This window comes from Piliocolobus tephrosceles, chromosome 3 (assembly GCF_002776525.5).
Source record: "Piliocolobus tephrosceles isolate RC106 chromosome 3, ASM277652v3, whole genome shotgun sequence".
NCBI lineage: Eukaryota > Metazoa > Chordata > Mammalia > Primates > Cercopithecidae > Piliocolobus > Piliocolobus tephrosceles.
In genome coordinates this window covers 120818533-120890621 of record NC_045436.1, presented here as the reverse complement: position 1 = coordinate 120890621, position 72089 = coordinate 120818533, and the positions used below count along the sequence as shown (strand labels likewise).

The window sequence follows — 72089 nt, the reverse complement described above, 5'->3', positions numbered from 1 at the left end:
ATTCTCCAGACCCCAGAATGGAATATCACCAATAGTTTGCATTGTACACCTGAATAAAACCACAGGTACTCAATGCCAGCCTATGAAGGAGCCCATCCTTTCATCCGTGTGCCCTGGTTGTTAGACATGGAGTCAAAGGAGCTCTTTCCAGAGCCTTAAGATTTAATGACTACTCCACTGTACTTTGGACTTGCGTGGTGCCTGTGACTCCCTTGTTTTGGTCAATTTCTCCCACTGGGGTGGGAATATTTACCCTATGTCTGTACCCCCATTGTGTCTCAGAAGTAACTAACTTGCTTTTGTATTTACAGGCTCATAGAAGGAAGGAAGGGACTTGCCTTGACTCAGTTGAGACTTTGGACTTGGACCTTTGGGTTAATGCTGGAATGAGTTAAGACTTTGGGGGACTATTGAGAAGGCATGATATGTTTTGAAATGTGAAAGGGACATTTGGGAGGGGCTAGGAACAGAACGATATGGTTTCATTCTGTGTCCCCAGCCAACTCTCATCTCCAGTTATAATCCCTGAGGGATTATAACTGGAGATGAGAGTTGGGTGGGGACACAGAGTCAAACCATATTATCTCCCTCCTGGTGGGAGGTGACTGGATCATGGGGGCAGATTTTCCCATGATGTTCTTATGAAACAGAGTGAGTTCTCATGAGATCTGATGGTTTTACCAGTGGTAGTTTTTTCCTGCTTTCTCTCTTTTTCTGCTGCCTTATGAAGAAGATACTTGTTTGTCTTTCACCTTCTGCGGTGAGTGTAAGTTTCCTGAGGCCTCCTCAGCCATGCAGAACTGTGAGTCAATTAAACCTCTTTCCTTTATAATTACCTGATTTGGGTTAGTTCTTTATAGCAGTGTAAAAAGAGACTATTGCAATTATTTTGCCTTTCATAGTTAATTACCTACTGTAGCCTGAATTGATTGTACTGCATGGTATAAGAAAGATAGGCCAAGTTTCACATTTTTCCATATGAATTATGAAAAAAAAATCTCAGAATTTCAAACTCACTATGCTAAAGGGAAAATTAATCTTGGTAACTAAGTCATGCAAAAATCACAAAAAGCAAAAAGACAAAAAAACCCTACTTGCCTTTTGTTCCCAAACAGATGGCTGTAATTTCATAGGCTTACTTTATCTTATGTAAAATGTAGATTTACTGAATACAAGTCAAATGCATAATTGACCTTTCCCCCACAGTCTTCCTTCCAAATGTAAAATGTATATTCACTGAGCATTAATCTGAGCTTCACAAGAACGTAACCCCTTGACTCATTGCCTACCCTCCCTCCTTTTTTTTTTCCTTCCCCTCCTGCTTACTCTTTTCCCTTTAAATATTGAAGTTCCCAAAACCCTGTTTGAAAAAACTCAGGCCACAGATCCTACTGTAACTTGTATTTCTTTTTCCCAGGCATGTCCTCCCGCTTTGTAAAATAGATCTCTGAATCCACTGAGATCTGCCTCTATCAATTTTTGGATTGCAGGTGTATTCGTCTGTTTTCACACTGCTATAAAGAACTGCTGGAGACTGGGTAATTATAAACAAAAAAGGTTTAATTGACTCACATTTCCTCATGGCTGGGGAAACCTCAGGAAACTTACAATCCTGGTGGAAGGTGAAGAAGAAGCAAGCACCTTCTCCACAAGGCAGCAGGAGAGAGAAAGGGAGAGAGGGTGAACTGTCAAATACTTTTAAACCATCAGATCTCATGAGAACTCACTGAGTATCATAAGAACAGCATGGAGAAACTGCCCCCATGATCCAATCACCTCCCAACAGATCCCTCTCTAGATATGCAGGAATTACAATTCAAGATGAGATTTGAGTGGGGATTCAGAGCCAAACCATATTAATAGGATATCCTATTAACTCGGAATCACTTGTTGAAAAATAAAGTTGTTTGCCCAATAAATTGTAGTTGTGCAGTTGTCATAAAATGAGGTGACTAGATGTATGTGTCAGTTTCTGGTCTCCATCCTCCTTTCTATAGATACATCTGTCTATCCTAAAAGTAATACTGCTGTAGTCTAGATGTCTGGAAGTATAACTTCCAGGTTTGACTTTCTTCAAGACTAATACAGGTTCAAAACAGTATCAAAATCCAGATGTAGAAGGCAAGTCTGTGATGAGGTGCAGGGCCACATCCAAATAGGGCTGATCGGGAGTTGGTACTGACCAGGATTTGATGTTGACCTTATAACAGTGAATTAAGGTTTAAATATGTGAAGGTGGGTTGTCTTGTCTGTTTTTTTTATTCTCTCTGTTCCTCAGTTTTTTTAAGTGTTTAACATATAGGAAAAGTACCTTTCTTATCTGATTATTGTGAGCAATAATGTATTGATTCATAAAATACTTAAAATTATTCTTATTATATAGTAGCGTTCTATTATATAGTAGACTCTCACTTAATGTTTGGTATTGTAATTATTGTTTTTCTTGTTAGTATTCTTACTTTAGCATCTGGAAAGTGTTCAACATTTTACTTTGAGGCATTACAGTTGCATCTCTTTCTACTATTGAAATGATTATGGACTAACAGATAAGGAAAACAGGTGTATATAGGAATATGGCTTGCAAACATTGAACCCCAAAATGCTATAACATGGCACTACAGCAATACCAATGGAGATCATTTCCTCTTAATTTAAAAAACAGAATGGGAGAACTGGGTTTTTGAGGATGGGTATTAATTCTGTTATATATTTATAATTTAATGGGAAAATGAAGAAATTAATACATTAAAAAACTAATACAATATCTTTCATGTTATAAATATTCAATATGTATCAGCTAGTAAAGAAATTATCAGCTGGTCTGTAATCCTGGCATTTTGGAAGGCCAAAGTGGGCAGATTACTTGTGTTCTGTAGTTGGAGACCAGCCTGAGCAATATGGCAAAACCCTGTCTCTACAAAATTAAAAAATAATAAAACTTATTGTGACATATGACATGTGCCTGTAGTCTGAGCTACTCAGGAGGCTGGGGCGGGAAGATCGCTTGAGCCTAGGAGGCAGAAGTTGCAGTGAGCTGAGACTGCACCATTGCACTCCAGCCCAGGCAACAGAGAGAGACCTTGTCTCAAAAAAAAATTATCTTCATTTTTGTACACTAGCATTAGATTTATTAAAAAGCAACAAGTATAGAAAGACATCTATTCTAGAGAGATGTACTTTTACATTAAACTACTAATTGAAAGATATGTTTTTTTCTCAAAAACAAAAATAAAACATGCTTCTCATGGTACTCAGTAGGATGAACATCAGTTGTGCTAAAATTAAAGTAACATAGCTTTAAAAATATTTCATGTTCAGTGTATTATTATAGCCAATATATCCTCAAATAGAATGTTGTATTTTTATGTAGGTCATTATAAAACAGAAGGAAAATACATATATAACAATAAGATTAAAAATAATAATAGCAATATTATAACTCAAATCAATGTATATACTGAATAATTTGGAAACAAAATATTTTTGGGTTTCAGAAATTTTGCCTTTTAACCAGGAAAATTCCAACTTATCTCTTCCAAGTAAAGTACTTCTTGATTTTATAATTCTTCCAAATAAGATAAAAAACAACCACAACCAAAAGAGCTAAGAATATGCCTACATTTATAAGCAGTATCTTCTTTTTTCAATAGTTTTATGTGGGTAAGTTTGAAATCCCTGGTTGTTTATTACTTATCATTGAAGGAATCAAAATATTCACACAGGAGGTTCAGGATGCATCAAATGTAATGGGAATTAGTGATTGATTATGTTGTGTTCCTTTACTGGAACCTAAACCACTTTAGAAGACTTTAAAATATTTGAAAAGTTTTCATGCTGAAAGAAAATGATAACTCTGCAGATTAGTAATTATAATATTCATGGTTCCCTACTTCAACTTTGTTCTCAATGCTTTCTTGTAATCATTTAGTGACCAACTTTAGTGATTCCTCTCATTCTCTCTGTAACTATTTCAAAATTTGTCCACTATCCCTAAACCTCTAACAAATTTTTTCACTAAAACCACTGGAAAAAAACTTATTGACAAAAATTAAGCAAATTTGTACTAATTACTGTATTCATTTTCAGCCATACTATTGCCACATTGGCCTTCCTGTAAAATATGTAAAGAGAGTAAAAAAATTATACTCATGAAGGGTTATATATGACTGTCTTCTGTATATCAAGCAAATCTGTACTTGCCTTTGTGCTCAAGTCCAATATAACAGCTACTCCCTTGGCCTTCATGTGAGCAATGTTATCATGTTGGTCCACAAACAAAGGAATATCCATGGAGGGACTCCATGGTAGGTCATCTCATATATGCTGTTGTTCCACCATAAGTTATAAAAGCTTTGGTTTGGAAATGATCTAGGATTAGGTGAGTTTTAACAAGATTATTAATTGTATGTCTGAGGAATAAGATGAGAAATACACAATATAAGGCAATGAAAGATAAAGTGTTTTCCATGTAACAGGTTATTGCATGCATGAAGCTGCCCTGGAATCACTTTCAGATCTCAGAGGAAGAAGCACCTAAGCCCACTGGGGAGGTAAGTGAAGACTACATGAAAAAGGTACTGTGTGACATGAGACTTGAGACTTGAAAAATGAGTATGAGATTGCTAGAAGGAGGAAATGAAAGAGCACATTCACAATAAATAAAGAGCAAGTGTGAGAAAGGGAGAGGGAAGCAAAATAAAAATGCATTATCTTAAAGAAACAGTGATGTCACACCGAATGTGATATGTAGGGCAGGGCTACATGGAGTTGAGTGGGTATGCTGGAATCAGAGGAAAGACAGGCCACACTTTATCATGAAATATGTTATCATTTTATAATAAAGTTGTCAAGTATTTTCTCATAGAAAATGCAGTCACTCATAATAAAAGAGGTGTTGTTATTTTTCAGAGGCAGTCGGGGAGATAGGTGTAAGATTGCAGAACAAAGGACAATGTGACAATCCAGGAAGTTAGTGAAAACTCCTCTGTGAGATATAACTGCATTTGAAATAAGGTACTTTGGTTCTGGCCATCAAGAATGTGACTCTGGGTTAAAAAGTACCAACCCACTCTGAGCACAGTGGCTCATTTCTGGAATCCCAATGCTTTGGGAGTCTGAGCCTAGATGATGTTGTGAGGCCTGGACTTCAAGACCAGCCTGGGCAACATAGTGAGACCCTGTTACTACAAAAAAATTAGCCGGGCATGGTGGTGTGCACCTCTAGTCCCAGCCACTGGGGAGGCTGAGAAAGGAGGCTCGCTACAGTGATCTATGATTGTACTACCGTGCTTCAGCCTGGGCTACAGAGCAAGACCTTCTTTCAGGAAACAACAACTACAACCCCTTAAAGTATATCTTTTTCTCCCTAAAACTACAAAATAAATATGAAGAAGTTAATTTTATTTTTAATTTTTTTATTAGTAAGTGTTTAATAAATTATTTCCTGTTTGACTATTATCACTCTGGCTGTTACTCATGTTTTCAGTATTTATTTTTTCATGTCTTATCAAGACATTCATTCTGTGGGATCCACCTATGCCAGTGAGTATTGGATCCTAAGGTATTTGGTTTCCTTCCAAAAATACTTTACTGAAAATACCTTATAGCATGCGGGAACTCTAAAGAAATTAAGAGATCACATAGTTAAACACCTTTCATATGACAGACAAGGAAATGGGGACGAGAGAGGGTGAGTAATGAGAACTATTAAAACACTGATGTAAATATAAATATTCACCGGGCGCGGTGCCTCAAGCCTGTAATCCCAGCACTTTGGGAGGCCGAGACGGGCGGGTCACGAGGTCAGGAGATTGAGGCCATCCTGGCTAAAACGGTGAAACCCTGTCTCTACTAAAAAATACAAAAAAACTAGCTGGGCGAGGTGGCGGGCCCCTGTAGTCCCAGCTACTCGGGAGGCTGAGGCAGGAGAATGGCGTAAACCCAGGAGGGGGAGCTTGCGGTGAGCTGAGATCCGGCCACTGCACTCCAGCCTGGGTGGCAGAGCAAGACTCCGTCTCAAAAAAAAAAATATATATATATATATATATATTCACATTTCTTGTGCTTACTTTTATATTCAATTAAGATAAAATTCACATTTCTTGTGCTTACTTTTATATTCAATTAAGATACGAAATATAACTTTGATGTTTCATAAATGGTGTCTTAAACAAATGAGATTATCAATGACAAATTTAAATATTTAAGAGTTAAACATCATTATAATTACAATGTAAAGAATTATAGCAAATTTCTAATGAGCTACACTTGTTTTATGTATCTGTTTTTTATATTAGCTCTCATTTTCCAGCTTAATATAACCTCTTAATTTTGTTGAGTTGTGTTGAAGGGGATTGCAATGGTTTCTTAGATATGACACCAAAAGGAGAAACAACCAAATTAAAATGAACAAATTGTACTTCATAAAAATTAAAACTTATGTGCATCAAAGAATACCATCAAGAAAGTGAAATGAGGAGCCACAAAATTGGAGAATATATTTGCAAACCATATATCTGATAAGTTACTTTTATCAAGAAAATGTAAAGAAAGCTTAAAATTCAGGAAGAAAACAACACAATAAAGAAGTGGGTTGAATTATTACTTTAGCTTTGAAAGTTATGGAAATGACGAGTTAATGGGTGCAGCACACCAGCATGGCACATGTATACTTATATAACAAACCTGCAGGTTGTACACATGTACCCTAGAACTTAAAGTATAATAAAAAAAAAAAAAAAAAGAAAGTTATGGAAAAATGCTATTGTGGCCAACGAAATATAATCAATGGAGCAATTTAAAGACACTACTGAATGAACTTGTCTGGATAGTTGATGAGGATAGTTCATGAGGTTCTGACACCTTCCTGTTTCATTACCCTTGATCTCAATAAACTATTACTAAATTTGAATTTTTTCTACATCTTATACTAGAGTTGAACTGGAATTTTTTTTTTTTTTTACAAAATGGGTCAGGAAATGGGTGTATAATTTGCCAAAAGACACATATTGAGCATATTTTCCATTACTGTTAAAATGTTTGCTGGTGAATGTTCTGATTACTTTGAAAAGCTCTATAGAGATGCAGTTCTGAACAAGAAACTTATGACAAAACTACAAAAACCAAGGTCTGAGGTATACTATGGTTTAAATGTGTCCCTTTCAAAATTCAAAATGTTGAATTGCCATTTCAAAATTCAACTGTTGCCAATGTGATAGTATTGAGGTAGACCTTTTAAGAGGAGATTAGGCCATGAGGGCTTCTTCCTCGTGAATGGGACTAGGAGTCCTTATAACAGAACTTGACAGTGACAGTTTACCCCTTTTTGCCTTTATGTCTTTGTGCCTTCTGCCAAGAGTGGACACAGCAATCCTCCCCTCCAGAAGACTCGGTGTTCCAGGAGCCATCTTGGAAGCAGAGACCAGAGAGATCCTCACCAGACAACGAACCTGCTAGCCCCTTGATCTTGAACTTTCCAGCCTCTAGAACTGTGTGAAGCAAATTTCTGTTCTTTATAAATTATCCACTCTCAGGTATTTTGTTATAGCAGTGCAAATGGACTAAGACAATGTCCTTCTTGGAGATGCCAGTGGTCCCTGTGGTGAATTGTTGTCTGAGATATTTGAAATGTCCTTTGTGTATAGTCTCTGCTTCTCTCTTGGCTATACATTGAAAAAATATGGGTGAGGACTTTGATTCCTTCCTTCCTATATATCTGTTGTTATATCTGAATTAAGTGGTCAAACGAAATTTATGGAGAAGGTAAAAATACAATATATGTGCTTTACTTTGACTTTTGGTTCCAAACTTTGTATGAAAAGAAATGAGATCAGTTTTACAGAGAAGTACTAGGTATGCTATATTTTATATGGTAGCATAAACATTCCATTTTCTTTGTGCATTTGAAGGTGAGCTTACATGAATATAAAAATCAAAGAAACTTTTCTTTTATAGGTAAATAAGGAAATGAAAATATAAAATGATCTATCAATCTTATAAATATTCTGAAGGGGCTTACATTATAGGGTCAGTTAGAACCCTGTGGCATGTGAAGTAATTTCTGATACCCTCAAAAGTCAAAACTGTCAAATAATGCAATGTAAAGAGGGCAGAACCTTAGATTTTGAAAGGAATCTATCCACTTCTAATTCCTGGGGTTTCATGAGGAAAAAAGAGATTTTTTTTCCAAAGAGGGTCTTTGGTTCCTCTTCTGTTTTTCCCAAGGAGTCCTAGGCTGTTAGAGCTTGAATAAACTGACTTTTAGTCCTTTTAAATCTCTGATTACCAGATGTTAGCCATGCCAAATCACCAATATTTCTGGCTTTTAAATTTTACCAAAAGTAACCTCCCAGGTGCTCAGAGAAAAAACATTCAAGATGGTTCGTGGAGGGAAAGAATTAATGAATGGTAAAGGTCACACAGATAGCAACCCAGAAAGTACTCATTCCCTAAGCCAGGAATTGAACCCTGAACCCAGGCCACCACTGTGAAAAGACAAAGCCTTAGCTGCTGAACTACAGCATTGGGTGGTTTCCATGGTCCTTCCCTAAAGGAGCCTTTAGCAGCCAATTTTGAGCTTGCAATGGCTTTTAATTGCACAAGATAGTTTTTAGAGCTAACTATGACATGAACCCCAAAATTACTGTTCCCTGGAAGGCGGAGACCAAGAGAAAGTATTGCCATGTGGCTACAAAGTCAAGCTCCCATGGACATTTCCAACATGTGGTCTTTGGGCAAGATGAAGTGGTGGACTGTTGCCCCAAGTAACAGAAAAAAAAAACAGAAAAAGAAAGGGAGAAAAGCATTGGTTATGGCAAGGTGGGGAAGATGAGGCACTCAGAGAGGCCAGAGAAAGACCCACCCACAGCAGTGTCACCGCATCTAAAGTTCAGGCGGCCCTTGTCAGTAGTGAAGGGATCTTTTCCAGCACTCTGATCAGCTCTGAAGTTTCTGCTTTTAGGGAGAAAAACCTCCCCATGTCTTTTGATGCTGCACATGCCTAATCCTGTCACCCACAGCCATCAACAAAGAGTGCAAGACAGATTAATCCAAACAGAATAGTGGTTAACATCCCATAGTGCCAAACCTGTTCTTAGCCAAGGCGGACTTTACTGAGAGGGGCCTCTAAACCTCTAAATCTTAGGAAGGAGTCTAACCTTCCTAACTTGGGCCTCAAACCCAAGTTCAGTCAAGCATCCTTGCCATTTATTAAGTGGAATCTTTATCCCTCTCTGTCCTAGGAGAAACTCTAACACCCCTAAGTTGGGCCTGTAACCCAGTCCCATCCTCTACCTGGGTAAATGCACCCCATTTATTCAAAGTCGGCCAATCGGTGCTGCAGTCTATCTATTCCTTTGGGTTGGGGGATCTCCTCAGTATGGTCTCTTCATGGTTCGCCAGAAAGGAGTCCTGATCCAGACCCCAAGAGAAGGTTCTTGGCTCTCGTGCAAGGAAGAATTTGGGGTGAGTCCATAGAGTAAGTGAAAACAAATGTATTATGAAAGTAAGGGAATACAGAATGGCTACTCCATAGGAGGAGCAGCCCTAAACTTTTCTTTTCTTTTCAACTTTTATTTTAGGTTCAAGCGTTAACATGCTCAGGCTTGTTACATGAGTAAATTTTGTGTTGTGGTGGTTTGGTGTACAGATAATTTTGTCACTCGGGTAATATGCATAGTACCCAACAGATTGGTTTTTGATCCTCACCCTCCTCCTCCTGCCCTCCACCCTCAAATAGGCCCCAGTGTCTGTTGTTCTCTTCTTTGTGTCCATGTGGATTCAATATTTAGTTCCCACTTATAAGTGAGAATATGCAGTATTTGATTTTTGCTTCTGCATTAATTTGCTTAGGAAAATGGCCTTTAGCTCCATCCATGTTGCTGCCAAGGATGTGATCTCATTCTTTTTTATGGCTGCATAGTATTCCATAGTGTATATGTACCACATTTTCTTTATCCAGTCCACCATTGATGGGCATCTAGGTTTATTCTACATCTTTGCTGTTGTGAATAGTGCTGCGATGAACATACATGAGCATGTGTCTTTACAGTTTAACAATTATATTTCTTTGGGTATGTACCCAGTGAGATTGCTGGGTTGAATGGTAGTTCTATTTTCAATTCTTTGAGAAATCTTCAGAATGCTTTCCACAGTGGCTGAAATGATTTACATTCCTACCACAGTGTATAAGCATTCCCTTTTCGCTGCAATCTCCCCAGCATCTCTTATTTCTTGACTTTTTATAATAGCCATTCTGACTGGTGTGAGATGGTCTCTTATTATGGTTTTGATTTGCATTTTCATAATGATTAGTGACACTGAACATTTTTATATGCTTCTAGGCCACATGTATTTCTTCTTTTGAGAAGTGTGTGTTCATGTCCTTTGCCCATTTTTTAAGGGGGTTGTTTTTTGTTAATTTGTTTAAGTTCCTTATATATTCTGGATATTAAACCTTTGTCAGTTGCTTAGTTTGCAAATATTTTCTTCCATTCTGTTGTTTGTCTGTTTACTCTGTTGATAGTTTTGTTTTGCGGTGCAGAAGCTCTTTAGTTTAATTTGGTCCCATTGTCAATTTTTGTTTTTGTTGAAATTGCTTTTGGAGTCTTTGTTGTGAAGTCTTTCCCAGGGCCTACGTCCATTATGGTATTTCCTAGGTTTGCTTCAAGAGTTTTAGTTTTAGGTTTTATACTTAAGTCTTTAATCCATCTAGAGTCAATTTTTGTATATGGTGAAAGGTAGGTGTCCAGTTTTAATCTTCTACATATCACTAGCCAGTTATCTCAGCACTGTCTTTGTCAGTGTTATCAAATATTAGATAGTTTTAGGCATGCAGCTTTATTTTTATTTGGGCTTTTTTTTTTTTGTTCCAAATGAATATTAGAATTTTTTTTCTAATTCTGTGAAAAATATCATTGGTACTTTGATAGGAATAGCATTGAATCTGTAAATTGCTTTGGGCAATATGACCAACCATTTTAACAATATTACTTTTTCCTATCCATGAGCATAGAATGTTTTTCCATTTGTTTGTGACATATCTAATTGGAAACACATCTTAAGTGTTTCATGAAACACTTAATATTTTATTAATGATAATACTGCCACAAATGATATATAAATTCAATGCAATTCTTATAAAAACCACAGCAGACTTCATAGCATAAATTGACAAGGTGATCCTAAAATTTATATTAGATATTTAAGGGGCCTAGAAATAACAAAACAGTCTTAAAAAGAACAAAGTTGGGGGACTTATACTTCCTGATTGTGATGTCAACTGCAAATCTACAGTAATAAAGAAAATGTGGCATAGGCCTACAGATAGATGTATAGATTGATGGAATAGGTTTTAGAATCCTGAAATATACCATATGTTAGTGGTCAACTGATATTCGACAAGAGTGCCAAAACAGTTCAATAGGGAAAGAGCCTAGTAAACAAATGTTGTTTGTTTTGACAATTAATAACACTTGTTGTCAAGGATGTGGAGGAATTGGAATCCTCATACAGTGCTAATGAGACTGGAAAATGGTATGACCACTTTGGAAAACAGTCTAGTCATTCTTCAAAAGTTACACATAAAGCTAATATGTGACCCAGCAATTCCATCTCTAGGTATATACCCAAGAGAAATGAAAATATGTCTACACAAAACTTGTACATGAACATTAATAAATAACATTATTCATGATAGCCAAAAATTGGAAAAAACTCAAATGTCCATTAACTGATAAATAATAAACAAAATGTGGTATATCCATACTACACAACGTTATTTGGAAATAAACATGAATGAAATATTGGTACTTTAAATAACATGAATGAGTCTTTAAAATATTATGAAAAGTGAAAGCCAACCACAAAAGACCATATATTGTATGATCTCATTCGTATGAAATACCCAGAAAAGGAAAACCCATAGAGACCCATAGTAGATTAGTGTGTGGCTGCCTAGGACTCTAGAGATGCAGAAATTGCACAGGGTGGGGGTTGACAGTGAATGGTAAAGTACTTCTTTTTCGGAGATGAACCTGTTCTAAAATTATTTTCTGCTTTTACAAGTCTGTTAATATACAACGAAACATTCAATTGTACACTGATATGGTTTGGCTATGTCTCCACCCAAATCTCACCTTGAATTGTAATAATCCTCACATTTCAAGGGTGGGGCCAGGTGGAGATAATTGAATCATGGGTGTCGTTTCCTCCATACTGTTCTTGCGGTAGTGAATAAGTCACAAGGAATATGATGGTTTTATAAATGGGAGTTCCCCTGCACAAGCTCTCTGTCTTGCCTGTCGCCATGGTTGTGAGGCCTCCCCAGCCATGTGGAACTGAGTCAATTAAAACTCTTTCCTTTATAAACTACCCAGTCTTGGATATGTCTTTACTAGCAGCATGAGAACAGGCTAATATACATATATTAGATTGGTGAATTGCATAGCATGTGAATTATATATCAAAAAGTCATGACTAAAGAGTTTTTATAAAAATACTCTAAAAAATGCTGATTCATCCATATAATTATTTTATCTCTAGTTCTGTGTCAAGGAGACTGAAGACAAAAGAGACTCTCTATTGCCACTACTTTTGGTAGTATTCTAAAATATATTCCATAAATGCGATGACTTGTTCATGCAAAATCATTTATCTTAGCTGGATGAAAGCACTTAAAAACATAAAAGAGACATTAAATACATTTGTGTAAACACAGGGTTGTCTACGTTTTGTTTTTCTATTTGCCATTGACATGTTCAGACTACTTATATAATGTATTTACTTCAAGGGGTAAGAGTTATATTTTAACTTCTGGATTGATTTATCCTTGCATAAAAACAAAACGTAAGAATGGCAGAGGGAACAACAATTTAAAAAGAGGCATTGTATTTTATCAAGATGGCTATGCAATGGACTTCAGCTCTTCTACTGATACAGCTGAGCTATTACTCTAGCTCTGGGAGTTATGGAAATGTGCTGGTGTGGCCCACAGAATATAGTCATTGGATGAATATAAAGACAATCCTGGAAAACTTACGCAGAGAGGTCATGAGGTGACTGTTCTAACACTGTCAGCTTCTATTCTTGTTTATCCCCACAAAACATCCGTTACTAAATTTGAGGTTTATTCTACATCTGTAATTAAAGATTATTTTGCAGGATTTTTCTCACACAACAGATTACTAAATGGATACATGACCTTCCAAAACATATATTTTGAACACATTTTTCACTAATGCAAGAACTTCTTTGGGAATATTCTGGTTACACTGAGAAGTTCTTCAAAGATGAGTTTTGAAAAAGAAACTTATGACAAACCTACAATAATCAAGATCTGATGTCGTTCATGCAAATGCCATTGGTTCCCGTGGAGAGCTGCTGGCTGAGCTATTAAAAATATCTCCGCGGGGACCAATGGCATTTGCATGTCGCTTCCTAAATTGTAGAAACTAGACTGAATATTCTTGAAAAACATGGCTATGGCTATGGTAGGATTAAGTGATGGTGGAGTACAAAGAGTTTTTAAATTTATAACGGTTACTTTTGTATTTTAGAGAGAAAACAAATCTATGTTTAATTCTACAGTGACTTGTTTTAATAATCATTCATGATTATGTATATACTAATGTGACATTAGAGTCTACCCACTTTATTTACATATGTATGAACAACATCTATAAGATATATAAATTATGTATAATATGCACATTTATATTTGCTTTAGCAAAACATAAACAATTTTGGCTACGTTATTTCAAATGATTTTAGAAAATTACCTGGCATATTCACATGACAATTTTATTTCTTTTGCCTTCCCCCTCCCTCGCTTCAGGAAAATGCACTACTATTATCTGAGATCATGGGAAAAGCTGAAATGTGGCTCATTCAAAACTATTGGTGTTTGGAATTTCCTCACCCACTCTTACCTAATTTTGAATTTGTTGTAGGACCCTACTGCAAACCTGTCAAACCCCTGTCTAAGGTAAACCTATTCCTAGTTGTTTTATTCTGTTTGCTTTGCATTTTCAGGGGGAATGACTGTATTCTTCGTTCAGAGTGTTTGTCTCATAGTGAGACAGATATGGAAAGTGAGAAAAGTGACCTGCCAGTTAGAAACTGGTATATTTGTTTTCTGTACCATCATAAGTATGCGAATTTCGTTACTATTACAGAATAACCTGAGATACCTGGGAGACTTTGAGAATACAGTCAATTAACTTAAGGTCTTATTATTCAACACATAAGAATCAATTATTCATTTAAAGAATATAGTGACTAAAATATACCAGAAGTGCCAGATTTGCAAAGAAACGAAGTAGACATGGCTTCTGCACCCTATACATCTTATCTTCTACTGTGAAAGATAAAATATAAGCAAGTAATAAAAACTGCATGAAAAGTGTCGTCTTAAGGAGAGACTACAATGCTAACGAAGCATTTAGAGATTACAGAAAGTATCTCTGAGTCATTAATAATTAACGTGAGCCCTAAACAAGGTAGAGGGACAGGCGAAGGGATGAGAGGGAGAGGAAGAAACATAAAGAAAAGCAGGTAGAAAAGTAAGGACAGTTCCCAGAGACCCTAAGTTTAGTTCTGTAGGAAGAGGCTAAGTAATGAAGCAGATGATGCTGGTGAGGTAGTATAGAGCCAGATAATTATAGAAGTTTGAACATATGTTAAGGGCATGCGGAAGATAGTGAAAAAGAGTTAAACAAAAAAGGGATATTATCAGATTTCCTTTTTAAAAAAAATCTCAAGGTTTAGTAACTAGGTTGATTGTAGAGGGGCAGGACTATACAAAGGGGGATCACTCTAAAGGGAACTTTTGTAAGAATGTTCTTGCAAGAATTCAGGCAACAAGTGACAGAAAACTAGACTAGAGTGTTCACAGAGGCAAGACGCAATGGCTTACATGTATAATTCCAGCACTTTGGGAGGGGGAGGCAGGAGGCAGGCTTGAGCCCAGGAGTTTGAGACCATCATGGGCAAAAACATGAGCCCTTGTTTCTAGAAAAAAAATGTTTTAAAGTCAGCTGGGTATGGTGGTACATGCCTGTGGTCTCAGCTACATGGGAGGCTATGGCAGGAGAATCACTTCAGCCCACGAGATCAAGGCTGCAGTGAGTCATAATCATGCCACTGTATCCCAGCCTGGGCAACAGATGGAGACCCTGTCTTAAAAAAAAAAAAAAAAAAAAAAAAAGAATGTTGATAGATATGACTATGCCTACTCATACAATAATAGGCCAACCTCACATTGTGTTCTGTGTGTGGAAAAAAATAGTTAATATAGATAAAACACTTGAAATATCTCTGGTACATAGTGATCCAGAGTAATATTGACTCTTGTCATTATTGCTGTTTTGTTTATATTACTCATACTATTAACTAATTTGTGCCAGACACTGTAGATATTATTCCTCATTTTATAGAAACTGGTCTTCTAATACATTAACATTGTATTCTCAACCAAAATCCTAGAGAACAGATATCCTGTGGATTGGTATAAAGACAATGTATGGATCAGAGGAACAAGTGGAAATGCTGAAATTTTATTGGAAAGGTTGAGGCTTTTCACTTGTATTTTAGCTTAAAAGAAACACCGTTCCTCAACAATATAAGTATACGACTTCAACTATATTTGCAGACAAAACTAACATTTACTTTCTTTCTTTCTTTAACTTGGGTTTTAATTATATACATATTTTTTCCTGAAGAAGAAAGCCATTTTAACACATTCAATACTGACTTATCCTCCATTTTTCTGTAGAAATAGTGATTTATTGTATGGAGTTTCCAGTGTTTACCTTTAACTGATTAAAATGGGTAGAGCATGGAGTTTTCTACTTAGTTCCAGGTGAATTCTTCACATTTCCTGGCTTTTAAAAGTTCTCCTTCCACAAATCTTCTGTTACTATATATCCCTGTAAACCTCAGTCATATAATCTCTCCCCACTGACCTTGGCAAACACTATGGCTTGCTGTGGATAACAGATGGAGGCAGCTAATCCCGTGAAATCAGGTGGACACACTAGCTTCTTTATTTTTGAACCTCTAGCCAAAAAGAGTCCATTAAGGCCAGCAAAACCAATAACACCAAGTCTTGGAAAAAATCCAGGAGGTACATTTTGGTGATATTCATAGCTGTCTAACCCCCACTGAACCAAACTTTGCATCTTAGGCTTAGTTTGGGAGTGTTTCCTGACACAAATTTGTACATGTCTCACAATAGCGTTGGAACTGTAAGATTCCTTCTTCAAGCTGGCTCCTTGACTCTTCTACACACTTCGATTGACCCTCAGGAACTGAGTACAGTGAAAGCTCATCAACCTTCACGGGATTTTGGGGAGATGAGTCCTTTTTTGGTGCTGCATAGACTTTGAAGGTGAGCAAGTGTAGGCTGGTTGGCCTCATGGACCTCTGAATTACTTTGAACATGTCGTTGGCCGCGGTGGCTCTGGCAGGATTTACTTTCTTTTATTCCAGTTTTGTTCCACTTTTTTAAAACTTTCTTTTATTCTAGTATTTCTTTTTTAAACCTATTCTTACTTAAGATCCCAAAGTTTCACATCTTAGAGAATACAGTGGTGGTTTACCCTATCAAAGAGTTTTCTGCCTTATGCCCAGACTATAGTACACCTCAGTAAAGCTGGCTTAGGGAACATGGGTCTTGCTATATCATAACTGCTTGATAGAGAAGCATAGAAAAATGTACAGTGCATGTATAATAAAGACCAAATAATTTCTACCACTTGTATCAGTTCTGTCAGCATATAGGATGATATTCCTTATGAAGAAACACATGAGTCAACATATTCTAACTTAATATCATACTTTTAAGATATAAGCAGAAAGGCAGCATTCTTTTATGTACTATATGATCTAAGATATTGTTTTTGTCTATGTTCTTATTGGCAGCAATATAAAAGTGAGATCTTATTCAAGTGTTAAGACTCAATGTTCATTTTGACTGAAAGTTGTTTAGGCTGTATATGGTAACTTTCACAAGGTAAAAAGGTTGAGGTAGGATTGGTAGAATTTCTAACCAATTAACTCCTATTCTTGAAAGATTTCTTCATGCTTATAAAGGGAAAGTGATTATGCTGAAGAGGAGGAGGAGAAAGAAGGCACAGAGAAAGGTAATAGCAGTATAATGGCAATCATTAGCAATATTAGCTCTTGTTACCAAGTTGGAGAAAGCAAGATTTGAAGCGATGTCAGGAAGCTTGTCCTTTTATTCTTTGTTTTTGATGTTATAGATTGTTATACAGTATCTCATATTGTTGATTATTGGTGTGACAAGAGCTGCTAAAATCTACTTAATAAAAGTCCGTAATACAATTTTATTAACTATAGTCCTCAACTTATACATTAGATCTCTAAACTTGCTCATTCTACATGTTTGCTAATTTGTATACTTTGACTTACATCTTCCCATTTCCTCTCACCGCCCACCACCCCTGTTGGTGGCGACCACTGCTTTGTTCTCTGTGTATCTGAGATCTTTTTAAAAATATATATCCCACATGTAAGGGAAATCATGCAATATTTTTGTTTCTATCTCTGGCTTATTTATCTTAGCATGAAGTCCTCTCTGTCCATCCATGTGGTGGCAAATGTTAACATTTCCATCTTTCTAAGGCTGAATAATATTACACACACACACACACACACATACAAATACACACATATATATAAATATATATATATATATATACACACACATTTTAAAATCTACTCATCAGTCAATGGACACAAGTTGTTTCCATATCTTGGCTATTGTGAAAACTGTTGCAATGAACATGGGAGTGCAGCTATCTTTACAAAGTGGTGATTTTCATTTTTTGTTTTATACCCATAAGAGAGATTGCTGGGTCATATGGTAGTTCTATTTTTAATTTCTTTAGGAACCTCCGTACTGTTTTTCATAATGATTGCACCATTCTGCTCTCTTACCAATAGCAAACTAGGGTTCACTCTTTTCTCCACACTCTCACCAGCATTTTTTGTTTCTTGTCTTTTTGATAACAGCTATTCTTATGGATATGAGATGATATCTCATAGTGGTTTCATTTGTATTTCCCTGATGATTAGTGATGTTGAGCAATTTTTAATATGCCTATTGGTTACTTTTGTTTCCTTTAGAGAAATTTCTGGTTGGGTCCTTTCTCCATTTTTTAATAGGGTTATTCATGTTTTTTTTTGGTATTGAGTTATAAGAGTTCTTTACAAATTTGGAGTATTAATCCCTTATCAGATATGTAATTTGCAAATATTTTTCCCAGTCTGTAGGCTGCGTTTTTATTTTGTTGATTGTTTCCTTTGCTGTGAAGAAGCATTTTAATTTGATGTAATCCCATTTATATATTTTGCTTTTGTAATCTGAACTATTAGTATGATATCCAAAAAATCACTGCCAAGGCCAATGTTGAAGAGATTTTCCCTTATGTTTTCCTCTAGGAGTTTTATGGCTTCAGGTCTTACATTTGGGTGTTTTATTCATTTTGAGTTGATTTTTGTTGTGTATCTCACATGTATAGTGTGAGATAAGAGTTCATTTTCATTCTTTTGCAGGTGGGAACACAGTTTTCCCAGCACTGTTTATTGGAGACTATATTTTCCCCTTTGTGTCCACTTGGTGCCCTGCCCAAAATTTAGTTGACCATATATGTCGCATTTATTTCTGTGCTCTCTATTGTCTTCCATTAGTCCATGTTTCTGTTTTTTACCAGTATAATTCTGTTTATTACACCTTTGTAACATAAGTTTAAATCAGGAAGTATGATGTCCCCAACTTTATCTTTCTCAGTATTTCTTCAGCTGTTCAGTTTGTGTGTGTGCGTCTGTCTATATGTATATGTGAGGTTCCATAAAAATTTTGGAATTTTTGTTTCTATTTCTGTAAAAAATGCCATTAAACTTTTGGTACAGATAGTGTTGAATCCATGTGTTGCCCTGTGTAGTATGGACATTTAAAAAATATTAATCCCATCAATAAATAAGATATATCATTCCATTTATTTGTGTCTTCAGTTTCTTTCATCTGTATTTTGTAGTTTTCCTTGTACAAATCTTTTACCTTCTTGGTTAAATGTATTCTTTTGTTTTTGTGTGTGCTATTATAAATGGGGTTGTTTTCTTGATTCCTTTCTTAGCTAGGTGATTATTTGTCTATAGAAATGTTACTTTTGTTTCTATATTGATTTGGTATCCTGCAAGTTTTCTGATTTACTCCAACAGTGTTTTTTAAGCATCTTTAAGCATTTTCAACATATAGGATCATATCATCTGCAAATAGGGATAGTTTTACCTCTGATTTAGATGTCTTTTATTTGTTTCACTTATTTAATTGCTCTTGCTAATATTTCAAGTACAATGTTTAATAGAAGTGATTAGAGTGAGAATCCTCACCTTATACCAGATCTTACTGGAAAAACTTTCAGTCATTCTCCACTGATACATTATCGGTGTGTGTTTTTTATAAATGACTTTTATTATTTTGAGAAACTTTACTTCTATATCTGAACGTCTTTATTGAGAAAGATGCAGAACTTTGTTAACTTCTTTTCCTGCATCATTTGAAAGGAACATGTGGTTTTTAACTTTTCATTCTGATAATTCATGTGTCACATTGGTTTGTATATGATAAACCAGTCTTGCATGCCAGGGTTAAACCTCACTTGCTCATGATGTACGTTCTTTTTGATGTGTGGTTTAGTTGTTTGCTAATATTTTATTAAAAAATTTTGTATAAATATTCATTAGAAATATTGTCCTATAGCTATCTTTTCTTACAGTGTCTTTGTCTGCCTTGGATATGAAGGGGATTCTGATGCCATAAAATGTTTGGAAGTATCTTCTCTATTTCTATTTTTTGACAGAGTTTAAGAAGTATTGATAAAAATTCTTTTTTGAACATTTGGTATAATTTGGCCATGAAACCTTCTGGTCCTGGGCTATTCTTGGTTGGAAGGGTTTTAATGACTTCTTCAACTGATTTGTTAAGGATTGGTTCAAGTTTTCTACTTCTTCCTAACTCAATCTTGGTAGGTTATATTTTTCTAGGAATTTATCATTTTTTTCTAGATTATCCAATTTGTTGCATTTATTTATTTATTTATTTAATTTATTTTGAGACAGAGTCTCCCTCTGTCCCCAGGCTGGAGTGGCACGATCTCAGCTCACTGCAAGCTCCACCTCCCGGGTTCACACCATTATCCCGCCTCAGCCTCCCAAGGAGCTGGGACTACAGGTGCCCGCCACCACGTCGGGCCTGTTGCATATATTTATAATAGGCCCTCATAATACTTTACTTCTGAGGCATCTGGTGTAATGTCTCCATTTTCATGTTTTATTTATTTGAGTCTTCCCTCTTTTTGTCATAGTCTAGCTAGTGTTTTGCTGATCTTATTTTTTCAAAGATTACTTTTTGGCTTTTATTTTTTCTGTGTTTCTGTTCTCTATTTTACTGATTTGTATTATTTTCTTCCTTTTGCTAACTTTAGCTTTAGTTCTTTTTCTAGCTTTTTGAGGTATAATGCGGTATGTGCACTAGAAACGTATACTCTGCTGCTCTTGGATTGTAAGTTCTATATGTCTATTAGGTTCATTTGGTGTAGACTGCACTTCAAATCCAGTATTTGCTTAATTTTCCGTTTAGTTGAGCTATTCAGTGTTTAATCCGGGGTACTAAGATCACCAAATATTATAGTAGTGCTATTTTTTTCTTCACGTACATTAAATTATTATTTTGAGATGGAGTCTCACTGCTGCCCAGGCTGGAGTGCAATGGTGTGATCTCAGCTCACTGCAACTTCCACCTCCTGGGTTTAAGAGATTCTCCTGTCTTAGCCTCCTAAGTAGTTACAGGTGCCCACCACCACGCCCAGCTAATTTTTGTGTTTTTAGTAGAGATGGGGTTTTGCCATGTTGGTCAGGCTGGTCTCGAACTCCTCACCTCAGGTGATCTGCCCGCCTCAGCCTCCCAAAGTGTTGAGATTACAGGAATGAGCCTTTGCGCCTGGCCAATAATCTATTTAGGTGCTCTGTTGTTGGGTGCATATATAATTCTTATGCCATCTTGATGAATTGGCCACTTTATCATTAATGACCATCTTTGTTTTTGTAACAGTTTTTACCTTGAAGTTTATCTATTGTGTATTATGCCACACCTGCTCTCTTTTGGTTACTATTTGTATGAAATGTATTTTTCCATTCTTATACTTTCAACTTTTGTGTGTTCTGGAAGCTGAAGTGCATCTCTTTTAGGCAGCCCATAGTTATATTGTTTTTTAAGCCATTCACTCTGTTTATTGAATAATTTAATTCATTTACAATCAAGGTTACTAATGATAGGTAAGGACTTATTTTGCCATTTTAAAATTGTTTTCTTATTTTGTAGATTCTTTGTTCATTTCTTCCTCTCTTGTTTACCTTTGTGATATGGTAATTTTCTGTAGTGCTAATAAGCTTTGTCCTTTATCGTTGTCTGTGTATCTGCTGTAATTTTTTGCTTTGTGGTTACCATGGGCTTACATAAAATATGTTATAGTTGTAATACACTATTTTAAGTTAGCAACAACACAGTTCATATAGTATTATTCCAGATTTCTACCCTCTTCCCAATGTATATTTTTGTTGCTGTAACTTTTTTTTTTTTTAAGACGACTCTGTCGCCCAGGCTGGAGGGCAATGGCACAATTTTGGCTCACTGCAACATCTGCCTCCTGGATTCAAGCGATTTTCCTGCCTCAGCCTCACAAGTAGGTGGGATTACAGGCATGCAACACCATGCCTCGCTAATTTTTGTATTTTTAGTAGAGGAGTGGTGTCACCATGTTGGCCAGGCTGGTCTTGAATGCCTGACCTCGGGTGATCCACTCACCTCAGCCTCCCAAAGTGTTGGGATTACAGGTGTGAGCCACTGCACCCAGCCTGACATTTTTTTATGTTGTATATTCCTTAGCTTTTCAGAGCTATTATTTTTTTACTATCTTTCAAATCTCTGGTATGAAGGTTACAAGTGAAAATATTTAATAGTCAATAGTCTATGTTTAAGACAGTCAATAGTATTTAAGATATTAGTATTTAATATATTGATTAGTATTTAAGAAAATAGTCAATAATCTATATTTAAAACACGGAAGAAACTGAAAAGGAAAGAAAAAGTGTAAGATTTAGAAACAAGAGAATCCCCACCCCAAAAAATTAGAGATTAAATGATCCATATGATAGATAACAGAATACTATGCATGAATTGCTTATACTCTAAGGATTCCTATTCCTACTATAAGGAACTTGGGGACTAAACTTGAGCCAGTTCTTTTCTATGTGCTTCAATGTTAGTATGTTTCAAACTGCATTTGGAATGTTTCCTATCCAAATAACAAAATCTTAAAACATCAGGATAAAATTATCCTTGTGTGTCACAGTCACCTTTACATTGGGTCAGGGAACTGTAGCTTGGTCATTTAAGTGCTGGCAACAGTTCCTTCTTCAATTCCATACCCCTCACATGCCTGAGGACTCAATGTTTAACATTATAACAAGACAGGATGTATGTGACCCTCAGAAAGACCACATCATTCTACAGCAGAATACTGTAGAGATATCTACGGGCAAGAGGCCAATACTCTGAAAAGTCAGACATTCAGGTGTTGTAACTTGTATGAGATCCTGATTTAATCGACATCTGCTACATTTTCTCTGTCCATGTTTTGGAAACTGTCCTTCCTGATGTAATCCTCACAGAGGTGACCATATCATCTGCCTCTCTTGCTTCCCATGCTGGGAGTCAAAGGACCCCATTTCCCTGGAAATACAGACTGGTTTAGGGGTTGCTCCAGAACCAACATGACTGTTCAGTCCTTCACGGGAATTGACATGGACACTGGGAGGAAAATGGTCTCTCTCCTGCCACTGAAACTACATAGATAATGGAAGCTTGGAGATAATGGCCATTTTCTAAAATATTAGACCATGCTTGATAAAAAGCCATTATGGGGGAAATCAAATCCAAAAATTACATGCTTGAATTGTTACTCCTTTGAACTATTACTCCAGCCAATAAAATCCTTGACTGGATTTCTAAACTCTGAATGACTGAATTTTCTGTTTTTCACCTGAATACATCATACTAATGTAGATTTTTAGAATCACAGCACTGTATAGTACATGAAAGAAACCATGTCTCCCATGGTGACAAAAGCTGTCATAAATCATAAATGTTATGATTAAATAAAAAATCCTGATTTTTATACTCTCCTGTATCTTGCATTTTTTATACAATGTTCCTGTAAGTTTATTTAAAAAAAAAAAAATCAGGAAAGGATAAAACAGTGATGATTACATGAGCCAACATAACTGTTAGAGTAACACCAGATACTTGGTAAAAACTTGATGGCTTTTTAAAATAGATTGACTCAATACTAAGCTCTTTAACACTCAACATACAAAGCATAACTTAACATCTAATTGGATGGCACTTTAGAAAAATCCTCTGCTGCAAATTTCAAGCCTGAAGGAAACATTAATGTTTAAAAATCTCAGGCCAGGTACAATGTGGCTCACGCCTGTAATCTCAACACTTTGGGAGGTTGAGGTGGGTGGGTCACTTGAGGTTGAGTTCGAGTGGAGCCTGGCCAACATGGTGGAACCCTGTCTCTACTAAAATTAAAAAAAATAGCCGGGTGTGGTCGTGAGCGCCTGTAGTCTCAGCCATTTGGGAGTCTGAGGCAGGAGAACTGCTTGAACCTGGGAGGCGGAGGTTGCAGTGAGCCGAGATCGTGCCACTGCCCTCTAGCCTGGGCGACAGAGACTCCATCTCAACGATGCATATTAATTTATATGCTATTTTTTCAAAAGTGATGAGGCAGCTTTAGAAACACCAAATAAAAACACGGATAAAATCTTGGCCCATCAATTACTACCTTTCTGATCTTGCGCAAGTTCACTAGCCTCTCTTGAGCCCATTTAAATGAGTCTGTACATAAAAGCACAAAGTGTCTATTGCATACAAAGTGCTCAGTATTTATTACTATTATTTCAGGAAAATACCTTTAATATTACCTACCAGTTTTGTGTAACTGGTTACAGAAATTCTTAAAAAAGTGTAGATATCATCTTGACTAGCTTACTGATGAATACAAACAAAATGCCAATGAAGTGACTTACCATATATCACCAACAGGTTTAATTAAAGACAATGACAAAACTAGAACACAGGTTTCCTTACAAGTATTTTTTCCTCTCTACCACAATGCAGATTTAAAACAAATCCTTAGGCTTTACTTTTGTCACTGTAAATAAAACTAGTGTGAATGCAGGGAAGATACTACATGCTGGTATGAATATGAATGTGGTAAAACTATAGTTTTAAATATCCTTTAAAAGTAAAGTGCCTGTGTTCTTTTCAGGTCAATATAAATATAAAACAGTGCAAATTTGGCACTATAAAAAAATTAGTCAAACATTCAAATATTCCTAATGTTTATAAAGGCCAAATTCCAAACGCCAAAACTCCAGGTATAACTCAAATTAAGATTCAAAAAATTATTTCATAGATTGTTTTCTTGAGTGGCTCTATTTCTGTTATAGCTGGTTACCACTGGGAGAGCTGGACAGTTAAAATACAGAATATAAGAAGGTTAAAAGTCTATTTATGAAGTAGAAAGCACATACAAAGTAGTTCACTTACAGGAGACTAAAACAACAAATAGAAAACCTAAATAAATGATTCTGTGATCTGAGTGGACTCAAAAATGTTATCAGGTGTATAAATACTTAACCAAACTATTAACATAACTCTGTGTATCTTATGTTATAAATAGAAGGAAGTTTTTAATACAATAGGCCTAGGTCGATCATTTCTGCTAAAATGTGCCTCAAAAAAGGCAAATGGGGTTCCTAAAATTCCTAAACAAAAAGCATTTTTATGTCTATTACTGCATAATAAAACAAACTAGTAACTGGATAAGAAAAAAATGCAAAAGATAACCGTCAATCTTTACCAATTTATTTTATACAAAACAGTAGCAATGTAGAATATGGGAATCGTCTTCCGCTGCCACGCACGCCAAGTTGTGAACATTCCAAGCCAATGGATACAATTTGGAGGGGAAGGCTAAACAATAGCATCAACCACGCTACTGAACATAGGAATTTTCCATTTAAAAAGATTAAAAATTAGATAGCAATGTCTTCTTAATATTGCTCTCATCATTGAAGACTGAGGAAAAATAAAAAGTGACTTTATAAGTTTTTTAAAAAAGAGGCAATGGGGAAAAAAACAAGAGGCTGCTACAACACTGCCATACAGTCAAACCATCATACTTCAACATTTGCATACTTGATAGCAGCATTATTTTTACTGAACCGTGTGCAACTACATGTAGAAACACATCAAAGCAAAATATCATGGCAGTTATCAATCAAGATCCAAAAAGAAAAAAACAAACAGAAAAATAACTCTAGGATGAACACACTATAAGAACATTTATGGAGAAAGAATCAATATCTACATTCTTGGACTGTTCCATTCTGCCCCAATAAAAGTGTCAATTCAACTGTCAACTGTGGATTTTTGGCGGATTTGAGTTTTTCCAGTTCTTATGATACTGCATGCTTGGAACAAAGGGGGTCATAATAAATCCTTCTACACAGTGAACTTTATAGGTAGACAGCTGAAAATAAATTTACTACTTGTAAACACACACAAAAAAAAAATACAAGATTTTTTGTATCTTTAAACAATCAGTGCTTCCAAAAGCCCATTATCTTCTATATCGACCTCTCTCCCCTCGGTCTCTGTCTCGATCACATAATCGCTCTCTTTCTCTTTCTCTATCACGTCCTCTATCTCGCTCTCTGTCTCGTCTGTTATCTCTAGGGCGGTCTCGCTCTCGTTCCCGATCTCTTTCACGGGGTCTACTTCTCCGGCCACTGACAACAGCTTGTGTGCGACGAAGGAAATCATCCACCCTCATATCATAATCATGCTAGAAAAGGGAAGAAATGTGTTAGGTACATCAAAAATGCAAATAGTATAAGTGGATCCCTGATTTGAAAAAAAAAAATGTATATAAACAATTTTAAAATACAAAAAAAGAAAAAAGTCTCTATATTATAATTGGCGGAGAGAACAATCTAAAGAAATACAATAATAAATTAATTCACAGAAGGTTAATATGCTGACATGGTTTAGAAAAAGGATGATGTCTCATTAGACATCTACAACAGATTACACAAATCTCTTTATGCAGTTTTCTACTTAACTTTAATGACTTTTTCATCTGATCCTTTCAATAAGATTTAGGCCAAAGAAATTAACTAGTGATGACCTTCAACTATTATCCATATATACTGCCAATTATGCTAAATGTCATGAATGTTTTTCTGGCACACGCTAGCTCGACATTTTTCCTCCAATTCTACCAACTTCAATTTTACAAACTGAGAGTATTATGTTCCAGATTTTCTTTCAAACTAAATTGTTACAACTAAGTGATGTGCAAGAAAAGTTGTGGCTGCTCCTAAACTTGGCCTCTGCTCTACTTTAAACTTTCTACTCTTAGTTCTCAGCTCGTCTTACTGATTTTGGTCTTTTCTCAAAACTTAGCTGAAATAGGATTCGAAAACACAATCCTACATTACCTTTTATATTGTGATTATATAAGCAGAGAATATGTATACTAACCAAAACATCACTACATAAAGATCCACAAAATAGAACTTGTTAAAAAGGATAAATATAGTTCAGGAAAACAAACAAACAAACAAAAATCTTAGACTTCCTATTTAAAAAGCCATGTGATCAGTTAAGGGAATTTTTAAGACACCATAACCCATCTAGTCAACTAAGATTTCATTACAGACAGACTGTGTATTTCTTTCTTGTATGCCTAACTGAAAATAAACTACTAAAGTTTGTGATTTAGTTAACTAGTACCCTCAAATTATTTTACACAATGTTAAAGGTCATGATATGACTTGATTTAGAGAAAATTACTATCTTTATGAGGATAAGGAAATTACTGGTAACACATAAAAATGTCTCAAAGGCCAGAAAGCTACTCTGATTCTCACCAATAGGCCCACTAGTCATCTTAAGCTGGAAAATAAAAATATCTTTATTTGGCCCCATACACACTCATCACCATAAGTAGGGAGTGGAAAAAAAAATTCTAACTTGCATATCCTACTTAGTTTAACAATAAAACTACCTTTCTAAGGCTATCAATCTTATATGCATATGAATTATGCTTCCATCATCTGCCAGAAGACAATTCCACTTTTTAAAAAAGCATTTAATAAACTCAGCCCCACTAGTTAAAAACCCAGACAACTCAAACTAGAGTCTTTTTTTATTGGTCCTGTTTTGAAGCCATCAAAAAAAAGCTTTCACATCAATCTTATCAAATAATTAACAGAATCAATGAATAAAGGACATACCTGCTACATATCGAAACATCCGGTTATTCTTTGTTAACATTACAATAACCAGAGGTAAAACAATTCATTAGTTACTAGCTTTAACATATGGTAAAAATAAAAACAAATGACTAAATGAGATTACAGCTTACCAGCTAACTTAATATACACCATCTATCCTATAAAAATTGAATCAGAATACACAGAAAGTTGAGAAATACCTATTAATATTAATTACACAGCGTAATTAAGGTCTCAATATGGAAAGAACATAGCCTAGGTACTACCTAAAAGGAGTTCTATTTGTAGGCGTTTGCCTTAAGCAGTTTGTGATTTGATCAGTAAAAGAAATATGTTCTACCTATATAATCCAAAGGGGCATAATCAGGCATTTTTAATAAAAACAAACTAGGAATTACTCCAAAATAGTCTGCAGTTTAAGAATATGCAATGGTCTGTCATTCACCATACTGTGGTCTCCCCATATTTAAATTACCTACAGAATTCTAAGTAGTTCCCTCACACCTTTGCCTCCTTGTGCACTTACTACTCGTTTATCTCTGTATCTTGCTTCATGTGGTACTGGATGATGTCCTGAGTAAGGGGGATGAGCTTGAGGAGGTGGAGCATGGTGCTGATAGTAAGGATGGTGTGGAGGTTGTTCCATTCCTGGGTAAGGGGGCTAAAAAAGGAAAACCATTCCCATTAAGAATCTACCAAATACCCTTGTAAACAACCCATTCTTAGAAACCTTCATCCAAAATGCCAATCCCAAACAAGTGAATCTGTACTAGACATTTACTTTGATGGCATTAAGGTGTTTTTTGTTTGTTGACAATGACACAGCTTCTAAGATATAACATGTTTATACTTTTCTACTCCTATCATATAAATACTAAGGGAAATAGCAAACCCTTACATGGTGCTTACTGTGAGCCAGGCATTGTTCTAAGCACTTTACTAGTCTCATTTAATTCTCACAACCTTATGAGATAGATACTATTGTTCCCAGTTTACAAAAGGGAAAACTGAGGCAACAAGGAGTTAAGTAACCTGCTTATAGTCACACTACTGTTAAAGTGGTGAAGCAGACATACGGCATCAGGCATCCTAGTTCTACAACTGGTAAACTGGTTAACCACTTTGTATGTATCTACTCTTAAAAACTTCAACAGGCCCGGTGTGGTGGCTCACGCCCATATCCCAATGCTTTGGGAGGCTGAGGGAAAACAATCCCTTAAGCCAGGAGCTGGAGACTAACCCGGGTAACAGAGTGAGATCCTGTCTCTATAAAAAATTAGCCAGGCACAGTGGCATGTGCTGTAGTCCCACCTACTCAGGAAACTGAGGCAGCAGGACCGCTTGTGCCCATGAGTTCAAGACTGCACAGAGCTATGATCATACCACTGCATTCCAGCCTGGGAGACCAAATGAGATCCTGTCTCTTTTTAAAAAAAAACAAAAACAAAAACAAACAACAACAAAAAAAACACAGGGCAGGAGCAAATTACCTTTTAAATGCCATTAAAAAATGAATAGAAAGTAAATTAAAGATTACTTTCATAGTTACTATCAAGATCATATATTAAATTTTTAAAATTTCCCAGAATATAAAGGGAAAAAGACTCATAATCATCTGCATACAATAGTATAAAACTGTATACCTTAAAGAGACACAAAAGTTAGATGAAGAGGCCATATAACATATAGCATTTAAAATAAAGAGATAAATTAAAATGTAAGAAAACAGTAGAAGCTAAACTTCCAGGTTTTTATTCCTTGAAAATTAATGCATCAGCTATTTTCAATATCTTAAAATATACTCTAAGAAGACAAGTTTTCTTAAAGGAAATAGTTAAAAAGCAGGAATACTCAGGGTTTAATTAATCTTATTTTACACAGAAAATTTAGTGAGTATTAGATCAGGCACTATGCTAAACTTAACATGTACTTTGTAAATTTATCTTTTTGACAATGAGAATGACACTACTACATTAAATGTTAAGCTATACTAGGACAATCATGATGTCAATTTCATTCACCATGACATAATCAGAACAAGCACAGTGCCTTCCACAGAGTAAGTACTAAATATTACATTTGATACGCCAACTATGGAATTTTACAGATGAGGTAAACTAAGAGTTGTATTAAGAAATTTACCCAAGGTCACAGAGATGGGAAGAAAAAGAAATATATCTGAACCCAAGTAGACTCTGCACTACTAATCACTACCATAATACGCTATTACAATTCTGAAGCCTGTACCATTAACACAAACGAGCTTTTGGTCTTTAGTTTGAAAGACAGTACACAATTATTTATCACCAAAAATCTGTATTTTAAGTCTTTTTGAGATGGAGTTTCCCCTTGTTGCCCAGGCTGGAGTGCAGTGGCGCTGTCTCGGCTCACTATAACCTCTGCCTCCTGGATTGCAAGCAATTCTCCTGCCTCAGCTTCCCTGAGTAGCTGGGACTAGGGGCATGCGCCACCACACCCAGCTAATACTTTTTGTATTTTTAGTAGAGACGAGGTTTCACCGTGTTGGCCAGGCTGGTCTCGAACTCTTGACCTCAGGTCATCTGCCCGCCTCAGCCTCCCAAAGTGCTAGGATTGCAGGTGTGAGCCATGGCGCCCAGCCAGTTTAAGTCTCTTTAATGAGCAACTGTAACAATCATATTCTGAGTAAGCACCTGAAATATTAGAACGGCAAATGAAGTTATGTAACTCATAAAAATAGAATAATACAAACCATTCCTTGCCAAGGTGGTGGTGGTCCCATGTTATGAAATTCCCTCACATAATCATTGTAGGACTAAAATGAAAGATGATAATGTCAATATAATTAAAAATTATCACAGAACTGCAAAATAAATCAGAGCCTGATTTTATCTACATTAAATAGATAAAATGAAATGCTTACCCCATTTAAAAACACATCTCGGCGAACTCCTGAAAATCGTCTGTTGGGAATAAGATTTGTGAAACTAAATTCAGGTAATTCATAAACTAGTTCCAAGAATGTAATTCAAAGCTAGGCAAGAGTGAACCCGACTTACCTGTCTACTTCCTGGTATCGTGGATCCTTTAAATACCCTGTTCAAACATCAAGCATTTTAGTAAATCAAATTTATATTTTTCTATTATGGCATTATAATTAAACCTTCCTTACCACTCGTTTCAATTCTTTCCATGAAATATGTACTTTAAGTGATGCTACTATTGTATTATCCCATTTTCAAATTTTCTTCTCAGATTACATGATAATCTAGGAAATAACTAATTATATCATAGAATTGTAAACTGCTAGAGAAGCTTTCATATACGTATCTTCTATGTTCACAGTCCAAATCTTGCTAATCAGAAAATTTCTTCATTCTGTATCACAGAGAAGGTAAGGGCAGAGGAACTATCTTGAGCACAGTATGACAGGACTTCCTTAAATGTTTACTTTCCACCTTGGGTATATGCAGGCCTTACCAAGTAAACCAGATAAGCTTTTTAAAATGTTAACTTAAGGGGGAGGGAAAAAAATTGCAAAAGTTGCAAAAATGAAGATGTATACACTGAAAATGAAAAATCGATGGTGATTAGAAAAATATTCCTTCCCCTGCTTCTTTTAGTAAGGACTCAACAAATTAAAATGTAGAAACATATGAGTGGTCATGTTACTGGGGAAAAACTATTTTCACTTTCTACAACAGGACATCCTATTTTGGAAGAATAAGGCTAATCAAGCCACCTGTTACATAATAGTGCTATAACGATCACCAACATCAATCTCCTAACTGCCTAAGTTTCACAAGTGTATCACTGACTCTGTTCTAAATACATGATATCCCTTCTTGAATATAGTTTGCTCTCTCAAACTCCAGTAAGGGATAGATTAATTGAAAAGCTACATTTAGAGATTACATACCAAATATTTCCCATTCCTCTCCAAAGACATAAAGATTTTTATTAAAAAGCCTGATATAAGGTAATTGCTTTTCATAACTACATTTAATCTTAAACACATGTGCAGATAAGTTTCTATTTTTGCAAAATTGGCAATTTCAGGTAATAGGATATGATGAGTTACACTGGAATAGACTGGACAAAAAGGGAAGAATTACACTAATGAGAACTACTAAAATTTCCCAAGATTTAAATAGTCAGGTCCTGAATTTTTTTCACTTTTAAAACTGCAGGATTGTGAGGGTTGTTTTTATTTTTTTTATTTTTTTTCCAATAATTTGAAATCAAATATCTGCAGGATTATAAAATATTAACCTGGTCTCTGGTGAAACTCAGGGGGATAGTCAATCCTTGGTTTCTTTCTGCTGTTATGAATATCATAATCTTCTGGTCGACGCCTACACAAATTAGACACATTAGAAATTAAACCAAAAACTGCTGGGAGAACAAATAGTAAAGTAAGAGTTTCTGACAGAGATAAGTACAAAACATAACCCATTACTTACTTTAACATCTTAATTTTTAGTTTTAAAATTCCTGCATTTTGATTCTCAAATTAATTCCTATAAACCAAACCTTAAATGTACTGCTGGAAGTAGATATTCTCTGCCATCTCATGCTATGATGAGAAAATTGCAGACTAATCCAATCAAAACATGTAAATCACATTTTAGTAGTCTAAACAAAAGTTGAAACAGAGCCATTCTCAAACTAAATACCAGTTTAACAATTAAAACATTTTCCCAAATAAAGTCTCCATTCAGTTGAAAAATAAAAATTAGAAAAACCTATCATCATTGTACAATATGTAACTCTAAAATCTATATATTTAAAACTTATGTCATTTTAGGTTAAGTCTAAACAAAATTAAGAATTTATTTTTCCTCTGCTTTGAACAAAATTATGATTTTTACATGATCATACAGAAAATTTGATACTTATTAAAAGCAACTTTACAGGTAAGTTTTTAAAATCTTAATAGTTTAAAAAACTAATTTCTTAATATTCCTTAATAACATTTAGTTTTTCTTTCTACATTTAATGACATTTAAGAACTAAGGGAATTTTTTTTTCCAGAGACAATGCCTTGAAATAAAACTGGCTTTTATAAATTGGCAAGTAATGGGTCAGAATTTTAACAGAGTTCATAAAACTAGTTCAAAATATATTCTTTAGATGGTGAAATTTTACTGACTACAGAGGGCTGTTGTCTACTGTCTTTCATAAATTGGGTTTACTTAACACATCATTGAATACACTTCAATTTACTTAGCAGCTAATAAAAGTTAAACAAAAAAAAAAAGTCCAAAATATTTAGAAAATAAATCTTTTTACCCTTAATGTCAAATAAAAACTTGATAACAACCTGGCATTCACTAGTTTTCAGCTATTTGTCTGAATACCAACTACTTTCATTAACTTTTTCAACACAGTTCAAACTGCAAAGTTAAGTGCAATAATCCCAAGCCCCCCCCAACAGAATAAAAACAGTTGCATCTACAATAAATAATACTAAGAAAATTAAAAGCTGGTTTAAAAAATAAACATACCGCTTTCCTGTAGTTTGGGGAGTGCATTTACGACCGGTATAAAACATGATAGTAACAGTTCATATAGTAGTCCAACTACTGACTTTAAGCTGTAAGCCACATACATAAATGGAGGCCCTGGCAGGCTTGAGAGAAGGTGTAGTGGTGTAATAAGTATAGTTTGCAGTCCATTGCAAAACTGAGGTAAAAACTTCACTTGTATATACTGTATTGCACTGGAAACCTCTTAGTTTAAAACTTCAAAAGACATCTTGGTGCTCAGTCCTTTTAGGCCAAAAATAAGGGGCTCTGCCAGGTTTCCTCCTACCTACTCGACAGTGTCCTTTTTAAGCTCAAAGAAATGGGGACTCTTGTTGGATTATCTGTACCTACCACAGGATGTTTCCACCAAAAGGAAATTTAACCAAAGGTTTCATCCCATCAACCATACATCCAATAGTCTTTAGCAGAATATTTTAGATTTAGCTGTATGCAAATCTACACAGGGGAAGGTGTTGGGTAGAAGGGCTTAAATCAGTCCTTTGCAAAGACTTCTCCAATTCTGTAACAAGTTAAACCCCCTTTTTCTGGAAAATGCTGTTTAGTTCATAAAGTAGTGATCAATAACCATGGCGATCCTCTAAAAAACACTTTAAGTCCACAGGTACTGCCAGCATCTGGAAAAGTTGTAAACAGACACAGCAACAGCCCTTCTTTTTGGTTTGTTGCCGGGTCTCCCAGGGCCACTTGATCCCCTTTGGAAAGAACCTATTGTTTTCAGAAGCTCAGCAAGATGTGTGAATTCACTGGGTACATGTTAGAGAATATTTGGCAATAGGGTTAACACATCACGGTGATAAAATCTGAAATAGTCCCAATAATGCTCCTCTTGAGTATCAAAATAACTTAAAATATTTTATCCTCTAAATGAGGCGTCATCTTCTGAAAAAATATTAGTCATCCTTTATAAAAGTCCCATATCTGATAAGGCTTATCCAGAGACATACCTGAAAGAAAAGGCTTTTTAAAAAATATTAACAATTTTTGCAAATAAAGACTTCCTCCTCTTCCTCCTTTCTAGCCTGTTCTTAGCAACAAATGCCTACCTCATTTCAATTGTATACATTGTATTATCAGAGTATTATCTAATCTAAACTGGTTATACTTTTTTCAGAATAAGGAAAGATCCCCATTTTCCTCTTGAAAAATGACTGAGACCAAGGTGACCATGTGAAATCCTCAATGAAGCCACAAACTAGTCCATGCAGCTTGATTTGAGGATTTTCTCTTTCTTCTTTACCGCAGGACAAACTTTTGACGAATCATATTCCTCCATCATGTTATTCTGATACATGTGCCTATTATCAGTCCAAAGAACGTTTCTAACCTTCCCACATCCCGGACTGGTTCTCGACGGGATGGACGTCCTCGTGATCTGGGCTGAGAATGCATTCTTCTCTTGTGACGCATTTTATGAATGACCTGATACAAGTCAATACTTTCATCGGGGGGAAACAGAAGACAAAGCTGGGTTCCACATTCAAGTTCAATTTCCTAGAATAGGAAAGCAGTAATTTATAAAACAAAAACAGACCCTTTCAACAGACGTGCACTTTCCTGATGTACCAGAACAAAAACTGACTTGGAGGTTTTGTTCCCAAGTTGATGATCATATGTGATTCCAATAAGACTTCCAGATTTATGAAACATTTCAAAAGTGTTTTGTGTATTTATATAAAGGGTAAAAAATGAAAGTGTAGAATCGCCAAAATTAAATGCACAAATGTAGTTGCTTAAAATTCTGTGACAATCACCCTCTAAAAAGAAGGGACTATTTCTTTGTGCAAAATACAAAAATACCAGGACAAAGTCATTTAATACAATGGAGAAAAAACACGTTAGTGTGTGTACCAACAACTTTGATAATTATGATCTACTAAGTACACTGAAATACATTAGATTTACCACAAAGGCAGACCAATCTATGGGCTCTTTAAATCATTTTCAGTTATTTGTAATTGAAAAAGTGAAAACATTTTTACTTATGAGCAATAAAATGTCATATTGCTTTTGTGTGGCCAGGCACAGTGGCTCATGCCTGTAATTCCAGCACTTTGGAAGTCCCAGGCAAGCGGATGGCTTGAGGCCAGGAGTTTGAGACCAGCCTCGCAAAATTGACCAAAAATACAAAAATTTGCCACTCTCATAACCCGCTCTCCAAAAAAATTAAAATTAAAATTAAAAAATAAAATAAAACAAAACTTCTGGTTCAGAATTACACGTGACAATTACAAGGGTCAAAGGTTTTGGTTTTCGGTTACTCCACATTTTCAATTCCATTTGTAGACTTGAAAACCTGAGTACATATATTTAATCTTTTCAGAAAGCTGCTTTCTACTCAGAAAACTTTAGCACACGTACTAAATGGCAATTCTAAAATGTATTACAGAAACTGAAGAATCTGTTAAACAGTGATAATATAGTTAAAAAATTTTTTTAATCTGGCAAATTCTCTTTAGAAATATTTCCTTCAGGCCGGGTGCGGTGGCTCAAGCCTGTAATCCCAGCACTTTGGGAGGCTGAGACGGGCGGATCACGAGGTCAGGAGATCGAGACCATCCTGGCTAACGCGGTGAAACCCCGTCTCTACTAAAAAATACAAAACAAAAAACTAGCTGGGCAAGGTGGCGGGGGCCTGTAGTTCCAGCTACTCGGGAGGCTGAGGCATGAGAATGGCATAAACCCGGGAGGCAGAGCTTGTAGTGAGCTGAGATCCGGCCACTGCACCCCAGCCTGGGTGACAGAGCGAGACTCCGTTTCAAAAAAAAAAGAAATATTTCCTTCAATTATATCAAAAGAAAGTACCATACAAAGCTGCCTATATTTCAACATTAATGGATGTCTTATTAGTCTTAATCAGTTATTATAAACTTCAGATAAGACTATTTTTTCAAATTCTCACATGATCTCAGATGGTTGAAACAAATACATCAATAAAGATCTCTAAAAGGGTTGATTAAATGTGCTTCTTAAAGAATCAATTAAAACCACAAACCTGTCCATCACGTCCGATCTTTACTGGTTTATGTTCATTCCAAGGATTGGTGAGATGAGCCGACTTAGTGAAGGGTAATTCACGCCTAAACACAAAGTAATATCAATTACATTCTTCTGCAGAATCCTTTAAGGACCTTATACTACTTCTAGCAGTGAATTCCTGTATTAATTGTAACTTAAATATGACTAAAATTTTAAAAATCACTTACAGTGGTTGAGTTTATTCCCTACAGAAAGCCTCTTCAGAGACTTTTTCCATATTCTCCGGTTTTCTAAAAAGAACTTAAGAGCAAGGGCTTGAGAACCAAGATAACTCGGGGCTTAAACCCCAGCTTGCTCTCTTCTCTGAGCCTGAATCTATTCCTTTGATAAAAAAGAATTATCACCATCTACTTTATAGTTGTTTTACACAGTTTGCAAATGAAATGACAATAAAATATTCAGCATATCCCTTTCCTCTACGACCTCAAAAACCTTAAAACTGACCAAAAAGAAGCTGGACCTTAACCCAGCTGTTAAAACCAAATGAAAATAGAAGTGTCCCCTATTCTCAGTTGGAGGCTGCTTTCCCTGTTCAAGTGTACTCCCTCATTCAATATGGCAATATTCTTCACCACCCATAGAATGGCTTGAGTTGTGCAATAAATTATTTATAAATGTATATATTTATATTAATTATGCCCTTTACTGAAACTCAAAGGCAGTATCTACATAATTTAAATATTAAAAACCTGGTTTTAAGATCTCTGAGCCATAGGACAAAATGGTCTCACCAAACTTAAAAAGATACCCTGTATTTTTATAGTGCTTTGTCAACCTAACACAATGTCACATGAATACAAAGATGACATAAAATCAACAGTTGTTAGCTGCCAAGATATAATTGTAAATTAACAGTATTTAAGGTTTTATCTGCCTGTGCATAAAACAAATAATGCCAAAATAAATAAATACTTTAAAGAACTAGTCATTGTACCTACAACACAAATGAAACTGTTCAGCCAAAGGACATACAAAGACGAGAAAGATAAAAGAGTTTTCATCCCTAGCCTTTCTTCCATAGCCATCAAAGAACAAAAAACAAGCACACACAATTTTCAAAGAGAATGGGTACTATGTGCACAATACAGAAAATTTGTTTTGTTTTTAATAAGAGTGGTCATGTCTATTTTCAAAGAAAGAAAAATAATCACAAAATGCTTCATGAAAGAAGTGGTACATGAGTTAAGCTTGAAAGAAAAATAACCCAGGTAAAGCCTTATGTAGAGAACTAAGGCAGGAATATATCTGAAACAAAGAGAACGGCTAGAACAGAGGCATAATGGAAAAAGGAAAACATAAGTAACTTTACCCAGTGAACATGCCACATAACCTTACATTAATTTTCTTGAAAGTGAATATTAACTGCTCAGATCTTTCTTTAAATTTAATTTTTCAGAGATTGGATCTCACTATTTTGCCTTGGCTGGTTGCGAACAAATGGGCTCAGGCAATCCTCCCACCTCAGCCTCCCAAAATGCTAGGATTACAGGTGTGAGCCACCACACCTGGCCTGAATGCTCAGATCTTATACAACTTTTTTTAATCCTCAGGAAAAACTTTGACATTTTCCAGGGAAACAGAAGTATTTTAGAGTTAAATTAACAAGGTGGTATGTTCTGTGATGGTAGTGATATATATATATATATACATAGAAGAGTGGTCAGTGAGTAATGAAAATACCCACTAAGTATCACTTAAAAGCTTGGTTTCTTTTTCTAATATACACCTTACTTCACCCATCAAGAGTGAGTCAAAAATACTGAATGTTTTTTTTTTTCCCCTTTTCAGGATGTCAGAAGCAGAAAGATCAGAACAAGTCCACATCAAAGCTTGAATATCCAGAGGCAGATACCTAGTTTTCTTTGTATTCTGTTCAATAATTTAAATTTTTCTTCTAATTGCCAGTTTAAAACAGTTATAGGAAAGGAATAAATGAAAACCTATAGCCAACAAAATATAAGAAGGTTATAAATTAATGAGATTATCACTGTTATTTAAATATCAGCAAGTAAATACCCATGATCCATCCAAGTAGAAGTAAAAGCACAGGCCAAGCTAGATGTATCATTTGGGGTTGAGATTCTTTGGTGGCACTGGTTCCAACTATATTCAAGAGACATCTGTGCACTGTTTCAACACAGTTAATCTCAGCCAGAACATCACAGAAAACTGTGAAGTCTGAGGCAAAACAGGGCTCAGAATTAAGAAAATTGAAGGGTCTGTGATCCATGTATCCTTCTTACTTTATCCTTTCTTCTCAGATCGCAATCATAGAACAACCAAACAGTTACCTTCTGAGCAGCTATGTTATGAAGCATACAGATACAATTTATCTTTACTGTGAGTTCTTTGAGAACATGTAAGAGATTCTCTGACCTAAGTGGTTCTGCAAATACGGCAAATTTAACAAAACAATGTAAAATTGTGCACAGTTTTTTGTTTTGTTTTGAGACAGTCTCACTCTGGAGTGCAGCAGCATGATCTCGGCTTGCTGCAACCTCCACCTCCTGAGTTCAAGCGATTCTCATGCCTTAAGCCTCCCATGTAGCTGGGACTACAGGCATGCACCACCACATCTGGCTAATTTTTGCATTTTTAGTAGAGATGGGGTTTCACCTTGTTGGCCATGCTGGTCTCGAACTCCTGGCCTCAAGTGACCCACCGACCTCAGCCTCCCAAAGTGCTAGGATTACAGGCATGAACCACTGTGCCCAGTCATGCAGAGGCTCTTATAGGCTGGACAGTAGTTTGCTGATTAATGCTAAAAAGAAAAACGGAGGCCGGGGGCGGTGGCTCATGCTTGTAATCCCATCACTTTGGGAGGCTGAGGTGGGAGGATCACCTGAGGTCAGGAGTTCGAGACCAGCCTGACGAATATGGAAAAACCCCGTCTCTACTAAAAATACAAAATTAGCTGGGTGTGGTGACACATGCCTGTAATCCCAGCTACTAGGGAGGCTGAGGCAGGAGAATCGCATGAATCTGGGAGGCCGAGGTCGCGGTGAGCCAAGATCGCACCATTGCACTCCAGCCTGGGCAACAAGAGTGAAACTCCATCTCAAAAAAAAGAAAGAAAGAAAAATGGAGAGACTAAATGAAAAGAGAAATGAGTTATTTGGAATGGACATGAAAGGAATATAATATCTAGTCAGTAAACGTAACTTTGGATGAATAATATTTCATAGATTATGCCTTATTTTGAGCTAATTCCAGGTGGCAACCTTAGTAAGTCACTTTTTATGCCTCCCTCTTTATCAGCTAAAACAACACTTATCTGGTTGCAATCTTCCATGTGCCTACCAATTACTTGAACCACCAGGAATTTAACAGGTTTGAGGTGGGTCTCAAGATTCTGCATTTTAACAATCAGATGCTACTGATAGAAGTGATCCAGTGATCACACGTAAAGAGGCTTAAGTCTAGTTATTATTATATCCAAAGCGTATTTAAATAAACCTAGTAACTATTATATCTGAAAAAGAAAAATACATTAAGAGCAGTTACTGTTATTGATAGCAAAATCCTTAGCATTTGTATTTATTAAATTTAAATCATTTTAATTTTGAGACTCAAATGTAATTCTCAGTATATATAGAGAATTTAAACTCAGAGTTCAAATGACTTATCTAAGGAAAATATCAATGTTAGAAATATCACATGCCCTCCAGAAGTGTAAAGTATTGCAAAATTACTCTTGAATAGAACTTAGGAGTATTAAAAAAATTAAAACTATAGTTTTATTATGTAAAAATACTATTTCTAGGTAAACCCATAAACTTACTTTAAAATAATAAAAGCCCTTTACTGCCCATAATTTTACATCTCATGTTAGTAGGACAGACAATTTGAGTCTGTCTACCTCTTCAGTTGCTTGATACATTTCAAACAAGTCAGTAGAATAGTCAGTAAGTCAATGAAGAATATGAAGAATGAATAATCCATGAAAAATTAAATTCATCTTAAAATTAAGAACAAATTTCCTTATCAGTAATGTAAAAATGAAGGTTAACAGAACAAATAACACTCAAAACAAAACCTGCTGCAACCCACGTAAAAATGGGCAATTATTTTCTCTCCTGTTCTCAAGAAAGCAACACCTGCAAATGTTACATTACAATGTTTCCTCTAGCCTTTACAGAGCAGTCACATACACACACAAAATAAAAATAAATAAAAATGTTCATCTCTCTGCTGAAAAATAATCACTCCCTTTCCCTATAAATTGTCACCAGATTTTCAAGTTTAATTTTGATTTCAAAAAAACTATTAAATTTGTATTTTAAAATCCCTGGGGGCAATAGAGAGGAGGTGGGAGATAGTACTAACAGTCTCACCACCTAACACTGCATTCCAATACCGTAATTATGGATTTTTTCATGTTATACCTTTCCATGCTGATATGTGCAAGATTACTTCTACATATATTTAACAGACAAATTATAATCTGTTTAACTAATTTTCTATTTCAAAGAATTTAGATGATTTCCAACTCTTCCCCACAGAAAGTAATAATGGGATGGGTATTTTTTCTGCACATAGCTTTTTGCTATGCTATTATCAACCTAATACAATTACGTGTCACTTAATGACAGGGATACACTCATCAGGTGATTTCATTGTGTGAACATCACAGAATGTACTTACATAAACCTAAATGGTATATCCTACTACATACCTAGGATATATGGTATGACCTATTTCTCCTAGCCTACAAATCTGCACGTTACTGTATTTCATAGCGTAGGTAACTGTAACACAATGAAAATACTTGTGTATCAAAACATAGAAAAGGTATAGTAAAATATGGTATTATAGGTACCTCTTACGAATCCTACAGTCTTATGGGACAAGATTCTTTCTTGATGGATATGTCACTACGCAGCAAGTGACTGTATGCTATTTGTAATATATCACCCCCCTATCTTCACAGCTCCCCACTATCCTACAATAAACGTTTAGGCTGACTCACATTCATTCATTCTTATCCATCTGTGCCCTTTGTTCTTCTCTTTTCCTAACCATCTCCTTCATAAAAAAAGGTAGCTCCCTATCCCACTCACACAACCACATGCCCTCCCCACCCGCCCCGCCCATAGTTTGTTTCCATGCTCTTCTTGACTTAGGCTGAGCTTTCCTTCATATGCATAGCATTTTTCTTTTTTTTCATCCAACTCCTTCATGCTCATCAAGATCTAATACCCAAAAACAATTTAAAACTCACAAAGTAACCATCTCCTTTCAGACACTTTTTAACTAAAATTAATTTTATAGGTAACAGATTTGTGTATGCCACATAAAGATCCCTTAAATAATGAGCTTCTTGTGTACAATAATTCAGTATGCAGTAAGGACCTAAAAATAGTGACAACTCAGTGTTCAAAATAAGCCTGATTATTTTTCTAATAAATAGTTAAATCTTAATTCAGTTTTAAAAGATCACAATGGCAACTAAACATCATTTGCTAACCTCCTTAAAAAATACTGTTCACAACTGAACTAGTTAACTCCGAAATTGTTAGCCAAGTCAGAGTACTTACTCCACAATAGCTAAGTGACATGTTAAATCATTAAAATTATATAGATATGCCTGACATTTCAAGCAATTGTCCAATTCATTTACTGCTGTATTACTAATATACAAAACAAATCAAATACATGAAACTTCAGACTTAATACACCTTTGTTGTGTCCCACATTAGATAAAGATAGTAAATAAGGTAAGATATGCATAAGATGACGTTTTTACTTTAACACATTATTCTAAACTGGCAGCGTATTCAAAACTTCAGTTATCTATACTCAAGTGTTAATTTACCTGCAAATCCAGTCAATTTTAAAGACACCTCCCAGCATTTTAGCACTCATTCCTGCTGGAAGCACCCAGTGTATAGGAGATCCTCCATGATGTGATTCTGAAGAAAGTCTTGCAAACCCTAAGAGAATCATATCATAATATGTAGATGCTAATATAATTAATGTTTTTATATGTCCAAATTATTTTTATTCTTACCTTGAAATTTTCCACTCTCTCTGACAGAAAATATTAAGATAACACTCCTTGCAGATCTAAATGCAAGATTCAATTTCTTCTCATTTACAGGGAGCGTGGACCATACACCCTATATAAATAACATAAAGACCACAAAGTGAAATTAATTACAACTCTTTTGTGTTTCCAGTTATGTTTGCAAAAAACAAACAACAAAAAAAACTACATACTTCGGTGTGCTTTCAATTTAAGTAAGCTATAATGAAGAAAGATTTTATTTATCAGCTGTCAAAATAATAAAAACCTAAGGGAAAAAATGTAGACAATTACCAATTTTACAAAATTATTAAAGCAACTAACTAGTAAACACACGGAGATGAGGTTCAAATCTAAGGGACCAGAATTCTACATACTGAAACCAACCACCTATAATTATTTTAATATTACAACGATTTACTGTAGTAAATACATCCTGTTTGAAGGTGAACCGCAACTTAGAAGTTTGTCTTCTTGAAAAACTGTGCCTAATCAAATAATTAAAAATTACTGTATTAGTCAAGAATCTAGCATTTTTCTATTTAACTTCGTTTTTTTAAAGCAGTTTTTAAGTTCAAATTTCTATGTATCAATAGTTTGACTGAAGAGTGAAGAGGCCTATGTTCTACCTAGAGCTGGAAGATATTTGTTAATTTCTAAAGCATTTTAACCAATTCTTCATTCATAAAAGATAAAAAGAAATGGAATTACAAGGCAGATGCTATCATTCAGCTCACACCAATCTGCTCATACAAATGACATCTCATTCAAACTAAGTGCTTACAGTTGTTCCTCAGTTTCTGTTGGGGACTGGTTCCAGGGCCCATGCAGATACCAAAATCTGAGGATGCTCAAGTCCCTTATATAAAATGGCATAGTATTTGCATATAACCTACGCATATACTCCCATATACTTTAAATCACCTCTAGAATACTTTTACCTAATACAATGTAAATGCTATGTGAACAGTTGTTATACTGTGTTTAAGTTTATATTTTCTGTTGTATTATTTCTCATTCCTTTTTCTCCTATTATTTCAATCTAGTTAGTTAAATCGAAAGATGGGGAATCCTGTGGATACCAAGGGCTAAGTGTACTTCTGCCTAAATCCACTTAAGCTAGAGAGCAGGATAAGGCTATCTGGTGTACTATTTCCTTCTGTTTGTAAAGTTTTATGGGTAGTCCTTAAGTTAGAAATATAGAATATTGACAGAAATATCATTAGAAAAATGTCTAACTTTAAAGTTTCTGAAAATCAGTTGAAACTGTAGTTACTCAATTTAAACTAAGAATAGCAAAACATTATAACAGCTAGTGTAACACACAATGTATTTTTGTAGCCAAACATAAAAAGAAAATTACTATCTTACAACATCCTACAGCAACTATGCATATCCTTTTTGCAAAGTCTGGAGTGGGCCTTTAAGCTAATTCTTCCTTTTTCTTCTAAACACCAATGATCTTAATTTTAAAAAATAAAACTCTCCATACAAGAATGATTTCAAAAGAACCTCAAAGTATACATCAACCATCAACATAAAACAGTAATTGGTTAACTAGAGGTACTTTTAGAAGTGTTAGTACAATAAACGAGCCACTGAGGAAGTACAAAAACAAAAACCAACAGAAACAGGATCTTTTACAGCAAAAAGTTAAACCGTATAGCCTTCAACATTTAATATTCTGACTCCTAAAATCATCTTTAAAAAAAAAGAAAACTCAAATGACAAGTAGGCTGCCTGACTACAAACCAGATCCTAAGTGGTAACTGCAATGTAGAACTTTAAAGCCGTAATGAAAACCATAATACCTATGCTACTTGATACAAGTCTACTTTCCCATTTAAAAATTTTAATATTAGGATAGTTTCAACAGAACTGATGCTAATACCTTAGCTTTGGCAAGAGACACATTCTCATGGTTGTTACTCTTTATGAGGAAAAATCTTGCATCCTGAAGCACATATTTGAGTTTACTGGTTTGATCTGAAAAAAAGAAACCCAAATCAATTAACCACAGGCCATTATCACACAAAGGGATAAAAACTATACTAATTGAAATTAGCCCTCCACAACCCAGCTAAACTTTTAAAACAATCACCCATTCAACCTGGAAAGCTAAGCCACGACAAGTAATAAAGCAAAGCTAAGAAAAGACAACCAGCATACTGCAAGAAAGTAAACCTAACCTAGTGATGTTCCGATATATCAAATCCATATTTAAGTATGAAAATGGTTACCAAGATTTACAGATTTTCTTACTCAGATTCAATAGTGATAATAGACCATTATATACATACATAAATATACACACACATCTATATATAACACATACACACATAAACACACATACACCCATCCCATTTTGTCCAAAAACTAAAATATCCTGAAATGTTTGGTATTATTCTAAAAGATATGCAGTAAGAAGCAGACACAGAGCTTTCAATGTAAGATACTATTTTTTGCTTCATGTAATATATCGGAACATTACTACATTAAAAGCAGCTATTAATGGAGAACCAATAAGGCAAAATAATAACTGTGCAGCATGCAATGAAAACAATTTCAAATTTAAATGATACCTTTTCGGACAGCACGAACGGAAGATGATAATTTCTCATGCTTCTTTTCTGAACCTGTATTTAGCCAAAGTACATTTGTTCAGATTGAGCTTTAATAGAGATAAGACAAAATTTCTACAGTCTTGTCACATAAAATTCTCATTCAAGACAAATTATCTTCCTGGCGCACCCACACACACAAAAAAACTTCTCAATGTGTACGAGTGTTTTGCTTTTTGGGTTGTTTGGATTTTTTTAAAAGTATGTGTTTGAACAGTTTCCCACTCAGAAAACTAGTCACTGAATCATCATCTTCCAAGAAAAAAAAAGTGAAAATTCCACTTAAGCAGTAACAGAACAGGATTAAAATAATAAGAAAAAGCTTAGTTTTCTCTAGAATTATTACACTGAACATGCCAAAAATCAGTACTAATGGACATCAACAAGTTCACACTAAACTACAGCCTCCACACGCTTTCTAAAGCAGATTACATTAGAATCAAGTCAGATATGATCACAAAATGAGAATACCTGCATATGACTCTGATGCAGAGCTTCCACTTCTATCAAAAACAATTGGAGATATGCCTCTAGCTCTCTTCCTTTCCTTCTTTTTCTCATCTAAAAAGAACAAGAGTTTTTTTTTTTTTAATCACAATATAGAAACGAAGAGAAGTAATCAAACAAGAATGTATCATTAACACGTCTAGTTTTTGCATAGCCCTTATATTAGTCTGTGCTCCTCTCCTGATCCCTCAATTTCCTAAGAATGTTTTATTTTAAAAATACTGTTTTAAAAGTACAGGCATCTTATTTCTCTCATCAGTTTCAACCAAATAAAAACAAATGAAATAACTACAAAGTCAGGGCCTTAACTGGCATATATAGGTGACCTTGAATACAGTTTTCCAAGAGGTGGGAAAATTTGCAAAGCAAAAACAATTTCTTTCAAAACTGTGTCCTTTCTACACACCAGGTATCACTGTCTTAAGTCCTTATTTTTTTAAACTCCACTACCATTTTTTATCACAATTCCAATTCTGATTCTATCTTAAGAGATTTGATGAACCCCTGAACCCAAAGCTTTACAAATGGAAAAAATATATATACCATAATTAGCGATGCCCTTCTGGCTGGCACTGCTTGTTTTTGTGTCTTCTATTTCATTCTCCTTAGCCATTTCCTCCCTGGATTACTGCTCTTATTTTCAAATTCAATTTAAAATTTACCCCTACAATTTTAATGGTAGCCTGTGTATTTCTGTAAGAGAGCTGAAAATCTTCAGTAAATAGAAAAGGTTTGGATTACCTGTCATGTAAGAACCAGTCCCAAGCTTAATTTGGAAATTTATAAGCATATACATGAGGACTTGAAATGGAATTCAGCTCTCCTATCTGTTTATTTTTATCTTAATTTTACCATGATAAGCTCCTTTTACTTTTCAGCTTAGAGATAAGGGAATAAGAAGAAAAAAAATGCATGTTTATTTTTATACAAACAATCGAGAGCTGAAAAAGAATAATCAGTGGTCATGTATACAATAACCCACTATATAACGACAGCTATTTAAAAAGCTTTAAGTACTTATCTCCTTTAATTCTCAGAACAAGTTTACAAGATATTCTCATTACAGATGAAGAAACCTTGGATTAGACAAGTGGTTAGGCAACTAGACTAGGGTCCCACAGTTCCTGGGTGGCAGAACCTAGACTCAAGGGCAGGTCCTCTGGCTTGAGCAAGTAGAAAGGATGTTTTATAACTATTTCTGAAAGGAGATTACAGGTTTAACTGGTCTAGGGGGCTTTTTTCATTGTTCCTTTCAAAAGTTCTGACATGTTCTAATTTTTCCTCCATGGATATTTCTTTCAGGAGTCTAAGTATTATGAATGGATCAGATTTAGTGTAATTTGTCTCTTGTTGCTGTTAAAAAAGAATTACTTTATGGTCCAAAGTACCAAAATGGGCCTGGCGCATGCCTATAATCCCAGCACTTTGGGAAGTCGAGGCCGACGGATCACTTGACCTCAGGAATTCGAGACTAGCCTGGGCAACATAGCAAGACCTTCTTTATATAAAGACAAAACAATAATAAAAAAAATTACTAAAAAGATCTGAGATAATGCAGGGAAAATAACAGAAGAAGATCCTACTCAATTGTTTTTATATAATGCTAAACCTAGCATTAGCATTAGAAATCTCCAAGAAATTTTCATCATTTTTCATGAATAACTCCCAGTGCTCTTAAGTCTATGGCCCTCTCCCCCAGCTGTTACTCTTAGGTCAAAAGAACAATGAAAATCATCTAATAAATAAAGCGTTATCCATCAGCCTGTTGCTTTTATGAACTTAACAAAAATTCTGAGAATAAGGTAAAATGAACTGGAATCTAGAAAATTCATGACAAAGAAACTAAATTGTGATCACTTTTATCTAAAAATTGATGTCTCCTAATGAAGAAATTTCAAAACCACACCATTCTCTTTCATAAACTATTGTATAAAAAAATTTCCTGCTTATTAATATAGTACCTAAAGCATGTTCCACATTAGGGATTTTCCTTTAATAAGGAAAATAAAAATTTCAGGTATCCCTTTTAGAATAAACCTAGTCTAGTAACAGAGTTTTGATATCAAGATTTGTTATAAAACTACAGTTACCATTTAATTTGAAATGTCTTCTACACAAAAACAAAATATATCAATCAAGTTACCTTCCTATGGTATCATCTAGGAGCCTGTTACAATTGCAGATTTCTGGTCCTACCATTTAAGTAAGTTCCCTTTGTTTAATGTAAACAATACAAACATTAAAGTCTAAGAAATAATACAGATACAAAAAAGATTCCTACAACAAAATGTTCCCTACCCACGGGAGTGGTTTCACACATTCTCCATAATAAACAAACATTCAACACATACTGCTAATGAAATTTTTCTTATTATCTTAAATTATAAAAAATACATCCTATCAGTTTGCAAAAGGCATGATGGAAGCACAGAATTAAAGATTCCACAAGTTTTTACAACAAATCCAACTACTCATCCATTCCGTTTATCTCTACTTCCCTTGAAAAGCCTATCTTAACTCCCAAACCTAGAATTCTAGCGAACAAAAGGTTGAAAGCACTTCAGTTGCCAATCACTAGAAAATAACTGGCCATCTGTTCTACCTATACTGTATATAGTATAGATAGAAACCATCTATATAGTATAAATATGTAATATATATAGTATAGCCATGTACTATCTGTATGTAGTATAGGTAGAGCAGATGGCTTTATCTTCTAGTGATTGGCAACTGAAGTACTTTTCTATACTATATATATATATAAAATGTACTATTATAAATGATCAAATTCTATAATAATGGAACTGTAAATGTATTTCAAAAAATAGGAATTTTCTTACGTTTAGTACATTTTGCTTATGTAGCAATCTGGTAGCATCTTTACATAAGACAGTCATACAGTGCTCTGTAAGTACCCTAACCTCTCCTTCCTATACCCTCCCCCCAAGAAAGGTTCCCCTAAGACTAGTGCCTCCAACTATCTAACAGTCACACATTTTTGTCTCATAGGTATAGAGAGGCAGGATAGACAGCATTGAAGAAATGACTCAAGACAGCTCTTACCTGATTTTTCCACAAGAATTTTATTTATAGTCTTCGTCTCCATCTTATATCTTACACCCCAGCCCTCCTGTCGACCCTGTCTCAGCCAGTCAACTGACAGACACAGAATTAGAAGAAAAGTCCGTGCTCCCAGGGAAAAAAGAAATGATTTGTTTTGATTCTGAAGCCATATGATGGAAATCCAGGGATATTTTACCAAGGAAATACTGTAATACCCAGTGGACAGGTTTCATATGAATATACTTCAAGTACATCAGTGTTTAAATAAACTGCTGACTGGTATGAAAATCTAAGAATTTACAGAAATCTGAAATACATTTCCTTATACAGAATCAAATGGACTTGTGCTCATTTACAACACAACCAATCTGTAGCTAGGAAATGCCTTTACTAAAATATGCAAATCTTATTCAAGATTATTCAAACATATTTATAACATTCAACAGCATATAATTATAAAAGATCACAAGACAATCCTATTAATATCCCCCATCTCCTAAACAATTTTATAATTTAAACATTTTCAAGATCGAAACCTATCAAGTTTTTTTAAAGACAAACTTTTACAAATAAAAAGTAGTACCTGATCCATCTGTGCCTGAACCAGATCTGACGGACCCATCTGTGAAGGAAACAGATTCAGAACCAGAGTCACTGGCCTCACTTCGAGTGTCATAATCATTTCCCTCCTCTTTCTGGTCTCTCTCATCCTGTTCATATTCTTCTTCTTCCTCCTCCTCCTCCTCTTCTTCCTCCTCCTCCTCCTCTTCCTCCTCCTCCTCTCCATCTTCATCCACCTCTTCATCTTCTTCTGCATCTTCTTCTACCTCTTCATCTTCCTCCACATCTTCTTCCACTCCTTCCTCCTCATTCTCAGTGTTGTTGCCTTGCTCATCAGAAGAACCACTGCTGCCACTCTCATGGTCAGAGCCATATTCTTCAGAGTTCACTTCTTCCTTAGAAGACTGGCTGGATCTGCTTGCACGTCTATCCACTTCAAGCCCAATTCTCTGATGTTTAAAGAAAAAGGGGATCAGCAGTCATATAAAAGACAAGGTCAGGGTGAATAAACAGTTCTAAAGCCTCAAAAAGAATGGCTTTCTGTTTTATATCTGCAATAATATTTACTACCTCAGAACCATCTGGCGTAGGAGATTTGGCCCTCCTTTCAGGATCCCTTTTCCGGACACAGGTTTTTTCAGGTTGATTCTTGTAAGGTTCTCTGGAGGCACTACTTGATAGACGAATTTTCCGATCAGCATCTAGACGCTTGTTTCTTTCAGATCTTTGATATTCCTCATTTTTATACTCTGTGACTGACTTTCCTTTTGTACTAACTATTCGTTTGTTATTGCTAGCGGATGATGAGCTCAGTGGCTTAGAAACCAGTTGTCTTGAATGGACAGAAGGCTTTTGTCGTTTGGTATCAGTAGATTCCATTCGATCACTTTTTCTTTTTGATCCTTTAAAATACAAAAAAAAAAAAAAAAAGTAGTAGTAGTATTTGTAGTATATTCCATTTATTTCACCAAAGATTGACGATAATATACATCAGGAAGGGGGGAAAAGGCCTCATTTCTTTAAAAGTCTTCTGAAAGATTTCTGCTCCAGAGTTAATTAATCTAAAAGAAAATATAGCTTTCAACTACGGGAATAAATCCATATATTTGAAAAGTTTCATGTATTAGAAAAAAACAGATTATCCCCATTCATATGGATATCAGTTTGTTATGTACATTTAGTGTTAACTACCTCAAAGAACAAGTACAAAAAAGCACTTAAGTCATTTTCTTAAGAAACTGAATCTCCTCTATTTATACTGTTATTTCAAAAATAATAGAACTCTTACATACCCTTTTTCTCGTTTTTATCTTGTTCACTCTCTGGATTATACAGTTCATCATCTTGTTCTGGTACTTCAGTCAAAATATCATCTAGAACATTAAGTTCTCCATCTGCAAATCAAATTAAAAATTAATAGGGAAAAATCACTATCATTAAGCATGTACTTTTGAGTACTTACTAAGCGTGAGGCCACAAGTGCCCAGGGAGCTTTTACTTCACTTTTACATAAAAAAGCATTAGTTTTATTTCAGAATCAAGACACAAGATTAATTTCTATAAAACAATAGAGGGTAAAGAATTGGCCAGTCATGGGGGCTCATGCCTGTAATCCCAGCATTTTGGTAGGCTGAGGCAGGCCAATCACTTGAGGCCAGGAGCTCAAGACCAGCCTGGCCAACATGGCAAAACTCTGCTCTGCTAAAAATATAAAAATTAGCAGGGCGTGGTGGTACATGCCTTTAACCCCGGCTACTCGGAAGGCTGAGGCACAAGAATCACCTGAACCCGGGAGGCAGAGGCTGCAGTAAGCCAAGATCATGCCACTGCACTCCAGCCTGGACGGTAAGAGTTGAGTGTCTCAAAATATATATACATACACAGATACACACACACACACACACATACACATACACACACAGAGAGAAAGAGAAGTCTGGGCTATCTGGTCTACAAAGCCAGGAGTATACATCTCAGAAGGCATGAAAAGATATATTGGAGCATAAAAAGAAAATGTAAGAATGTCTCTATTTTTACCTCATTCTTAAATTTCTAAAATTTCTGATGGCTTAAAAATGTGTACAATAAATTAGTAGAGAAATACATATGTACAACCTATAAATACACATTTACCAAAAATGTGCACTCCACAATTACAAAGAGAAAACAACTTTACAGTGGAGAAATGTCGCACAGGCCAAATTAACCAGATAATTAAAGTTAACATTACCAGTAATGAGACAAATCAACATCATGGACCCCCCGTTACAATGCTCTGAGAACAGAACTAAGCTTTTGTAATGTTCTATGCAAAATGGAAAAGCTGAACCTACATGAGGAAAAAAATCAGACAAACCCAAAGTAAAGGGTATCCAAATATGTCACTAGTCATGAAACGAAGAGTAAGAACTATTACATATCAAAGCAGACTAGAGAAGCATGAAAACTGAACACAGCCCACAATATTGGATAACTGGAAAAACTGGTGAAATCTGAATAGTTTATATCAACGTAAATGTATCCCATTTAACGTGTTTATCAACGTTATTTGGTGAACTCGAACATTTGCACGTCTATTTCCTCATCTACTAAGTAATGAATTATTAAACATGTCTTATTCTATATGATTTGTATATATATTTTTAAAATAATAAAATTTTAAAGTGACAAAATATTTTTAAAGAGTAGTAAGCATTGGTTAATATTAGTTGTCTTGAAAAAGGTTAAGTATCAACGTTATTTTTCTAATTTTGACTGTACTATGGTTAAGGTCAAAGAAAGTCCTTATAAGACATATTTAAGTATTCAGGGACAAAGCTGTATTATGTCTAAAACTTACAAATGGTTCAGGAAAAAGTGTGCACACACGCACGTACACACACAGACACACAGAATGAGACAAACGTGACAAAATGCTAACATTCGCAGAATGTGGCTGGACACTAAAAGAAAATTCTTCACACTGCACTTGTAGCTATTATGCTTATGTGAAATTATGTCAAAAAGGAAGTTAAATGAAAAATTATCAATGCGCTATATAATAAAAAAACGTTTAGAGCCTGCTGGTGTGGACTGTAAAAGCATAAAACTTACTCAGACAAGGGAACTATGACTATATTGACATATTCAATGATCATGAAAGCATAAAACTCAGTTTTGTCCCCACTTCCACCTTGTCCAACAAGACAAACCTTAGAAATACACACAAATACCATTTTAAATTTTAAAATAATGTACTAATGCTAATAGTAAATGTTTAAACATTAACTATTCCAATACCACAAAAATTTTTCCAAATTTAAGTTGTGCCAAAGAGGAAGTATAAAGCAATGAAAACTGATGAGACAGAACAATTATATTTGTGGCTTCAGGGAAAAAACAAAGCCCACTTGAATTACAGCAAGGTCTATTAATTAACCTGGGGGCTATAAACAGGTTAAATGGGATTCAAATTTTCCCCAAAGTGGGAAAGACATCAGTGACTGAAGAGAATAGTTAATACAAATGATAAGAAGGTTACACAGGGAATGGAAAAGATAACAGTTTCCTTTACATTTGAAGACAGACACAGTCTAAAGATATCTGAAAACTACTATGTCTGGAATAGCAAAATTGATTATTTTGGGTGGTACCAATGCTGATATGTACTTTCTATCATTTTTCTAAAATGAAAACAGGTTACATGGGTTATTTTTGTTTACTTTTTAAAAATCTTATTTAAAATCCAGACATGTCAAACAAAAAAGCTTCTCTCATCATCTAGATTCATGTTTTTGCTAAGACAAAATTCCTTCAAGATCTGAACGGTGGCAAACACCATTTTTGGACTCTACATCATAAATTAAAAAAAAAAATAGTTTGATAGAAATCCACGTTTTACAGATGTTTAATAAGTACTGGGTCAAAGCTCATTAATCAATAAAAAAGTAGATCCAACAGGTCTTCACAGAATCAAATACATTTGCAGAAAACAAAAAGAAAAAATTTAAGACTATCAAATGAGCCAGGCACGGTGGCTCAAGCCTGTAATCCCAGCACTTTGGGAGGCCGAGACGGGCGGATCACGAGGTCAGGAGATCGAGACCATCCTGGCTAACACGGTGAAACCCCGTCTCTACTAAAAATACAAAAACTAGCTGGGCGAGGTGGCGGCCGCCTGTAGTCTCAGCTACTCGGGAGGCTGAGGCAGGAGAATGGCGTAAACCCGGGAGGCGGAGCTTGCAGTGAGCTGAGATCCGGCCACTGCACTCCAGTCCGGGCGACAGAGCAAGACTCCACCTCAAAAAAAAAAAAAAAAAAAAAAAAAAGACTATCAAATGAAATAGGCAAATATAATGCTATACAAATCTTTTCATAAAATCACTAGCTCTTATTTGGAAATATCACCCCCGAACCCTGAACATTTATATATTATACACTTTAGACATGCTAAATTTAATACAGAATGAATTTTGCAGAATGTTAATTTAAATAAATTTAAGTTTCAAAGACACTTAAAGCCTGGTTTTCCTATAAAAGGGGGTATTACTGTTTTAAAAAGTTTTAATGAATTCAAATTCAGACACTGGTTGCAGTTTTAGAAAGCACCTACAACCTTTTTCAAGACAACAAATATGAACCAATGCTTACTACTTTTTAAAAATACTTTGTCGGCCGGGCGCGGTGGCTCAAGCCTGTAATCCCAGCACTTTGGGAGGCCGAGACGGGTGGATCACGAGGTCAGGAGATCGAGACCATCCTGGCTAACACGATGAAACCCCGTCTCTACTAAAAACTACAAAAAACTAGCCGGGCAAGGTGGCGGGCGCCTGTAGTCCCAGCTACTCGGGAGGCTGAGGCGGGAGAATGGCGTAAACCCGGGAGGCGGAGCTTGCAGGGAGCTGAGATCCGGCCACTGCACTCCAGCCTGGGCGACAGGGCGAGACTCCGTCTCAAAAAAAAAAAAAAAAAAAAACTTTGTCACTTTAAAATCTTATCTTTTTAAAAATATATCATATATACAAATCATATAAAATAAGGCATGTTTAATCATTCATTACTTAGCAGATAAAGAAACAGAAGTGCAAATGTTCAAGTTCACCAAATACACTTTTCTAATAACAAACAGATATTAGTATGAAGTTCTGGCTTTACAAATCTACAGTTAAATTAGATGGGGAACAATAAAAGCACCTTTAACCAAAGTATAAAGAACGCAAATGCAAAATATTAAAATGACATACATACTAGAACATAAATTTCAAATCAGTGCACCAGAAAGCTCTATATCTTTAACATTACAACATTTAAAATCTACTGAAATATTCAAAATCAACTATAACATCCTCCCTTAAATGATGTATACACTTTTATCCATATTACAGTCCATAAAATCAATAAACTGGTTTTACCACAAACTGGCAAACTAAAACCTACAGGATAAACGTGGCCCACTGCCTGTTTAGAATGGCCTGCAAGAATGGTTTTTACATTTTTAAGGTGCTTATTAACAAGGAAAAAAAAAAAAAAAGCAAAGAATATGTCAGAAAACACTTACAGCTCACAAAGCCTATCTGGCCCTTTACAAAAAGTTTTGCCACCCCTGACAAAATACAAATGACCAAATTTTAAGTTACTTTTCTCCATCACTGAAACTCCTTATATATACACTGGAATATGATATACAAGGGAAAAAGTCTTGGAGGTTAAGAAAATACAGGTTATAGCTTACATTTAGGTATCAGGAAATTCCCAGTCTTTCTGAGTTCAATTCTTCACCTCTCTTAAGAGGCACTTAAAAAAGATCAGTTTTGGGGACAGGAAAAGGAGGACATTTGAATCTTCTATGAGTTTTCAACTTTTAAGACTCCCCTTCCTTATCACTATCAGACTTTAAGAGGTTGCCTGCCCCAATCCTCTTGCTAATGGGCTACATGATATATATAAAACCTGGTCCAGAACACAAAACAAAATCCCTTCTTCAACAAAACAGGTATGGTATATACATACATGTTCTAATTTTCTACTGCTGTGTAAGATGATCACCCTAAAACTTGACTTAAAACAGTAACATTTTTCATTATGACTCATGGTTCCAGGGCTGGACCTGGGTCTCCCATGTGGCTGCTGTTAAATGGGGCTAGGGCTTGGGCTGAAATCATCTGAAGCCTTGTTCATTGACAAGTCTGGCTGATGTCTAGGCTGGGAAGATTCAAAGCTGGAGCCTCTCCAATTCTCTCTGTGTGATTACTCATTACTATGGCAGCCACAGAGTAGGCAGACCTCTTACATGGTAGTTTAGGACACTCGTGTCCCAACAGAGAAAGGACCAGGGAGAAATCCAGCAACACTATCACAGTATTTATTCATCACAAAAGCTTACTCTAATAAGGGGACACATACTCTAATCACTGTTGACAGAAGTGTCATATATAATACATGACAGATGTTTCCAAAATGACTATAGTTTTAAGGATAAATATTTTAATTATATAAGTGAAGTGCATTTTTAGTAACAAAAAAATTCATTTAAATAGGTCAGTGTTAAAGCTTATAGTATTAAGTTATAAAGCTAATATAAACTGCTTCCTCTGGCCATATCCTTCACTGACTTGAAAAAGTACACCTTCCATACATTTTAATTCTTTTTTTTAAAGTAGAATGAATTACAAAAGCAGAAATATTTTAATACTCTCACAAGTTACTGCTATTAAAGATTACAATCATCACTGGCATATCCATTTTTAAGAATTATCTCTTTAAGATATGAAGTAATATCCACTAGTTCCAGGTTGACTTTCTTTAACCTACCTGAACAAATGTTTTTAACCATTTCCTTTGTCCTGAAATTTAACATTATTGATATTCTATATAAATAGAAATATATATACTTTCAATTACTTCACAATAGTTTGATAGTAGCATCCCAACCCAAGAATAATAACAGTAAACAAAGATTAGAAATGCCAGGTTACAAAAAGGTCTATGAACATACAATTCATGCACTACAAAAATCCTAATTTCTATGACACAAAGCACTTCACATTGAAATTTTTTTTAGATGTCTATATAGAGAACTATACAGACATTAAAAATAACTTTTTTTTTTTTTTTTGTAGACGGAGTCTCGCTCTGTCACCCAAGCTGGAGTGCAATGGCACAATCTGGGATCACTGCAACCTCCACCTCCCAGGTTCAAGTGATTCTCCTGCCTCAACCTCCCGAGTAGCTAGGATTACAGGCGCTCACCACACCATGCCCAGCTAATTTTTGTTATTTTTAGTAGGGACAGGGTTTTGCCATGTTGTCCAGGCTGGTCTCAAACTCCTGACCTCAGGTGATCCACTTGCCTTGGCCTCCCAAAGTGTTGGGATTACAGGCATGAGCCCGGCCTTTAAAAATCACTTTAAATCTCTAAAAAAAAAAAAAAAAATTTTTTGAGACAGACTTGCTCTGTTGCCCAGGCTGGAGTGCAGTGATATGATCTCAACTCACTGCAACCTCCACCTCCCAGGTTCAATCAATTCTCCCTGCCTCAGCCTCCCAAGTAGCTGGGATTACAGGCACCCGCCACCAGGCCCAGCCAAATTTCTGTATTTTTAGTAGAGAAGGGTTTTTGCCATGTTGGCCAGGCTGGTCTCGAACTCCTGACCTCAGGTTAAAATCTATAAAATTTTGTTCCAAAATTAAGATGTCACAAAAAGATGGATTTTTTTATAATGTGCCAGTGCAACAAATAAGCTTAATAAAACAATCCTACATTAAACAGTATTTACATTTAGAGTTAAAATTCAAATCCATCCAAAAGTTTTATACTAGCAGTCTATAGAATAAACTCAGCTCTTGAATGTTGTTTTAAAAAATTCTAAGGATTTAATATGAGAACCTGCTTAAAAAAATACTACTTGATTATTAGGGGCCCAGATTCTCACCTGAAAACAACCAGCTGGAGTAGTCTAGTCTTCAGTTAAGACACAGAGAAGGTAACATATGTCAAAGATTTGCATGAGACAATCTGGGTTTGTATCTGGTGAATCAGTGTATTTACTATCACTACCTGAACAAAGAGCATGCTGGCTCTTTAAAAAAAGACAAAACAAAAAACCCATGATACTATTACCTAATGTATTAAGCAAGTACTTTATCTGCCAGATTCTGGCATGCACACATATCTGCAAACCCTGCATAACATTGATCTTAAACTTCAAAAAAACCCAAGGCTCAGTTTCATATACTAAGGCACAGGAACATCAAACTGGTTTTAGTATACAATATATAATACTTTGGGAAAGAGGAGGAAAGCTAAAGGGGACAATCCTACTCAAAGATTAACTTCCTTGACAGTTGCAAGCACTGTGTTGTCAGATCTTCCACATTTTCAAGAGGACTCTGAAACCCAGATATTTGGAATTGCATGACTTTTAAGTGCTGCCTCAATTAAAAACGAAACAGTTGGCTGCTAGATTCCATAGCTGGCTGCTAGATTCCTCCGTGAAAGTATAATCATGTGTGAATGTTTTGTATTAATATTATAATCACAAACTATTAGCAAAATGAGTTCTGAGGTAAAGGTATAGATTCCCAGGATATAGGAAGTAAACAAGGATATAAAAAGAGTAACAGGTCGGGCATGGTGGTTCACACTTGTAATCCCAGCATTTTGGGAGGCCAAGGCAGGTGTATAGCTCGAGCTCAGGAGCATGAAATCAGCTTAGGCAACGTGACGAAACCCCATCTCTACAAAAAACACAAAAATTAGTGGTGCGCACCGCACCTGTACTATCAGTTACACAGGAAGCTGAAGTGGGAGAATCACCAGAGTCTGGGAGGTCGCGGCTGCAGTGAGCCCTGATCGCACTACCGCACAACAGAGTAAGTTGTGCAGTAGTGCCTGGACAACAGAATAAGACCCTGTCTCCCCACAACCAAAAAAAAAAAAAAATCATCATTATTTTTAAAGCCTGTTCAAAAACTGACAAGATGTTAGAAATAACAAAGCTAGGCCGGGCGCGGTGGCTCAAGCCTGTAATCCCAGCACTTTGGGAGGCCGAGACGGGCGGATCACGAGGTCAGGAGATTGAGACCGTCCTGGCTAACTCCGTGAAACCCCGTCTCTACTAAAAAATACAAAAAAAAAAAAACTAGCCGGGCGAGGTGGCGGGCGCCTGTAGTCCCAGCTACTCGGGAGGCTGAGGCAGGAGAATGGCGTGAACCCGTGAACCCGGGAGGCGGAGCTTGCGGTGAGCTGAGATCGGCCACTGCACTCCAGCCTGGGCGACAGAGCGAGACTCCGTCTCAAAAAAAGGAATAACAAAGCTAGCTGTTTGTTGCTTGGCTGGGGGATATTTGTTTTAGGTAAACATGGAAACTTAAAATTTACCATAATCTTTACATTCTTGTCCACGAAGGTCACAAACCTTAACTCCAGGGATACCAGGGTAGAAAATTAACCTTTATCTGGGACAATCATTTTTTACTGCAGAAGCTTCTGGGTCAGAAGACTGCACTATTTATTAAGATGTGAGGTTCCAGCATCAGACTAAGATTTAGTATTTAAAAAAAGTTAAATATTAAATATATTACACATTTTGTTTTCTAACACAAGGTACCAAAATAAATTATATTTTAACTCATTTAATATAATTTTAGTGGGATCTGGCAATGAAGCAAGATTACTAGAACCTCCCCCTTCTATATCTTGTAATGTACATTGTACGTTTAGACTAGTTTCTCAGTTTTTGTCATTCAAAATTCTCATTCCTCCAAATGAAGTTTAAAAACTTGGATTTCCCATCCAAAATTGCTGTCTTCTAAAAAATATACAATTTAAGTGCAAAGAAAGCATTTAAAATTTTCTACCTTACTTCTCCTATAGATAAAATGAATATATTGGAATATCAATTACATACTCTATGCTTTACACAGCCCAAACTAAAGTGAACCAGGAAAGGCAATTTTATCCTAAGAAATTACTATAGCGAGAGCCATAGTATATACACAGTCATCATGTGCCACAACATTTTGGTCAATGATGAAATGCATATATAAACGACAGTGGTTCCATTAATATTATAATGCCTCACCTTTATCATTTTGATATTCAGATACACAAATGCTTCCCATTGTGTTACTACTGCCTACAGTAGCATGCTGTACAGATTTGTTGCCTAGGGACAATAGGCTATATCATACAGCCTAGATATGTAGTAGGTTATACCACCTAAGTTTGTGTAAACACACTATGATAACACAACGAAACCACCTAACAATGCCCACCTTCACTGTTAAATGACACATAACTGTATGTGTGTGCACAAGACTCTGTGGGTGTGTATATATATATTTGTATATGCCTGCATGTAACCGTGTGTATAACAGCTGGGCATGGTGGCTCATGCCTGTAATTCCAGCACTTTGGAAGGCTAAGGCAGGCAGATCGCTTAAGCCTAGGAGTTCAAGATCATCCTGGGCAACATAGGAAGACCTCATCTCTACTAAAAATAAAAAATTAGCTGGGCATGCTGGTACACACCTATAGTCCCAGCTACTAGAGAGGCTGAGATGGGAGGATCACTTGAGCCCTGGGAGGTTGAGGCTGCAGTGAGCCATGACTGCCCCCACTGCACTCTGGCCTACGAGACAGAGGCTGTCTGAAAACAACAACTGTGTGTATATATACAGTAGTCCCTCACTTATCCAAGGTTTTGCTTTTGAGGGTTTGTTACCCCCAGTCAATTGAGTCAATCACTGTCCAAAAATACAAAAATAGAAAATTCCAGAAATAAACAATTTATAAGTTTTAAACTGCGCGCTAAGTAGTGTGATGAAGTTATGCACCGTCCCACTCTGTCCTGCCTGGGAAGTGAATCATTCCTTTGGTCAACAAATATTTGCATTACATATGTTACCTGCCATTAGTCATTTAGCTAACTGTCTCGGGTAGTAGATCAACTGTTCACATATGGCAGTGCCAATGTTCAAAGTAACCCTTATTTTACTTAATAATAGGCCCAAAGCACAAGAGTAGTGATGATGGCATATTGTAATGACTGTTCTACTTTATTACTGTTGTGGCTGATCTCTTACAGTCCCTAACTCATAAATTAAACTTCGTCATAGACATGTACATATAGAAAAAAAACACAGTATATATAGAATTTAGCAATATCCATTGTTTCAGGTATCCACTGTGGGTCTTAGAACATACTTATCGGCGGGGCGCGGTGGCTCAAGCTTGTAATCCCAGCACTTTGGGAGGCCGAGGTGGGCGATCACGACGTCAGGAGATCGAGACCATCCTGACTGACACAGTGAAACCCCGTCTCTACTAAAAAATACAAAAAATTAGCCGAGCGTGGTGGCGGGCGCCTATAGTCCCAACTACTGGGAGGCTGAGGCGGTAGAACTGCAAGAACCCGGGAGGCGGAGCTTGCAGTGAGCCGAGACCGCGCGACTGCACTCCAGCTTGGGCGACACAGCGAGACTCCGTCTCAGAAAAAAAAAAAAAAAAAAAAAAAGAACATACTTATCAGGAATAAGGCTGGTAGAGTTTGGGGGTGGGGGGAAAAGTGTTGTATAACTTAAACTGAGAAACTCTTAGCTTTGGTTATCACACTGCACATGTCATATAACCAATCAGTTAACGAAGTCCAACCTGGTAAATATTCAAGGTACTGAAACACAATTACTGTATACAAAGAACTCAGTGAACAAGACAGATGTACTCTGGGCCCTCAGGGAGCTTCCAGTTGGGTAATGTAGAAAACATGTTATTTTTAATGCAGTAACTCATTACACATTACTCATACACGTTTTGGATAGATTATTTTTTAACTGTTCTTTGTAGGAAACTTTGTAAAAGCTTAATAAAATTTATACAAGGTGTCTGCAATAACAGAAAAGATGCACATTTCCTCCTTATATAGAAAAATGGCATTTAATATTAGTTAACATCAACATTGCAACACCTTTCAAATCCAGTTTACTGGGCAAATTATCACCACAGGAATCACAGGGACCTAGCAATCTGCCCAGGTATATGGCTTTCAGCTTCTAGGTATGAATATTATAGAAGCATCATTATAGATTATAGAAATTAATGTCTTTATTACCCAGATAGGTGCAAAACCCATAATTCAAGAACTCTATGAACAGGAGCCTTTTCACTGTTCTGTGATTAATTGCCAATTTCTGCAACTTAGACTCATTCGTTATCAAGATCTTAAACCATTTATGGAATCACTTGAAAAGGAACTTAACGTTTGTGACATGACTGAGATTTTTAGAGGGTTTATCCTTATAATTTCCTGTTTCATAGGCAATAAAGCACTTAGAGTACCATTTTTCCTTAAGAGAGGAAGAGCCAAGTATTGATTCTAACTATAAAGCTAGGCGTGCAATGATGATCAAGTAAATGATACAACCTGTAGGTTACCTAGAACTCTCCCAAAACGAAATAAACAATTCCAGTAGGTAAGTGCTAGTTCTCCATGCAGCCCAGAAACAATCTTTGTTCTAAACTATAAAGTACTTACATAAACTTTTTAAATAAAGTTGTTATGAAAATTAAATTAAAAAAAAAAAACTAAGCAAACGTGAGGCAAAGAACCTTCTCAAAAGTGGGGAAACGTATCCTATGTATAGAAAACAGGTGACATCACTCCTTCCCAATAATAGCTATACAGTCTATGCATTTGTATTGCATTATCACCACTAAATCATTTCTAAAGCAAAACTTTTAAAATCATCTACTTTTCTTCTTCAATGTGCATTACTGCGTCTACTCTATCAATGACTTGTAAATATTTTCACCTTAGACAACGAATTCTTGAGAAGTACTGAATTTTACTTATGTTTGTGTTTGGTTCATTTCGTCCACCACAACCACTACAGACTCCCATATCCACAGCTCATAAATTACAATCAGATGTTTGCTGAATACTTACTAATTAAGAGTACGTATTTTTAATAACTGAGTTAACTAAGTAAAAGCAGTTTCTTTTACTCACTAACACCATGCAATCCTATGTTCACATTCCTTCTGGATTTCTCAGAAAAAACAAAAAACAAACCCAGGGAGATTTTTTAGCATTTAGTTTAATGATGGAACATCAAACTGCTATAACCTAATCAAAGAACTGCTTTAGGATAAGGGCAGTATCTTAAACATATTCCCACCCACTCCACTTTCCAAGCCTGTCTCTATCCTAGGGCAGTTCACTAAAGCATGAAGACCCTCCTGATGTAGAAACCAGAAAAATGAAGAAAAAAGGATCACAGGCCTAAGTAACTTGACTCTAGAGCCCACTTAACAAACCCCCACAAAAATCTCCCAAATCATTTAGGCACACAGAAGAGATGTGTGAGACACAGAGCAGCGACCGTTGTCATATTATCAACTAAAATCTTTCCAAGGCTATTATGTTAATCTTAGGGTTGAAAAAGATCTTAAAGCAGCATTTAATCTAAACCACTCTCCAGACAGATATTGATCTAGGACCTACATTAACATCTCTAGGGCTTGGGAATTTAGTATATCTTTCCATTATAGCAACATCAGTTCTCCCTACATTTCACTGAAATTTATCCCTCCAACTCTCTGTAACTTGCATCCATTTGTTTCTGACTGTACCCTCTGGGACCTACACACGTTTTTCTAGCATAATAGACCCAGGATTTCTTTGCCAGCCTATGTCACATAGTTATCTTTCCAAACTAAGTATTCGTTTTTCCAAGTACTATGTTTTTCCAAAATGAGTATTCGAGGAACAAAACGGCTAGTTCCTGTTGCCTATGGAACAGGAACAGCCAGAAGTTATTTGCAGATATTTCTCAAGATTAATAATCTGCCAGTGCCACTTCTTAAACATGCTCACTTACCACACTACCAGTGTGATCGTGGCATTAGGGGTTCTCAAATTTTAGTCTAACAGAAATGGTTGTCCTGAAAATACGCATTACATCTGCATGATCCTACCAGGAAATAAACCTAGGAGCTTGCAACTCAGAAAGGGCCCCTCTCAGCCCAAGACAGCTAAACGGAAAATCAAGCGTGAAATCCGGATCAAAGAAAAACCCTACCGAGATGAAACGTTAGGCCATATGGAGACCGAGGACGAAAGGGCAGGCCTGGTCTCCGCCAAGGAGTCCAAGTGTCTCGGTGGGGGCGACCGGCTCCCCAACGAGGCAAACTAACCTCCCCAACCCCCACTCCCGCCCCGCAACGACGACCACTGCTCCATCACTCCACTCCCGAGCCCCAGCCTCGCCTCCGCCCGTCACCTTTCTCCGCACTAACCTTTCTCCTCCCGACTGTCGGCCGCCATTGCTCCCCTTCGGTTTCCGCCGCTGCCGCCGCCGCTGCCGCTTAGACGCGACTCGCGCGGGTGCCGCAGCCGCGGCAGAAGCACGGGCCCGTCCGTCAGTCCGTCCGCCCGGCTGCGCGCGTCGCACTTGGCCTCTTTAACGCTCAGCCTTCTCGACTCTTCCCTCTTTTTCCCTTTCTCCCTTCCTTTCACTCCAGCTTCCAGCGGCCTAGGCCCAGCCTTCTCGTTAGGGCTCAGACTCGAGCGAGGGTATGGGGGAGGGAAGGGAAACAGATGGCGACGGCGGGCGGCGCTAAAATGGAGCCTGCTTCCTGCGCGAAACAATCCCGCTCCCGAAATGCCGTGCGCTGTTTACGCTTCGTTCCTCTCTGGGAACGTCACAGTGCGGAGAGGGGCGGGGAAGCGGGACGTGCAAAAGAACGTGACTTGACGTCAGCGCGTCACCCCGCTGCCCTCAACCCACTGGTACCTGGAAGGAGTCTTATGCAGAGATTAGGTTGCCCAGGTTGTTCATGGAGTTCCAGCTGTGCTGGCTATACCCGGATGGCGCAATTTTCCAACCTGAAACTCTTAGTGGAGTGCCTGCCAGGCTTTCTTAGCTAGAGTCGCTCTAAAGGACTCCTGATTCAGTTCGGGAAATCGGAGTCTTATTTAGGACAAGTCTGGGTGAATCCTTTATGTTTACCAGATGTGCTTTCTTAGTTGGGGTTCCACTCTTACTCAAAGGCAATGCAGCATGCAGCCAGCTCCTTTGTAGTCACAAAAGCCTACTAGTTTTTGTTCAAGAGGGATTCTCGCTCCGCTGGAGTGTAGCGGCGCCATCTCGGCTCACTGCAACCTCCGCCTCCCGGGTTCAAGCGATTCTCCTGGCTCTGACTCCCGAGTACCTGGGATTACAGGCGCGCGCCACCATGCCCAACTAATTTTTTTAATTTATAGTAGAGACGGAGTTTCACCATGTTGGCCAGGATGGTCTCGATCTCTTGACTTCATGATCCACCCACCTCGGCTTCCTAAAGTGCTGGGCTCACAGGTGTGAACCACCACGTCCGTCCTAGGTTTGTTTTTAATTGGGGAAAGAATTGTATCGTAATATGTCTTTGTAATTAACAACTAATGTAAACATGTATCAAGGCCCTGGGGCACAAAATTGATTGAAGCAGACCATCCAGGAATCGAAACTACAGAAGAAATGACCAATAGATACATAACTACATAGTGTGGTAAAAATCTGCAAGAGAAACTTGCTTAAGATTCATTGTCCAATGGAAAGAAAATCTAATGTTGCTTCCCTGAACTATAACTGAATTATAAGGGTAAGAAAAATCTGCAAAAAGGTAACTAACTTTGTTATATGAAGACAAACTGGCAAACTAATTGCATATTCAGAGAAAGACAAGTAGTCTAGAAGTCTAGAATGTGGTACCACTTTTTTTTTTTCTTGAAACTTGGTCTCACTGTCACACAGGCTGGAATGCAGTGGTGTGATCGTGGCTCACTGCAACCTTGGGCTCAAGTGATCCTCCCACCTTAGCCTCCCCGGTAGATGGAACTACAGTCATGCTCCACCACACCCGGCAAATTTTTTGCATTTTTTGTGGAGATGGTGTTAGCCATGTTGCCCAGGCTAGTCTCTAACTCCTGGGCTCCAGCAGTCTTCCCACCTCGGCCTCCCAAAGTGCTGGGATTACAGGTGTGGAGCCACCAGGACTGGTCCTGTTTCTAGGACCTTAATTGGACATTAATTTGAATATATGAACACACACACACCACACACACACATTAAATAATATCTAATGATCCTGAGGAATTGCTATTTGTATTTTTAGTTGTAATAAGTTTTTTTTTTTTAAGAATTTCTTACAATTTCATGATTCATACGAAAATATTTGCAGGCCAGGTGCAGTGGCTCACACCTGTAATCCCAGCACTTTGGGAGGCTGAGGTGGGCAGATCACCTGAGGTCAGGAATTTGAGACTAGCCTGACCAACATGGTGAAACCCAGTCTCTACTAAAAATACAAAAATTAGCCGGGCGTGGTGGCGTGTGCCTGTAGTCCCAGCTACTCGGGAGGCTAAGACAGAAGAATTGATTGAACAAGGGAGGTGGAAGTAGCAGTGAGCTGAGATTGTGCCACTTTCACCACAGCCAGGACAACAGAGCTAGACTGTGTCTCAAAATAATAATAATAAATATTTGCAAATGAAATTATATGGTATCTGGGATTTATCAAAATAAACTGGTGGCAGGTGTAGGAAAGTGGGTGGGAGAATAGATTAAACAAGTCTACCCATGAGTTAATAATTGTTGAAGCTGGGAGATACACATGTGAAAGGAAAATCTTCCCAAAATCACTAAGCCAAAGGAAAAAGTCAAACTGGTGATTGATGTCTCATATATCCCTAAAACGTATAAAATGAAGCTGTGCACGAACACGTTGGGCACATGTCATCAGGACAGCTTGAGGCTGTCATGGGCTCTTAACCTTGGCAAAATAAACTTTCTAAATTGATTGAGACTTGCCTCAGATACCTTTTGATTTACACATACATTAGTAGATATTATACTCTCTTCTCTACTTTTTGCAATTTGAGTTTTCTTTAATAATTTTTATAAGGCAGAGCAAAAGAAAACAGCCAAGTAATTTAGAAGATATCAAAATGCCATTTTCCCTGATTCTACATTTGTCCTATTAGAACTAAGGAGTAATTTTTAATGCAAATAGAATTCCATATGTGCATCTTCATTATTAAAATAAGTTTATGGGGCCAGCTGCAGTGCCACATGCCTGTAATTCCAGCTGTTTGGGAGGCTGAGGCAGGTGGATTGCTTGGGCTCAGGAGTTTGAAGACCAGCTTGGGCAACCTGGCAAAACCACGTCGTGCACACCTGTAGTCCCAACTTTTCTGGGGGCCGAAGTGGGAGGATTGCTTGAGCCAGTGAGGTTAAGGCTTCAGTGAGACATGACTACACTCCTGCACTCCAACCTGGGCAACAGAGCGAGACCCTGTCTCAAAAAATAAACTGAAGTAAGTTTATGTTAAACTAAGAGCACAGCTGTAAAAAAAAAAAAAAAAAAAAAAAAGTGGTTTTTAATTCAGTTATGTTAGTAAATAGGAAAAGTTGTTGAGGTTATAAAGAATGAACTCTAGATATGCTGAACATTGGTCTGAAGGTATTGTATAGTGATTAAGAGAGTATGCTTTGCAATCATAATGACCTGGGTACAATTTCCAGCTCTGTCTCTCAATAGCATGAGACCTTAGCGAAATTAACTTCTTTAGTGTCTTCATAAATGGGAACTTAGAAATAATTTCTGAAGGATTGTTATAATGTTTCAAATGATTTTTTTAAAGGCAGTTAAGTGATCAATAAGCTGAAGCTATTGTTATTTTTATTGTTCCTGTAGTTCAGGAAAGATTGATTTTTCTGACAATTATTGTTGGTGAACTTAAACAGAAAATGTAATATTGAGTGACTCAGATTTTTGGCCTAGCTATGGGTGGAAATAACTTTCTGGGTAAAGATGCTGAACTAAAAATGCACAGCTGAAAATCCTCTTCAGACCTGAGGGATCATCACAATATTATTGTAAAAATATAACAATGAACATGGGAGTACAGATATCTCTTTTGAGATCCTGATTTCAATTGTTTTGGACATATACACAGAAATAGAATTGCTAGATCATATGGTAGTTCTATTTTTGAGGAACTTCCATACTCTTTTTTTTTTTTTTTTGTAGTCACTGCATCGTTTTACATTCCTGCTATAGTGTATAAGTATTCCAATTTCTCCATATCCTTGCCAAAACTTGGTATCTTTTGAAACAACTTATACGTATGTTGAAAGATGAATGGGTTAAAAAACATATGGTTTATACATTCAATTGAATACTATTCAGTCTTAAAAAAGAAGGAAATCGGCCAGGCACAGTGGCTCATGCCTGTAATCTCAGTACTTTGGGAGGCCAAGGCAAGCCAATCACTAGAGGCCAGGAGTTCGAGATTAGCCTGGCATATGTGGTGAAACCCCGTCTCTACTAAAAATATGAAAATTAGCCTGGCGTGGTAGCTCGCACCTGTAATCCCAGCTACTCAGGAGGCTGACAGAGAATCGGTTGAGCCTGGAAGGCAGAGGCTGTAGTGAGCCGTGATCGCACCACTCACTACACTCCAACCTAGGCCACGGAGGAGAGACTGTGTCTCAAATTTAAAAAATAAAATAAAAAAAGGAAATCTTGCTGTATGTAACAACATGAATGACCCTGGAGGATGTTATGCTAAGTGAAATAAATTAGTCGGAGAAGGACAAATACTGTACTGCATGATTCCACTTTTATGAAGTATCTAAACTATTCAGATTAATGGAAATAGTAAGGTTGCCAGGGACTGGGGGGAAAGGGAAATGGGGAGTTGCTGTTCAACAAGTATAAAGTTTTAGTTCTACGAGACGAATAAGTTATAGAGAGCTGGTGTACAATATTGTGCCTACTGTTAATGTTACTGTATTCTACACTTAACATTTTGTTGAGGGTAATTTCATGTTCAAGGTTCTTACTATAATAAAATGTTTTTAAAAAACCTCAATAATTACCAAAAAAGTATTTCAATATGTAGTGAAAAGAAATATAATGCTTCTGAAGGCAGTTCCTTTTATACTGATAACGAATTGTGAATTGAGATGAGTGGAATTTAGCAATAAAAAGTGTCAAGAGCATTGGGCAATATTGATGTCTATTCTACCTAATTTCATCTATAGATTCAAAACAATCCCAATCAAAACCTCAGTGTGCTTTTTAACAGAAATTCACAATGTGAATTGAAATTTACAAGGAAATGTGATGGACATAGGATAGCCAAAACAATTTGGGAAAACAATAACAGTTTTGGAGGACTAGCATTACCTGATTTCAGGACTTAATATAAACTTATGGTATCAAAACAATGTGGTATTTATGTAAAGTAAGACAAATACATCAACAGATCAGAACGCAGTGTCCAAAAGTAGAGTCACAAATATTATGGTCAATTGAATTTGACAAAGGCACCAACATAACTGAAATGTTTAGAAGGATAGTCTTTTTGACAAATAGTGTTGGGGCAATTAGATATACACATGGAAATAAAATGACCATGACCCCTACGTTACATAATACACAAAAATTAATTCAAAATGGATGATAGGTCTAAATATAAAAGTTGTTTTAAAACTTCTAGAAGAAAACATGGGAGAAAATTTTTACCACCTTGGAGTAGGATAAGATTTCTCATATAAAATAATCACGAGTCCTAACATTTTAAAAAATTAATATAATTGCAGCTTAAAAAATTAAAATGTTATGATCTTTAAAGGATGGTAAATGAATAAATAAGTGAATAAGGCACATCACAGACTAGGAGAAAATAGTTACAAAACATTTGTCCAACAAAAGACTCATAGGATATATATAGAGGACTTGCTACTCAATAAAAAGACAAATATCCCTATTTGAAAAAATACGCAAAAGACTTCATCATAGAAGATGTGTTGAACAGGCAATTATCACATCATTGTCATCAGGAAATTAAGCCATAATGAAATATCACTTCAATCCCACTGGAATGGCTAAAATTAATATGATTGGAAATAGCAAGTGTTGCCCAGGCATGGTAGCTCACACCTGTAATCCTAGCACTTTGGGAGGCTGAGGTGGGAAGATTGTTTGGGCTTGGAGTTTGAGACCAGCCTGGGCAACATAGTGAGATGTCTCTACAAAAAAATTTAAAAATTAGCAGGGCATGGTGGCACATGCCTGTAGTCCCAGCTATTTGGGAGGCTGAGGTGGGAAGAACTTCTGAGCCTAGGTGAGCCCTGATTACACCACTGCACTCCATCCTGGGTGACAGAGTAAGACCCTGTGTCAATAAATAAATACATGATAAAAAAGAATAGCAAGTGTTGGCAAGGATCTGAAGCAATTAGTGCATTTATGCTTTGCTAATAGGAATATAAAATGGTACAACCACTTTGGAAAACAGTGGTAATATTTATTATGAATCTAAACAAGTTATTATCATAGAACCCAATATTTCCCCTCCTAACAAAAACAAATTGTGTCATAATTATCTATCGATCAAATTACTGCTCAGCAATAAAACAAACTACACATGACGACATGGATGAATCTCACATATATGTTGAGTGAAAGATGCTGGACACAATATGGTTGAGACAACACTAGTCATTAAGAAATAAATCACATTTGTGGTTCCCAGGTGTAAGATTTTTGGGGGGAAGTTTAATGGCAAAGGAGCATGAAAAACCTTCTAGGGAGATGGAAATGCTCTATAGCTTGATTGTTGTGGTGGTTACGTGGATGAATACAAAGACTCTCTCCTTGACCAAACTTTAGTCAGGTTCCTCTGATCCCTTTTGTCAACTGGACCTTGACCTTAGGCTTCCATGTCTATATTTGTCCAGTTTTAGCTAGAATTCTGCTAAGTCACTTTAATAAGAGTCCCTTGCTCTTGATAGCTGATCACCTTCAATATCTGATCAAATTGATCATTCTCTACCTTCCCCCAGATGATATCTGATCACCCTAACCTGCTTTTAGAAAGAATGCTATCAAATCAGTTTAGCAAGAATCTCCTCTTACCCCTTGCTATTATTTGAATGTTTGTTCCCTCCAAAATCATGTTGAAATTTAATTGCCATTGTAACAGTATTAAGAAGTGAGACCCTTGAGAGGTGATTAGGCAATAAAGGCTCCACCCTCATAAGTGGGACTGATATTAAGAAAAGGAGACTTCAACCGTCTGTCGGCCTTTTTGCCTTCCACCATGGAATGATGCTGCAAGAAGGCTCTTACCAGATGCCAGCACCTTGACATTGAACTTCCCAGCTTTCTGCACTATGAGCCAATAAATTTCTATTCATTATAAATTACCCAGTCTCTTGGGCCAGGCGCAGTGGCTCATGCCTGTAATCACAGCACTTTGGGAGGCCAAGGCAGGTGGATCACCTGAGATAAGGAGATCGAGACCAGCCTTATCAACATGGAGAAACCCCGTCTCTACTAAAAATACAAAATTAGCCCAGCGTGGTGGTTAATCCCAGCCTGTAATCCCAGCTACTCGGGAGGCTGAGACAGGAGAATCACTTGAACCCAGGAGGCAGAGATTTCAGTGAGCCAAGATTGCACCACTGCACTCCAGCCTGGGCATGCAGAGCAAGACTCTGTCTCAAAAAAAAGAAAATAAATAAATACATAAATAAATAACCCAGTCTCAGGTATTCTGTTACGGCAGCACAAAATGGACAAAGACACCCCTAATGTTTTCTCTTAGTAATTTTCAATCCGCTGACCCCCACCCTATTCATTGGCTATAAATCTCCCCTTGTTCATGCTGTATTCAGAATTGAGCCCAATTCCATACTGAGGTTTATTTTCCTACATTGTAATAATTACTAAATAAAATTTGTTTTTTCTGCTCTAGCTACTATTCAACTGTGGTTTTCTTTAACAGTGTAATGCAGCAGAGTCGTTTTTGTTGTGCCAAGTTCCTGCCTGTACAATTTAGCATATGTTGTAGTTTTAAAATAACTAACATTTTACCAATACATTTACTTATAACTTCTTTTTCACATATATTATCTTATTTAACATTCTGAAAAAGCTTGTGATTTAATTACGATAACGGCAATTATATTTTTAATTGAAAAATAAATAAAAGGAATATTTAAATATCACTGGATATTCTTAAATTTGGAAATGTATTAATCTTCAGATTTAAGACCTGGTATCTAAGCCTTTTCTTCCACACCAGGATGTCAACGTTAAATTTTCATTTAGCTTTTACCTGTACCACAGAATGCAGCCTTGAATCCTTTAATAGCAATTATATTGGTTTATTGAGTCTCATAACAGGAAATAGACTATCAAAATGTAAGTACTTCCAAAAAAGGATAGAATTTTACAAAGCCCTGTTTTGGAAAACTTAGTTAATTATCCCTGAGATTTTTATAGAATTCTGGAATTCTGAAGTTGTTCTGCTTACTTTTGAGTAATATTGGTAGCTGACATTTTCTGAGTACTGACTGTGCCCAATCTGCTCTATGTGCTGCCTATATTTTACCTCACTTAATTCCTATAACAGTCTTATAAGGGATTATTGTTATCTTTTTTTTTCTTTTTTTTTTTTGAGACAGTGTCTCTCCTACGTGGCCTAGGCTGGAGTACAGTTGTGCGATCTTGCTCACTGCAACCTCTGTTTCCCGGGTTCAAGCGATTCTCCTTTCTCAGCCTCCTAAGCAGCTGGGACTATAGGCAAGCACCACCAAGCCTGGCTAATTTTTGTATCTTTAGTAAAGGTAGGTTTTTGCCATGTTGGCCAGTCTGGTCTCGAACTCCTGACCTCGGCCTCCCAAAGTGCTGGGATTACAGGCATGAGCCACAGCGCCTGATTTGTTAGCTTTACTTTATTAGGAACTAAGTTTCTTCTGAGTAAACATTTAGTCTTTTTGTTGTTGTTCTTGTTGTTGAGACAGGGTCTTACTCTCTTGTCTAGGCTGGAGTGCAGCGGCATGATATCGGCTCACTGCAACCGCCTCCTCCTGGGTTCAAGCATTCTCCTGCCTCATCCTCCCAAGTAGCTGGGATTACAGGCATGTGGCACCATGCCTAGCTAATTTTTTGTTGTTTTAGTAGAGGTGGGGTTTCACTATGTTGGCCAGGCTGGTCTCAAACTCCTGGCCTCAAGTGATCCGCCTACCTTGGTCTCCCAAAGTGGTGGGATTACAGTTGTGAGCCATCATGCCGGCTTCTTAGTGGCATCTTGATACAGGATGTGCTGGACATCTCTGGCCCCCCGATCAGTTTTCCACCTTGCTCTGTACCTTAAGAATCTCATCCATAGGGACTATACAATGATTGTTTATCTTCTCTTAGTTTTGGTTGAGTTCAGGCAATTGAAGATAGGAAGAAAGTAAGGGTTTTGAACTATTTATTTTCAT

At 36.4% G+C, this 72089-nt stretch overlaps 1 protein-coding gene and 1 pseudogene across 3 annotated transcripts; both read right to left on the bottom strand.

Moving 5' to 3' along the window:
* Window positions 1-15842: 15842 nt before the first annotated feature.
* On the bottom strand, window positions 15843-16437 carry LOC111555791 (annotated as a pseudogene).
* An 8553-nt stretch (window positions 16438-24990) lies between these two features.
* YTHDC1 (YTH domain containing 1) lies at window positions 24991-63446 on the bottom strand. 3 transcript variants are annotated; one of them, XM_023232134.2, is made up of 17 exons: window positions 63064-63446; window positions 50081-50182; window positions 49359-49690; window positions 48811-49237; window positions 45129-45218; window positions 44619-44672; window positions 43928-44022; window positions 42022-42130; window positions 41827-41944; window positions 35968-36052; window positions 34300-34466; window positions 31699-31781; window positions 30486-30522; window positions 30350-30413; window positions 30179-30241; window positions 27974-28108; window positions 24991-25994 (listed from the first exon to the last, which is right to left on the bottom strand). In XM_023232134.2, exons 1-17 carry the CDS (start codon window positions 63089-63091, stop codon window positions 25770-25772), a joined length of 2214 nt encoding a protein of 737 aa, XP_023087902.1. In that variant the 5' UTR covers window positions 63092-63446; the 3' UTR covers window positions 24991-25769. The 3 variants fall into 3 exon arrangements, with proteins under 3 accessions (XP_023087902.1, XP_023087903.1, XP_023087904.1); XM_023232135.2 differs by having other exon boundaries at window positions 30350-30389; XM_023232136.2 differs by lacking the exon at window positions 44619-44672 and having other exon boundaries at window positions 30350-30389.
* Window positions 63447-72089: the final 8643 nt, after the last annotated feature.

Excerpts from the sequence above, each read along its gene's own strand:
- YTHDC1 (XM_023232134.2), bottom strand. The coding sequence starts at position 63,091 with ATGGCGGCCGACAGTCGGGAGGAGAAAG. Across the intron at positions 45,219-48,810 it reads TTCAGGCACAGATGGATCAG|ATGAGAAAAAGAAGGAAAGG; the intron begins GTACTACTTTTT and ends TGTTCTTTTTAG. Across the intron at positions 28,109-30,178 it reads CACCACCTTGGCAAGGAATG|CCCCCTTACCCAGGAATGGA; the intron begins GTTTGTATTATT and ends TTCCTTTTTTAG.